The sequence below is a fragment of the Asterias rubens genome, chromosome 5 (genome assembly GCF_902459465.1).
Source record: "Asterias rubens chromosome 5, eAstRub1.3, whole genome shotgun sequence".
In the NCBI taxonomy this organism is placed as follows: Eukaryota; Metazoa; Echinodermata; class Asteroidea; order Forcipulatida; family Asteriidae; genus Asterias; species Asterias rubens.
In genome coordinates, this window is record NC_047066.1 from 11,491,312 (window position 1) to 11,563,400 (window position 72,089).

Sequence of the window (72,089 nt, forward strand, 5' to 3'; positions counted from 1 at the left end):
CAACTGATGCTACAACTGATGCTACAACTGATGCTACAACTGATGCTACAACTGATGCTACAACTGATGCTACAACTGATGCTACAACTGATGCTACAACTGATGCTACAACTGATGCTACAACTGATGCTACAACTGATGCTACAACTGATGCTACAACTGATGCTACAACTGATGCTACAACTGATGCTACAACTGATGCTACAACTGATGCTACAACTGATGCTACAACTGATGCTACAACTGATACTACAACTGATACTACAACTGATACTACAACTGATACTACTACTGATGCTACAACTGATGCTACAACTGATGCTACAACTGATGCTACAACTGATGCTACAACTGATGCTACAACTGATGCTACAACTGATGCTACAACTGATGCTACAACTGATGCTACAACTGATGCTACAACTGATGCTACAACTGATGCTACAACTGCTGCTACAACTGCTGCTACAACTGCTGCTACAACTGATGCTACAACTGATGCCACAACTGATGCCACAACTGATGCCACAACTGATGCCACAACTGATGCCACAACTGATGCCACAACTGATGCCACAACTGATGCCACAACTGATGCCACAACTGATGCCACAACTGATGCCACAACTGATGCTACAACTGATGCTACAACTGCTGCTACAACTGCTGCTACAACTGATGCCACAACTGATGCCACAACTGATGCCACAACTGATGCCACAACTGATGCCACAACTGATGCCACAACTGATGCCACAACTGATGCCACAACTGATGCCACAACTGATGCCACAACTGATGCCACAACTGATGCCACAACTGATGCCACAACTGATGCCACAACAGATGCCACAACAGATGCCACAACTGATGCCACAACTGATGCCACAACTGATGCCACAACTGATGCCACAACTGATGCCACAACTGATGCCACAACTGATGCCACAACTGATGCCACAACTGATGCCACAACTGATGCCACAACTGATGCCACAACTGATGCCACAACTGATGCCACAACTGATGCCACAACTGATGCCACAACTGATACCACAACTGATACTACAACAGCAACAGCAACAGCAACAGCTGTAATAAATAATAATAATTAATAATAATTAATAATAATAATAATAATTAATAATAATAACCGAATTTATAAAGCGCCTTTTCCAAAGGATGCAAAGCGCTAAAATGCGTAAACCGCGGACCGGCGGAAGAGTTGCATGCCTGGAGCGCTATGTTTGAAATATGAGACCCAAGGACGCCTCTCATTGAACAGACTTATAAGAAACCTCAAATATTTCCACACAGTTTTAAATTGAAATGGATGTCCACAGGCCAATAATGAAATTGTAAGATACAACAGAATTTTATTATGGTGTGGCCATCTTGATTTTCTTCCATGGAAATCAATGTAACCAAACCAAGGCTGGAAGATGTATGGTCTGGTTCCTTTTTGTACAATGAGTATTAGCATTCAATACTGTTATTGGATACATTGAACATGACCGATATGATGGCAGTATGATGCAGGTCTCTACTTACTGTTTTCTTTCCTCTCCTCAAGTAGCAGTTGTTTCTCTTGGAATGAGGCCATGAAGACCGACCCCCCTTCCTCCTTGCGCATCTGGAAGGCGCTCTTTTGCCGTTCACTGTACTTTGGAATCCTTTACGAAAAAGAGCAAGACAAAACAAAAGATGGAGAGATGAACTAAGTTTTAGTTAGTTTTAGTTTTATTAGACTTTACACTGGCATAAAAATATAGAAATACAAATCGATACATAAAGAAATAAAGAATCAAATTAGCTATAAAAAATACCAAGCCAGTGAGTGACGAGGAGGAACAGGTGACCAGCACCTCTACAAAGCCGTCCTGTCACAAGAAATGTCCCCTGAAACCCACCCCATAGCAAAAAACCACCCAACCCACAAAAAAAAAAAAAAAAAAAAAAAAAAAAAAAAAAAAAAAGGGAGCGCTTTAAGGCGGGACTGACAATTACAGACGACAAGAAGAGCAATGGCAGTGCGACACCCAAGTGCAGACATCATCCGCTGAAAAGTCAGATGCAAACTTGTCCCTGTAAAATTGGAGAAGAAGAGTCTTAAATGCTGACAAGGACACGCTAGATCTGACCGACAGCGGAAGCTGGTTCCACATGGGGACAATCCGCTGAAAATAAAACGACTTATGGGATTCTGTTTTACAACGAGGAACTGATAATTTGAAGGGATCAGAAGACAGTCTAGTGGCAGGACGGCCCTGTGTAACATTAAAACTTACATATCTATTAACATTTATGTCAATTTGACCGTATTTACATTTAAAAAACAAAATAAGATCACAAATTTCCCTTCTAAAAGAGAGTGGTAAAATTGAAAGCTGTTCTAACCGGGTCTTATAGTCATCTTGAGGACGATGCAAAATGAATTTGGTGGCTCGTCTCTGGACACCTTCAACAAGTTTTATATTACGTTTTGAAGTTCCACTCCAAATTGAACTACAGTATTCTAGGTCACTTCTAATTAATGCAGTATAGAGAGATTTAGAAACTCTGCTAGGAGCGTCGTAACCAATAGTGCGTTTAATCATACCCAACTTTCTATTGCACTTGGCAGTAATGCGATTAATTTGAGAATTCCAAATAAAATCAACAGAAATATCTACACCTAAATCACGAAAAGAGTCTGTTCTTTCAAGATGAGAATTATTCAAGCTATAATCAAAATTAACACACTGTTTACGTCTAGAAATAGACATAGTTTGACACTTCTGGATGTTAAAGCTTAAGTCCCATTCAACACTCCACGAATACAAAGAATCTAGGTCATTCTGAAGAAGCCTACAGTCCGATGTGTTTTTAATGGACTTAAAGCATTTAGAGTCATCAGCAAATAAAGCTACAGTGGAATGTTGAACGGAACTGGGCATGTCATTTATATACAAAAGAAACAAAAGCGGACCTAAAACAGAACCCTGTGGAACCCCCGATACAACGGGGCGCCATTCAGAACTACTCCCTTCAACAACCACCCTTTGTTGGCGATTACGTAAGTATGAATTGAACCACTCTAGTAAGTTAGAATGGAACCCAAAACTCTGTAATTTGTGTAAAAGTAATTTGTGAGAAACGCTATCGAATGCTTTAGAAAAATCGAGGTAAACCAAATCGACCTGCCCGGCTTTGTCCAAAACACAGCTGACCTCTTGATAAACAGACAAAAGTTGGGAAACAGTGGAGCGGCCTTTGACAAACCCGTGCTGTAAGTGATGAAGTTCACCCTGAATGGCAGGAAATATGGTATTAAAAATGGCCCTTTCCATAACCTTGGAACATACGCAAAGTAACGAAACTGGTCTATAATTTTCCACACAACTCTTGTCTTTTTTCTTGAAAATTGGAACGACATTAGCCCTCAACCAGTCACTTGGTAATTCTTTGGTAGACAAAGACAGGTTAAATAAATGACTCAAAGGAGATACAATTTGATTAGCACATTCCTTAAGCAATCGAGGAGATAGTCCATCGGGGCCTATAGCTTTAGTGACATCTAAATTATTAAGTATTACAAGTACATCACTTTCGCTGATGGAAATAGAACCCAACATATCATGTCTATATGCGACAACATGAGGTAAAGCATCATAGTTTTTAGGAGGAGTCAACACTGAATGAAAATAAGCATTGAACAATGTGGCTTTGTCTTTGGCATCCGTGGCAGTCTGCCCATTGTCATTCTTGACCATTTGGGGAAGAGATTTAGATTTAGTTTTTTGCCTAAAAAATGACCAAAATCTCTTTGGATTATCAGCAAGCGTGGACCCAAGATTATTAATGTACTGTTTATACTTCAAAGTTAAAAGATTCTTATAAGTATTACGAAGCTTGCGAAAAGTAGCCCAATGCTGAGCCAAATTGGACGCCACAGCTTTCTTCCAAGCAGATTTCTTTTTGTTTTGCAAGTGCCGCACTTCGGCATCAATCCAACCAGGAGCAGCAGGGTCCTTAATTTTAAATTTAGGAATGCACCTGTCAATAACATTGGAAAATATGTCAAGAAAATTGGACCAAGCCACATTAACATTAACAGCATCATAAACAATACCAAAATCAGCATTAGACAGGATAGATCTAATAATGTCAAAGTTAGCTCGCTTAAAATTATAAACAAAGCGAGGAGCCTTCTTAAGTTTTTTCACCTGGGTACAAATGTTAAACTCAAGCAGTTTGTGATCAGTGTTAAAACTCTCGTGAGAGACATAAAAATCATTGACCTTATCAGGGTGAGTAGTAAACACCAAATCTAAAATATTATCACAATTCTCTCTAGACGGAAAATGATTAAGTTGTGAGAGAAAATAATCATTAAAAATATCACAAAATTCCTGTTCACAGTCCGATATACCAGCCATAACTAGACTGTGGCAACCTTTAACCTTGGGCAAGTTGAAATCTCCAATAACGATAATATGTTCAAACTGCGAAGTAATGTTCGTCAAAGCAGCATTTACGGACCTTACAAAAACTCCAGTGTCGCCACTGAAGGGGCATTGCTTGCTTGGCAACCAGACCATTGCTGTGCACTAGCGGGTCGTGTGCAGGCGGCAGCGAATAAACCCGAAGAAACCACACGTCCAGACACGTCACTATTTTTGGCAATATGTTTGCTGCCACCATCGGTGAAAGGTGCTCGTGTTTGGGGAAGCCCTTATGTTGCGAATTTTTTTTTTTCTCAAATACAAGATGAGTGTAAAAATCTAGGAATAAGGTAAGGTACTAAAATACAGATCTTTTAAATGTAGATGGCTGAAGGGGGGTATTTTGTATGGTCTTTAAGCACAAATTATTATGCTAACTGGACTCTGGTTACCAGCTAAAATACCATGTCACACGAACAAATTGTGACTGGTTTCCTGCTCATTTCTGCTTAGCCCCTTAGCAGAAAAATTGTTCAGCAATATTTTCTGCTTAAGCAGCTCTCTCTATGAAATTGGGCCCTGGTCTGGTAAGGGTCACTTATATGGGGAAAATGTACTTTTGTATTGGAACCTTGAAGAGTGAGGGCACCACAACAAAAGCACAGGGCACCATAGCCCTAATTAGGACTCTTCCTCTGTACACAGATACAGAGTCCTAATTATTAAGGCCCGTTTCTGGGGCGGAAAATTTTCAAAGCTTCATAACTAAAAATCTTACCTGCAACAAGCCATTTATTTCAACAGATTCACATTCCATTGCGGCATATTTCATATCGAATGAAAAAGTGGTGGCACCACACGGAAACTTTTGTGTATAGTGCCAGTGCAACTGCCACAACTTGTGCCAGCACTTATTAAATTTTACCCTCATTATAATTTTCCGCATGTCGCCACCAATTTATCTAGCGTTAACTAACTCCAAAACCACTGAATTGTTTTCTTACCTGAGAAGAAGGGTTACCACATATATGATATGGAAATGTTTCCGTATAAACCTTGTTTTCATCAATTACAACGAGTTAAAGTTCCGTCTCCACCGCTAGCGATAAATCCTTTACTTCAGTGCTTGGTCAGCCTTGTTGAATTGGCGCGAAATTGCTATTTGTAAATGAACGTTGAGGGAGACAAACAAGTAAGTCGGTCGTCGAAGAATTAAGTCTTGTCGGTCAGTACAGTCTACCCGCAGGAGTACACTAATCTCCTTTGTTATTTATCTGCAGGGATATGCATAGTTTTTTTCATGCGTGACCTCTATCATGTGTATACTAATTAGTCAAAAGGGCTTGTGGAATTCGGTCATTTTCAGCCTTTTCTGAAAAGTCTCAACCAAAATATTTAAATGTACCAGTAAATTGAAACGAAGAGCATATCTGTCGTCATGTATAAAAACAAGCGGTTCAACTCAAACGCAACAAGATATTTGTTCATACAACACGACAGATATGCTTTCCATTTCAGTGTACTTCTACATTATTTATGTCAATACTTTTCAGATAAGGCCGAAAAAGACTGAATTTCAGAAGCCCTTTGGACTAATTAGTATTCAAACCGAGGTCACGCATGAAAAATCACGCCAACTCGCGCAGAAAAATCACAAAGGAGACTTATTAATGTACTGCGGGTAGACTGCGGTGCCTCTTTGCTTCTGTTGGTTTGACCCCAGCCCAATTTCTTGAAGCAGCTGATAAGCACAAAAAGTAGCCAAGCACAAACAAATACTAGACAAGGTTACCAGCTAAAATTGTATGCCAAAGACGTGTACAATTTGTGACAAGTACTGACCCTGTTCAGTTTTGCTAAGCAGTAAATTTTGAAGCAATATTATTTTCTGCTGACTCAGCTCTATGAATAAGCACATCATAAATAAAATCTTTGACATTGTATTTATTCATCATTATTGATTAAAACTTCATCAAATCCATGGCCACAATTAATTCAAAAGCAAATAAAAAATGGTGTATTATGGTTTGTCATGGATTTGATACTGTGTAGACTGCAGGTATACCTTCAGGAATGCTGGTCATCATCTCGCCACCCAGCAAGCTCGCCACCGCCCCCTGCAAAGTCTCCCCCTAACCGGCTCATCGCACGGGTCGTTACAAAGTTGCCCCCTGACAATGTCGCTCCTAACAATGTCGCCCCCTGGCAAAGTCTCCCCAGAAAATAAGTAAGGATTCTTGCGGTAGTACAATGTGTATTCAATTAATATTGTATTGGAAAGAATATAAAGTAGAGCCTACTGACAATGTCGCCCCGGCCAATGTCGCCCCCTTACGAAGTCGCCCCCAGAAAATAATTAACTGTTTCTATGGTGGATACTTTGTGGAAATTAAATATTCTTTCGGTAATGGCTTAATTATTGTATTGGAAAGAATATAAGTTAAAGTCTGCTTGAGGAAAAAAGTCATCAATAATAATAAACTCCATGCACAAAGTTCAAATTTTTGGTAAATGATTTTATTAACGTCGCTCAATTTAAATTTTAACACCAAACCAATACTTAATCTTGTTTTTTTAACAAATAATATTAATAGGCTAAATAGCAATTACTGAATTACAGATGTAACATTTTACAACAAATCGTAGACTAACTGTTTCTATAGTGGATACTTGGTGGAAAGCTTAATAATGAGTTTCTAAGTGCAAAACTAAAATAACAATGAGAATGATTTTTTGACATTATCTCAGAAGTTAATAATAATCACCGTTTAAAAAAGACATCTTTCTAAAGCATAATTCAGGTGAACTGAAACAAAATGTTAGAAAATGAACTTTCCTTTGCAGTTTGTGTAAGAAAATTTCTATTTATTATAGGGGAATTTTACTTGTATCTTATCATACCTCTTTTTTAAATATAATGATAGCCCAAACATATTTTTATGGTTCTTAATTTTTAGGAAATATTTCTCATTATAAGTATTGCTTTACTTGATTGGCTTCGCCTCGGATTCCATTTCCCCCCTCGGGTGTACAAAACGCCAGGACCCGTCACAGCTTGCAACAACTGTATAATGTACCCAATTCAATTAGAAGGTCAAGCTCAGTACACAAATCAAAGTCTGTCTTTGTAAAAATTCATCACATCTCAATTTTCAACAATAATATTATTTATTAAAACCTTTAAGAAACACATTGCTTTTATATTTGGCTCTTTGGACTGTGAAGATCGCAAAATCACAAAATCTTTCCAACCATGTAGGCCTATTCTTTCCATAGCAAGAACTTCCTATAGCACAAAACACCAAACCCAAATGCAACATGTCCCTTTAAGCATGTGAGGTAATTCAACATTAAAAAGTCAGGCTCAGTACTTATTATCAAACCTTGTTGAAAATTCATCACATCTCAAATTTCGATCACATTGTCATCAAAACCTTCTCCAAGAGAAACATTGCTGTTAGATTTAACGCTTTGGACTATGACATTATTTGTTACATGTACATGGGCAATTATATCCACACTAATGGGCAAAAACGTGCGACATGGAAAGGGAATGTTGGATAGTCACAAAATTAAGTTTGTTGTCATGTATTTTGGTCTGTGTACATTCAGAAGCAGATGAGGATTGTGGTTAACAAAAAAAAGATGCCTGTCTTACAAAGTTATCCCTTTGGTCCATTAGTGTGGAATTGCCCACATGTATGATATGAATATGGGCCCAGTTAAATAAAGCATAAAAGCAAAACAACTTGCTCAGCACAGAAAAGTATTGCTTAACAGAAACAGGTTTCCACCCAAAATAACATAGCAAATAAATTTGTCAAGAGGTGTTTTCTGCATGCCTAACAGCTTTATGAAATAGGGCCTTGGTTGGAAACATGTTTTGGAAGTAGTGTATAATTATCAACACTAAAAGGTGCGTCAAATCTGTGTGGTTTTCCTTATACTTTGTGTTTTGTGGAGTCAAAAATTCTTTTTACTTTGTGAACTAAAATAGTCCGCCATTTTTAGGAGTCCATAATTTGCTTCAACAGAATGACAGACTATGTTACTTAAAGAGAGTATAAAAAGAAAACCAAACAATTTCCAGGTACATGTTTATCTGTGTGGATCATTTATTTATTTATTTTAAAACATATTTTCAACCATATCCATTTCACAGCAAGCACTTTCTAAAGCCCAAAACAGTAACACCCAACTCGAAAGCGACGTGTCCCCTTTAGGCATGGGGGATAATTCAACAATAAAAAGTCGTACTCGGTACTTTTTATCAAACCTTGTTGAAAATTCATCACATCTCAAATTTCAACAATTTCAATCACATAGTCATCAAAACCTTCTTCAAGAGACACATTGCTTTTAGATTTGTGTGTAATTATCAACACCAATGTGCCTCAAAACTGTGTGGTTTTCCTTTTACTTTGTGTTTTGTGGAGTCAAAAATTCCATAATACTTATACTGTGCACTAAAATAGTCTGCCATTTTGAGGAGTCATGAATTTGCTTCAACAAAAATGGCAGGTTGTGTTATAGTTCAAGAGGGTTACAAGAAAATACAAACGATTTCCAGGTATATTTTTGTGGAAAATTATTTTCTAATTTCAATCATATTGTCAGCAATTTCACGAAGGGCCAAAAAAGCAGCAAAATATGTCTTTTTCGAGAAAACCACGTTTTAAGTTTAGCTAGTTTTGAAACTACTAGTTGGTAGACTATTCCAAATTTAATCTCGGAATTTTTTACATGTCAGGGAAGAAGTGATCCTAAAAACTGTGAGGTTTTCCAAATACTTTGTGAACTATGATGGTCTGCCATTTTGGGGAGTCAAACTACTGCTTCAACAAAATGGCAGATCATGTTAGTTCAAGACGGCCAAGGAAAACTAAACAATTTCCAGGTGTATTTGTGTGGATCATTATTTTCTAAATTTAAAACATCTTTGGATGACAGTAATTTAAGAGCGGCATATAGGGTAGAGACATGGGCCTTCGGTGATACATGTAGATGTTCATCCATGACTGCACAGAGATTTCTGGCTTTCGTTGAGTGGTTTCACATCACCAACCGTGATGGAAATGACTGGAAGTGGCTGTTGTGAAAATCTTGATGTAAAATGAAGAACCAATGCTTTGCAGCATTAAGCATCATCTTGTTTGCAGTGGCTCTTTGGTGAATGTCCTTGATGCATGCATTGAGTTTCATTAGTACAGTGTTGCAGTCTGGCATAAACATGTGTCCGTGGTCGCCTCATGCTCACATTGTAATGGGGCCGCATTCCTGGAGTCACCCTCCTCATCACCTGTTCTCTTTCAATCTCTCCCAATGTGGAGAAGATGTTATCAAAGTACTGCAAGATAATAAAAAAATCAAAGAAAAACAAATAACTAGTAGAAATAATTATTGGTTACCTCACCTCTGTAGGTAATCGAGACTTTCCACCCCCTCAGCTTTATTATGGAAACATAATGAACTTACTTCTGTTTTGTGTTTTAAAAAAAAGGTATGAGTTCACTCTTAATCGCAAAACCTTGGCCAAGGCTAAGGGTGATAATCTAATACTAATAATTTACCATTCGGACAACCTCTCATTGAGCCAAATACAGTGATGGCAACCTGCTCCATCATTTGTAAATTAAGGACAAAAGGTCTGGAATCCGGAATTACACAATATCCCCCAGAAAGGGAGATTAAAGTACCCTCCATATTTTTTCATGAGGGATTCAAAGCATCGCACGGTATAGGTGCCTGCCTAGCCTGTGCATGCAGCACAATAGATTTCCCGGTTCAAATAATATGGCCAACTGACCATAAAAAAAATGGATACTCTGAGTTGTTCCGAGCGTTTGTAAGTTGGCCAACATAAGCTAGTTTGAATAAGATTTTACTTTTTTTTGTATACACCATCAGACATGGTTAAAATAACGAGAATGTATGGACCAAATTGCACAGTTTTCGCATGGGGCACTTTCGTAATATTTGCAGGATCTACATGCAGATTTGACATGGTTGTTCTGATGCAATTAACTTTGATCAAAGGTTTTATATAAACACCATCAAAATACCTTCCCTATAGCATCTGCACTCAGGCCTGGAATAACATGCTTGCTACGGAGACCATCGGTCTCCATTGCCCCATGTATTGGCCTTGGTGCCTTCAAAAGTTTCCCACTGAAGTGCCCTTTGCAAAATGCAAATGACCTTGCCCTTCCAACATGAAATTCCAGGCCTGCTCATGAGTCGGTCTACACTGCTGCCCCTTTCAATGTTCGATTTATCTTTTACATAAGGATTTGTTGTGATAATAATTCTGAGCAGTATTACCTGAGCATCCCTTGTCGCTAGGCAACATCTGAGCAGAACACAAACAACTGAAGAGGTTTTCCATCATCTCATTTTCTTATGTGCTTGTCTTGTCATTTCTCTTTTAGACCTGTAAAGAAAACAATTTTGGGTTGAAAAACAAAATTGACTAGAGTGGGACTCGAACTGTGTCATATATGATCCCTGGCTACACGACAGTTTAAAACGATGTATGTACAAAATAGGGACACCGACATAGGTCTAGATAGCTCAGTTGGTATAGAGTGCTGACACATTAAAGGAACACGTTGCCTTGGATCGGACGAGTGGGTCTATAAAAAGCGTTTGTAACCATTTGTTATAAAATGCATATTGTTGGAAAGATGTTTTAAAAGTAGAATACAATGATCCACACATATTTGCGTCGAAGTTGCATGGTTTTCCTTTTACTTTGTGAACTTACACAGTCGGCCATTTATGGGAGTCCAAAATTTGACTCCCATAAATGGCCGATGGTGTTTGTCGACAAGGTATGAAGAAAACTACGAAATTTCGAGGCAACTTTGTGTGGATTATTATATTCTACTTTTAAAACATCTTTCTGATCAATGCATTTTATAACAAACGGTTACAACACTTTTCAAAAACCAGCTCGACTGATCCAAGGCAACGTGCTCCTTTAATCCATTTATTAAAAACATTTATGTTTAAGTACATGGGTGTCAAATTGCCTGTGTTTCGATGCAAAACATTTCAAATGAATCATGCTTTTATATGATGACCTAAAACTGTATGCAATTAGCATTCCGCAAGATCGAAAAACATTGAGAGGGGACCAGTAGCTCTATCTTGATGCATCTTTTTACAGTACGCTCTGTATAGTCTTCACCATAAGATGGATCAATCACAGGATTAACTTAAAAAAGCAATATAGGATATTTCAAAGTTACACTTCAAGAGGTGTGTTTTGGCGACAGTAACCAATACAAATTTTGATTATTGGCCTGTGATTAACCGTTGGCTAATTCAACCAACAAAATTATTGGTTACAACCGCCAAAACGCACCGCTGGGGTTATGATCGCACGAGGCATTCTGATAAAGAAAAACAGTGAAATCATTCAATTGGTGACAATGAAACACCCTGAATATATTCATGCATACCTACAGACATGGCTTCATGGCTCTACTTACTGCAGAATTCTGTGCTAACGATCACGAATCTCTGCTTACGAGCAAGCGCCGAGTTTCTGCCCTAGCCTTGTAAGTGTAGAATGCCTAGTAACAGGGAGTACGCACGCGCAGAAGCCAAAATTCACCGCTAACCCGTGAAATACGCGTGTCGTAACCTCCGTAACCTTGATTCTGTCCTTACGGTAAGCAGAGCCATAAAATTGGGCCCTGTCGTAAGCTAATTTATTTAAAGATAGAATAACAACAAACTTGACTGCAACTTACCATGTGTGTATTGCAGGATGATGGCATATTTCACTAATTTCAGTAAAGCTTCTATGGCACTTTATGTACTCGTGTCTCTTCAGCAGCCATTTCAGGGGAGGCCTTGCAGGTGGGCTGCCTCCCCACACATCTTCCTGCACATCTCAGAGTGTCATCTTCTCAAGGATTCCTACCAGTAAAACAAAAAAAATATTGGGATTGAGCAAAGAAAAAAATGCCCAGTCTGTTTACCTTGAGGTTTATTATTTGATAAGTAAAATAAATAAAGAATACAACACATGATAAAACAACTTATTGACCCAAACGACATGATGTCATAATAATATTTGTAGTAATAACTAGTTCTTATATAGAGCACATTTCACAATAACCCTCTCAAGGCGCTTTACATTATTGCATTGGTCAATTGGCCATAACATTCTTTTAATCTGTCTCAGCTCCCTTGGGGGTATACAACCTGGGCAACCCTATGCTCTAAGGGCTTTTCATACACAGTATCAACCTCTACCCTAGCTGGTACCCACTTATAGTGTCCCGACCGGAATTTGAATACACACTTCGATGACCTAACCACCAGAACTTAAATTTGATGATCAGGAAAATCTTTGTTGCGCCATTTTGAGAGTGTTGTACAATGAATTCCTCCATGATTGTGCAGTTAGTGAACATATTAGGTGACACTCAATCCATTAAAAACAGATTTTTAAATGCCTACCATAAAATTCATATGCAATTTTACTCCCATAACGGCAAATGCTGCAATCAGCAGCCTTAAATGACAATGATGCAGTGGGTCAAATACTCATTTTCATTACTAAAATTAGTTGACATTTTTGGCAATCTCAAATATTAGTAAAATGTTTTTCAAGTAACAGAGCCTTATCCCAAGCCCAAGCGGGTTGCTGGCAAAAAATTAATGTCCACATAAAAACATTCTGACTTTCTAAAACAGATACTTTCTTCCTATTCAAGGTATTAAACCTGCCTTGCTAACACAAAAAATAAACTTGGAAGGGGGTGGGGGGACATCAAACCTTTTTCAATTCTTCTTCCTCAAGCCGCAACCTCTCATCTGCCTCTCGCTTTTTTCTCTCCGACTCTTTTTTACTCATCTCTAAGACTTTTTTGGTCTCGTCATCGTCTGAGTCTGTGTTACTTTCCAGGAGAATGGTTTGCCTTGGTTGTTTACTGCCACAAAAAGTGAGGAGAAACAAAATCAATTAACAAATTGTCACATGTTTTGTTCTCAATTTATATTTGGTTTACCGTAACACCATGTGTATAATCTACTTACTGGTTACATGATTACATTAAGTTGAGAACTTGTCTTGCTATATATTCTACTATCGCAATTGTTTGCATATTGTCAGGTAAGGGTTGAAAACAAATATATTAACCTCCATTATATACATATTTAACCTATTTATCATTTACAAAGCGGCAATAAATTCACCAACAGTGACACCACAGGCCAAAAACAAAAATCGGATATAGTATAAAGGTATTAAAATGGAAGAAAACTTAATAAGCAGTGGTATCAATGTAATGTGACGTCTAACCTTACACTCTAACTAGGCCTAATTGGGGGATAATGATGTAAAAGCTCCTATTCTAATCTAATTGATGAGCTAATACACCCAAACTATAGTATCAATAATAATACGAGACATTTATATGGCAACATTTGCGCAACTCAAAACATAAAACAATAAACAAATATACACAAAGCGATTGTTACAATAGAAAGCAAACTACGTATACGAGTCTCAAAACAACATTGATAAAGAAGCACAAGACATACCAACCGTCGATTTCACAAAACTCTTCCTAACTTAAGACTAATCCTAGGACTTAGGACGAGTCCCAAACCTGCACTGTAGCATGCAGACCTTTACATTTATTTTAAGTTAGGACGAGTTTCGTACTAACTCGAGATAAGACGAGTCCTAACTCTTTGTGAAATCAACCCCAGGCATGTTAGTATTAACTATCCATGACAAAAATGAGGAAAAGAGAAAACCAGGCAAGAAAAACAGAAGAAAAGATAATATTCCTGTACTTTTGTACACAGAAAGTGAAATATAAAGGAGGAAAATCAAAACCCAAAAAGAGGAAGTCATCTGAAAGGACAAAACTTAAACATATAAGAAGTCTGCAATGGGTTTTGAATTATAAAAATCATCTGGAAGATAACAATGAATGAAAAATGCATACATGTTTCAATGAGGATGACAGATAAAAACAAACAAAACTTAGTCTGCAATGGGTTTTGAATTACAAAAAATCATCTGGAAGATAACAATGAATGATAAAAGGCATACATGTTTCAATATGAGGGTGACAGATAAAAACAAACAAAACTTAGAAGTCTGCAATGGGTTTTGAATTTTAACAAAATAAACTGGAAGAAAACAGTGAATGAAAAAAACATATTTCAATATGAGGGTGACAGATAAAAGCATCCATTTAAATAGTATTGAGGGAAAAATATGTTTATAAATTTACAAACCAAAATAAGAAACATTTCATAAACAAGAAATCAAATGACATGTGACAGGCATTTTACATAAATTAATGCCTTATCAACATTCAACAATATTCAAACAAAAGTATACAATATGAACAACGATCAATTAAAACCACAATTTTAAGTCTTGTAATGTACATGTATAATATCAAATAATAAACCACAAGGGAAACCGATCAGGTAAATTTTTCAATGATTCCGGGAGCAGGATTTGAACCAACGAACTCCAAATTAACGTGCCAGCACTCAAGGCCTTATACTTCACGAAAGGTAACGAGGGCGATTGCCCCTCTAGTCATTGCCTTTGAAATGCTCCAGTAATTTACAATTTCCACATAAGGTGCACCATTACCAAGGGAAAAATGCCTTGGTGCCGGTGCCCTTTCACAAACAAAGCATACAGGCCTGCTAACCCTGTGTTGGCGGGCTCTCCATTTTGTCAATATCTTAGTTCAGGGTGCCATGTATTATTGTTTCTACTATATTACCTTGGATAACTTTCCGTATGGCGCCACCACTTTTTCACTCATTTTTACAAAAAGGGATATATCAATCAGGTAAATTAGATACTATATTATTTTATTTCGAATGAAAAAGTGGTGGCGCCATACGGAAACTTTTCCATTACCTTCCAGTATGCACTAATAATCCAATCAAACCAGAGTGTGATATCAGGCGATAACCCAATCACAGTTTTCATATTGCACTCTGAGTATTGTGAGTGTCAATGTATCACGCTTCGCATACGGTCAGTGCAAAAGTAACATTCTGAACTTTGCATGGCAACACCAAAAACAAAAACCCAACCTAACCTCATTGACTTGATTAGGCTGGTAGATAAATAGTTATTGAGTGACATGAAATCACATCGATGATGAGAAAATATTTAAGTACCTGTTGTCGTCATAGTTCAGCCTCTTCCTTGAGGGCGCAAAACTGAAGCGCGAGGGCTTAAAACGACTCGCTCCTTGCAGACCAATTAGATTCCCTCGTCGACGGGGCTGTGAGGGACAACCTTTGAGTTCTCTCGGCATTGAGTTGTTGTGGCCTTGGAGATGACGTCCCGTTGACTAATGACTTTGGGAGAGATGTTGGACTCTGGGTTTCCTCGGTGCAGTGGTAGTGGACGGACAAGTACCTGGGTATGAGGATGCGGCGACGGAGCTTGGAGTACTGGAAGGCGTCAGAAATCAAATTTGTAGCGCTTAAGATGAATGATAATTACCCTGAAAGAACAAGATAAATTGCCCCACTATCAAGTCCAGAAAACTCATTTGGTTTGACAGGTCGGACAGAGGTGATGAATGATCAAATAATCAAACAAGGACAGGAGAATACATGTTGGGAAAATGTTTTCCGTCGAGTTGTCCGAACCGTTGAGTTGTCTAAACCATCGAGTTGTCCGAACGGACGAGTTGTCCGGCGGACGAGTTGTCTGGTCTCCGTTCTCCTGGTCACAAGGCGGACATGGGTTCGGGTTATTACAATGTATCTTTAACAGGCTGACTAAATAATGGTGGTGATGAAGCTTTCCTGTCTAGTTTCTCCTTAGAGGGCTCTTGTGTTATTGTTTCTGGTATTACTCCATTGCTGTACATAACAAATTAAAGAAGAAAACAAAATAAAAGGTTGTGATAACCTCTGTAGTAAAGCCTTAAAGTAGTATACAGAAAAAAAGTCTTATTCCATACATACCTATAAATTAATTATTATAATGGAAGTGTAGGAATAATAACCTAAGCCTTAAGGAATTTAGACCCTTTGTTCATTGTTTCCACCAGGTGTAGAACCAACCGATAACTAAACTAGCCTAACTCCTTCCTTAATTAATTACCTGAACAAAATTTTGAACATGTAAAACCTAAACATTAAATAAAGTAGGCCCCTTCCATTCTGACTTTTAAAACGACCAGTTCATTGGCAAGTGACGGTAACCCTTCTTTATACTTTGCGAGCAAAATGTGGATACATGAAAATGTGTGATACTCGTGTTGTGGGACTGTGTGTGAAAATGAAAGAAAAAATGCACTATTCTCTATATAATTCTCTAAACCATTTTTGGGAGGTAGATGGAACAGGAAGAAAATGTGTGATGTCTCAAATTTATTATTATGATTGAATGAGAAAACTGGCAGTTCTATGTGACATTGTTTCCAATATGAATAATCCAACCATCGAGGAAAACGCTAACTGACGACATAGACTAGAGTCTGTACTTGCTAACAATAACACGGAAATAATGAATGATTTACCATACCAGACACAAAGTGGTCACACCATGCATGCATGCATGCATATCCGGTCATCATCATGATCATGCACCAATTGTGATCATGTCGTGAAGGTTGCCAATCTATATTCTATGCCTGTTGCGCTGGCGGACGTGTTTCGGCATCTATCCACGCTTAGTTTGATCCTGAAACTTGTCAACTTCAGGGAAGCGAAAGAACTTTAACCCTTCTTTTGATCCGAACCAATTTTTGCAGCAATAGCGGCTAAGAACCATGATTATTCGACTGTAAAGTTCGTATCTGTTTACATTAACACACAAGTAAACAAACTTTTGCCAACCAAGATGGCGGAATTGTTTTGTCACGTGACTCGTGACGTGTCAAAAGAAAGGTCAAGAGATCAGTTATCAGCCTGGCGTATTGCACACAGATATTGAGCAGTAGAGGGGGCTGTTTCACACGTTGTCACTGTCGACAAAAAAATTAAAAATCATGCGATCAAAATTACATGTTAGAAAGGCTCGCCAAACCAAGTGGACTTTGTATTGCTTGACAAGTCACCAGTTTATAAGGTGTGTAAAAAGCCCTGGTACACGTAAGTCAAATGTAGTTCCTTTCCTCTTCTCATGGTTTGACCATCAGTGACTGTCCATAAACATAAAGTCTAACTCTAAAGTCTAAGTAAGAACAAGAAATAGAATAGAAAGACACTCACACTGCACCTTTCGTTTTACATGATGCATGTAAAATACAATTATTATCAACAAAGTAAAAACATACATTGAATGAATGATTATTGATAGTGAATTTTTCAATTTGTCTCTCCTGCTGCTGGTTAGAACATGTAGGTAGAATTGTGTTTAGAGTAGACCATGGTGTAGGTAGAATTTATTTATTTTAGAAGCTTCACATCAATCAGATTCAGAGACTGGATGTGAGCATTCTGCATTGTGATTGTTTGGTTGGTTGGTGAGACTCGTACTAGCCTACAAATTACAATACAATCATTCATGACATAGTAAACTACGTAGTACAATACAAATTACAAACACTACAAATACAATTTACAAATGTATCGTCATGTATGGATTGGAGATCCACAACAACCTATATCATTTTTACTGATACAACTTGGGCCGATCTATACTCATTTATAACAATGACAGCTGCTCATAATAAATTTAAGGGGTCTCTCTACATCTCATTATCTCTGCCTACCCTACCCTAGATTGTCAGAGTTGAAGGGGACTGCATGGCATGGGCGGGGAGGCAGTCAAAAAGAAATTGGGGGGTGGGGGTGGGGCTTCACTGCAGTTTCTCTATCATGATAGGGCCCCTTCTACTGCAGGAAAAAAAAACGCATTACAGCATCCCCAGTGGGAGGTCACTACATTGTAGTTGCACTTGCAATGATCGTAACCCATACTCCACTCAGCTACTAATACTAATAGTATTACGACTATAGCTAGTATGAGTCAATAGCAAAACGAACCTCATCATTGTTCTAGGAGTAGCTACAGCCTTAGATAGAAGACCATCGGGAGGATGGAGGTTTAAGATCATACGGGCACCAAATGAAAGGGGGCAATCGTCTTTGTTGCTTCTGTGAAGTGTATCAGGTTTGTTTACACAAAACTTGACGGGCACATGGAATTTAGGTGCAAGACTGTAGGCGAGAACTCTTTTGAAATTGATGTTGGTGTTGTTTTCTCGATTTAGTTTTAGAAATTGACTGAAGCTCACTTTCCAGGAAGGATGGAGTCCCAAACGGTGACGGATGGCCCTGTCGTGCCAGATGACTGGAAGACACTGGTACCTTGTATGCCAACTGGTCCCTTAGATGTGTATCGTAAGAAGGCCTCCTTCAATTGGAAGCATTTGAAGCTACTCATGGAGGGTGAAGATGCAATCAGATTTAAGGTAAAAATAAAAACACTTTTTAAGATGCCGGTTTTTTATTCTTGAGGAAGGGCCTCGGCTCGGTGAAATTTTAAAAAAGGTTTTAAACAATTTATGAAGAAGTTCCTCGATCCACTACAGTAGTAGTAGTCCCAGCCGAATTTCTTACACCTTCCGCCCAGGTAGCAGTAAACAAGCAGGACATTTGTTTTCAGCTTCCAAATTCCAAAATATTCTCCGCGATTGGTAGTAGAATAAAAAGCATGACCAAGTTTCCAAAGAACCAAATATCTACACATCAAAGTAGCTTCATGGTGTTACTGCAAACAAAGTATTTCTGGCCAACAGGTTACACTGCCAGGTTTCAGGGTTCCTTGGTTTCATTACTAATTAAAGACACTGGACACTATTGGTTATTGTCAAAAAGACCAGTGTTCTCACTTGGTGTGTCTCAACACATGCATAACATAACAATTGAAACCTGTCAAAATTTGAGCTCAATTGGTCGTCGAAGTTGTAAGTAATGAAAGAAAAAACACCCCTGTTGGACGAAGTTGTGTGCTTTTAGGAGCTCGATTTGGAGACCTCAAAATCTAATTCTGAGGTCTCAAAACCAAATTCGTAGAATATGACTTCTTTCTTGAAAACTAAGTTACTTCAGAGGGAGCCGTTTCTCATAATGTTTTATCAACACCTCCCCATTACCCGTTACCAAGTAAGGTTTTATGCTTATAATTATTGTGAGTAATTACCAACAATAGTGTCCACTGCCTTAAAGTAGGCCTCAACCAAGTCAGTGTTTACTAGGCAAAGGTGCTCTTTCAAAATTTGACCACATTCTGTAACCCTTTACCTCATCAGCATGATCTATGGAGCATGATGGAGAAGGAACCGGTCTTCCAGCATCTCCGTCATGACACAACGATGGCCGATGAGCGAGAGGCTACACAGAGACGTCTTCAGCATCTCATGAATCTTAACATCCTGCCGTGGGAGAAGCTGATGGAGAACATGACCCAGATGCAGTGGATGATCAACGGTCTGGGCATGTTCAACTGGTCGCTGTCGGCCAAGTACATCCTCAACTATCAGGTTAGCTAGGACCAGGCCTGTACACATGTATGCTTCATTTTTGAAAGGGCAAGGGCACCAAGGCATTTTCTTCCTGGTATAAAGGGCACCCCTTGAGGAAATTGTAAATTTCTACCAAAGCATTTCAAGGGCACTAAGGCAATGACCAGGGCCCAATTTCATAGAGCTGCTTAGCACCAAAATTTGCTAAGCATGAAATTTCTTCCTTGATAAAAGCAGGATTACCAACCAAATTTCCACTTGTTGCCTGTTGCTTGTTACTGATATTCAGCTGTTGTTTGCTTATCCTAAAAATTGCGTTGAAAGTTGGTTGGTAATCCTGTTGTTATCAAGGTAAACATTTCATGCTAAGCAAATGTTTGTGCTTAGCAGCTTTATGAAATTGGGCCCAGGGGTCATGGAGGCAATCGCCTTTGTTGCCTCCATGAATTATCATGTGTAAGACTGTTTCTCTCTGCTGGTACACAGGTACAGACATGACAGATGCCTAGATATGAGGGTCAGTTTATGGAAACCATTAGCTCTGTCATGTATGTGACTCTTCCTTTGTGCTGTACTGTATGTCAGTAGGAGGAGTTTGTCCTTAGCTAGTTGTTTTATTAATTTGGTAACTTTTCTTAATTGGCCATGTTTCATATAATGGTGATGATTTTTAACACTGAACTACATAGCCAGTCAGAGAGATTTTTCCTTGGTACGTTTGGGCATTCGGCCGGCAGACGACCACTATTGGAGAATGCTCATTTTGGGCATGTTGGGTGCCATGGAAGACTGAAAAATCATAGAACAAATATTGTTGTCCGACAGAGTTTCTATTGTCGTTTTTCAAAGTTTTTGAAACCAAGTTGCATGTTTCAAAACGAGATTATTTAAACAACATCTGATACATTGTTTCAAAAGAACCAGCTATGGACAAAAATGTGCCTTAAAATTTATAAAAAAATATAATTGATTTCCTTACAGATGTTTGGTGGCTCCATAATGAGTCTTGGCACAGAGCGACACCTCAAGTTCAGAGACCAAGCATCCAGCTTTGAAGTAAGTACTAAAATAAGATCTCAGCCAAACTTAATAGTGTATCATTGTTTTTGTTTTACAATAGGAAAAATGAATTCATTGCAATCCTCTAGTTGTCAATAAACACACCCTAAACCTCAATACCTCACTAAGTAATCTTTCCGCATTAACAAATAGAAATAATACTATATAGTACATGTAGATGGAAATTTTCATCAGGGATAAAGAATATTAATTTAGGTTTTACTCATACGCCGATGTTAACACTGTATACTTGGTACTTTCTGGTACCTACGGTAAGCAGAGCCATGAAATTGTGCCCTGCAGCTGATTTCACGAAACTTAACCCAACTGCATAAGTCTACTTGCGCAATGTTTATGGCGCAAGTTGTGCCATAAACATAACGCAAATCTTGCGCCATAAACGTTGCACAAGTGGACTAACGCAGTTACGTAAAGTTTCATGAAATCGGCTGCAGGTCTTGTAAGTAACATCCCAGTCCAGTTACTAAGTTCTGAGCTACCAGTTCTCTGTGGTCTTGTGGAGTTTCCCCAAAAATTTGAGTCCCGACGTTGTTGTAGCACAAAATAACCTATTTTTGTACTTTTGATTCTGCCTGTAGATCAGTGGGTCTTTCTCAATGACAGAGCTTTCTCATGGCAGTAACACCAAAGCAGTTAGAACCACAGCTACGTATGATCCAAAGACACAGGTAAGTAGAGTAAGCAGAACATCAAACACAAAATAATAATAATAATAATACAAATTTATACCGCGCTTAATACTACAGTTCTAAGCGCATGGTGTTGGTGTCCCGGTGAAGACTATAGTAAACCAGGGCAACAGCACCAAAATACACAGAACAATATACATATAAACAAAATAAGCATAACAAAAGCAGAAAAAAAAACATGAGAAACAAGGTAACAGAAAACACCAAGCTACAGAATGGGGTAAAGTTCTACAAAGATTTGAACAAGTGAGTTTTAATGCACGTAAAAGAACCAAGTGCATTAAATGCTAAATTTTATCATAAGAGAGAAGGGGTTCGCCCCGCGTGTTCCTGGTTTGATTAGCTGCGTATTGCGCCACAGCACCTCGTAAACCATTACATGGTGCTATGTAAAAGGAGTAGGTCCCATACTTGCACTGTAGTCCCACATACCTCGTAACGTAGTCCCACATACCTTGCAGGAAAATACTGAATGCCGAAGTGCCTTGATCGTCACTGAGTGACAGATATGAACGCTGTCTGTATAGTAGTAGGCATCCGTCCGTCAATACTGACGATAGACGGCCCCCGGGGGGTTGTCCTCTCTCTTGCAGCTGCGGCTGACAAGTCCGATTCTTGCATGGCAGTCTCTGCCACAGTTGTTGCAGACATACGGGGAGGGGACTGACACAGGGGTGGGGGGCTGCTACTCGCAATTTCCTCCTCTGCCTCTTCTCCTGCAGCAAGGAAGTGCGCCTTTCTTCGGCGTGGAGGACCCCTGTGGCAATGCTGTCTGTATAAGAAGCCATTATTATTACTGCTAACCCTCCTGCTGCTGGGCAACATTTTAAAATCGATGAAAGATAACTCTGAAAGCATTATTCCATTTCAAATAAATAGATAAATTGTATAACAACACCAGGGGCCAATTTCATAGCCCTGCTTAAATTTTAGGAAATTGTTCATGCTAACTATTGCAGATAAGATACACTTGGTGTATGGGTACAGTACGCCACAGGTTAACAGCAAGAAAGTTAGGCGGCCAGATTGCGCAATCACCAGGGAATTGCATTGTTACATCATTCTTAAGTGTTATTAGAGTGCTCCCTCTAGTCTGGCAGTTTATGTATCATTAACCCTTTAGAAACGAACCAAAATGTACTGCAAACTGCCACTATTTGAACTGGAGGTTGAAATGCACTCTTCCAAAAAAAAGGATGTCTGACTTAAACTAAGTTGTTTACGTCCGCACTGGATTCTTTCCTTCAGGAGTTTGTAATCAACACGCCCGACATTGAGGCCACAAAATGCTGGGTGGGTGTATTAGGAAAGACGGCCACCCACACACTCCTATACGCCCAGCTCTACACCCCCGATGGGGTACGGCACGGGTTACACCCATTTATTGTACCCATACGGGACCCTAAGACCCTCTACAGCTACCCGGGATTGGTGGTTGGAGACATGGGCAAGAAGATGGGCCAGAATGGCCTCGATAATGGGTAAGAAACATTAACAGTGAATTGAGCATAAGTTGCTGCAGAGAGATAGAAATCTTAAAATTTAGAGAAATGGTTCAGTGATCCTTATCAAACATTATGCTGTTCATAGATTTTCGTTGGCTCATGAAGCCACTTCTCACTAACATCACATTTGTTCTTGCAATGCCGTGGTCTACCAAACTGGAGTTGTACACTTATGTAAGATATGTATGCATTGTTGTGACCATCCAGCGTTGCATTTTAGGCGAAATGAAAATTGCCTTCTCCACTCAAAGACACAAATTTCAGGCCTGCTGCAGTAATTTTTTTAAAATATTTTTTTGCAATTTCTTTAAAAAGAAAAAGAAGCCATTTGCAATGTCAAATGCATGGTGCTTTACGTATTTAGTACAGGGTACTACTACTAGGGTTAATTTTTTGATAAATGGCTGCCCACCTGAAGGTCTTTTTATGCCTGCTATTGTTCTTTCGCTCTCATCCTCTTTAGTAGGGTTTGCAAATATATAGTGGTACCTTTCTTCACCTTCCACCTCTATGACCCCGGTTTGAATCACGCTGAGGGCAATTTGTGGATTTGGTTTTCACCTGACAGCATGGGTTTTCCCCTGGAATAATTCAATGGGGTTTTCCCTTCACACCTAAAACTGCAAAACTCTGAGAACTCTTGGCTTCACAACCAAAATGAAATGAAATGAGTTTAGAAAAAATGAAATTCAGCCTTGTTTTGTTGTTATTTTCCCTATATTTTGTTCCTGTCTTCAGTTTTGTGTCTTTCAAGAATTATCGTATTCCGAGGGTGAATCTGTTGAACAGAGGGAGCGATGTGACCCCGGAGGGTAACTACGTCACACCGTATAAGGTCAGTCTGCTTTTTATCAAGTACACATGACCTCTGAAATTTAGTGTTGACCAATGATTCAATGATTAGAAACACTCTTTATAGTGATCCACTCGTTTTCCAAATCTACTCCCCAGCAGTAGAATAAATTGCAAGAGAAGCAAGTTGCCTCAATCCCACAAGAAAGACAATAATGAAGACAACTTTGTGAAAGCTTTGAAAATTTTATGAACACAAAATACACACTGCATATTAATGGTAATTATATGAAAAACAAATTGTTTTCTAACATATAACATGACCAATTTGCATACGTAGGATCCAACAAAGAGGTTTAGCACAGCACTGGGTGCGCTATCAGCCGGCCGGGTCGGGATAGCGAGCATGGCCGTCACCAGTCTGAAAAAAGCATTGAGCATCGCTGTCCGTTACTCGGCAGTACGCAAACAGTTTGGACCAACGGCCGAGAAGGAAATCTCAGTTATAGAGTATCAACTGCAGGTGAGTTACTTGGGAGCTGATATTCTTCCTTTTTTCGTTCTTGGAAAAATCAGGGATGTGGTGATTAAATATCATACATCATACGTGTAGCATGATCAAGTAATTCAGCCCTTTTGCTCAAAAATTTTTTCCCGAATTTTTTTCCAATTTACCTGGTAAGTCTGCTGCCACCTAGTGTCCAAAAGTCTGTCATTGAGTCTTTCAGATTCCACTGATCAATCACTTGCCATCTGGAAACTGTAGGTTTGCAGTAATATTGCATAGTTATCTCCTTTAACCTACCCCAAACCGCATCTTATTATACTCGCACGTTGCAAAGCTTGAACACCTACAGACCAAACTGATCAAAACTTCCCCTGGATATTTTTAAAACTAGTTATAAGCGTGGACGTCAATCAAAGTCCACTGGTTATAATGCAATTCTAAGAGTGATCCTAATTTGATGTCGTATTGGAAGGTTTGCAGTTACACCATGCAACGTCAAGTAACACCATGGTGTTATTGCAAACCTTTCTATACTGTATTTCCACCATGCAAAGTTTCAAATCCTACAGACCCATACTGATCAAAACTTCCCCTGGATATTTTTAAAACTAGTTATAAGCGTGGACGTCAATCAAAGTCTACTGGTTATAATGCAATTCTCAGAGTGATACTAATTTAATATCATAATTGGAAAGTTTGCAGTTACATGAACACGTAACACCATTGGTGTTACCGCAAACCTTTCTTTATCGTATTTCCACCATTCAAATCCTACCAATAAAATATGCTTCTATCCTTCTGCTAGGGTCGAAACGTCAGACAATTTACTATTTATTTGTAAATATGTTTCTCTTTACAGCAATGGCGATTACTACCGTATGTGGCAGCCATGTATGCCCAGCATGTTTTCACATTCCACATGATCGAGAGCTATAATGAATTTGTCATTAATACATTCCTCGGGGATAAAAGTGAAAGACAAGTAAGTTTACTGGAGGCATAGCGAAGTCTTGTTACGTATCTACCGAAGTTTGCAACATTTTCAGTCATACAAAGTGTATGACCGGTGAAGGGGGGGGGGGGTCAGAGCCTTCAGGTTCGAGTCATGCTGTTTAGATGATCTTCCCATTAAAGGGAACTCGGCAAACTCCCACAAGGGGATATAAACACCAAGCTGGCAACAGCTAAGCACTCTCATACAAAATTGGTTTAAAGGCAGTGGACACTATTGGTAATTACTCAAAATAATTATCGTCATAAAACCTTTCTTGATTATGAGTAATGGGGAGAGGTTGATGGTATAAAACATTGTGAGAAACAGCTCCCTCCGAAGTGACGTAGTTTTTGAGAAAGAAGTAATTTTCACGAATTTGATTTCGAGACCTCAAGTTTAGAACTTGAGGTCTCGAAATCAACATCAGAAAGCACACAACTTCGTGTGACAAGGGTGTTTTTTTTTCTTTCATTATTATCTCGCAACTTCGACGACCGATTATTGAGCTCAAATTTTCACAGGTTTGTTATTATATGCATATGTTAGAAAAACCATGTGAGAAGACTGGTCTTCGACAATTACCAATAGTGTCCATTGTCTTTAACGATGATTACGAATTGCAAAAAAAAAAAAAAAGAATCGTGAACCAGTAACTAGACGACAATACTTATTCTAGTCATTGTGAAATCAGCGGTAAGCTTTGGGGTTTCGAACCCACGACCTTGTAACTGCAAGTCCTGAAGTCTAACCACTGGACCACGGTGACCCTGTTACTGGCCAGTTTTAATTCCATCTGATGTTTTTGTTGTTTGTTTTTTTCAGATGATGATGAGTCGTGAGATCCACGCTCTGACCAGCGCTAATAAACCACTCACAACATGGACAGCCAGGAATGCTATACAGGAATGTAGAGAAGCATGTGGTGGCCATGGATTCCTCTGGGGTAAGTCCATAATAATGATATACTGTGAGTAATCATAAATTAGTAATGTCAATGATGAGAAAATAAAATTAGCCTTTGCAAACTGCTTATCAACCAAAATGACCAATGGTCTAGATAGTCAAATTAATGGTATGCATTCAATTTCGTTTTCAGTCACACATGATTTCGTTTTTTTCTTTTTTCAAATTTGTCTCTAGTCTTTATGTTGTATTTATAGGCATTCAAGACTATACTTTAACCATTTTAAAGTTGGATTTCTACCACCTATTCACACTTGATGAAATTAAATGGCTGACCCGCTCTTGCTGTTGGCTTTTACTAAAAAAAAAAAAAATGATCTTATTTGATCAGTGCATGCTAAACTCTTGAAATTGAATTACTTTTTTCGACTGTTTAATGCTGATTCAACGCAGCATTCATTTTCAAAGGAAATTGAATAAACAAATGCATTTTTGTAAAAATTGGCAGGGAAAACCTATACTTATATTGACCTTTTCTCTGACTGTTTTTGCAGCGAGTGGCTTTGGTGAGATTCGCAATGACCATGACCCTAATTGTACCTACGAAGGTGACAATAACGTCTTGCTGATACAAACAAGCAACTTCCTGATCAGTCTAGCTCAAGCTAAGAAAACAGGTAGGTTGATGTCTTTGTTCTTGGTTGTCACTAGGAAGGAAGTAGGGTGAGATAGGAATGCAGAGATAGGAATGCAGAGTGGCTGAGTAAAATTAGCAGAGGTATAAGTTGATGTCGATTTAAAGGCGCTGGACAATATTGGTAATTACTCAAAATAATTACTGGCATCAAAACTTTCTTGGTAATGAGCAACGGAGAACTGTTGATAGTAAAAACATTGTGAAAAATGGCTCCCTCTGAGGTAATTTTTCAGAAAGAGGTAATTTCTTCCTCCAATATTAATAAAATACTTCAGGACTGAAGCATTTTTAGCCATCTGAAATCATGAAAAGTTGTGCAACAAAGGTGTTATTTCTTTCATGATTCTCTTTCAATTCTCTTGAAGAATTGTGTCAAAATTTTCACAGGTTTGTTGTTCTACGCATTATATGTTGGTATACACCTATTGAGAAAACTGGTCTTTGACAAATACCAAAAATGACCAGTGCCTTTAAACGTGCAAGAGGGTTACTGTAATCAGAAAGGTCAGATACTTCTCATTTGACTGCAGTGACTGTACACAGGAGTTGGCGTTTCTGATCAGTAGAGAGTGGGGTTCGAGTACCAGTCGTGGCCATTGTGTCCTTCAGCAAGATACTTTACCATTATTGCCACGTCCTTTGGGTTAGACCAGGCATGATATTCGTCCTACTTTTGTCTGATTTCTTAATTTATTTTGTTTGCCCTTTGAAAAATCAGATTTTTTTTGATAAAATAGCCTGAAAAGTCTTCTCAAGTAGTTTTCGAGAATGAAGTAATTTTCCACAAATTTGATTTCGAGACCTCAGAATCAAGCATCTGAAAGCACACAACTTCGTGTGACAAGGGTGTTTTTTCTTTCATTATTATCTCCTAACTTCGACGACCAATTGAGCTCAAATTTTCACAGGTTTGTTATTTTATGCATATGTTGAGCTACACCAAGTAAGAAGACTGGTCTTTGACAATTACCAACAGTGTCAAATGTCTTCAACTAAAGTCTGTTACTGTCTTCAAATCTGTAGATGGAGAGGCGATGTGGTCCACCATGGAAACAGTTGACTTCATGGATGATATGGAGAATATTCTACCAAGGAGGTTTAATTGCACCACAGAGAGAGAGGTCTTGGCTCCTGAGGGTAAGGAATATCACAATATATCCTTCTGTGTATCTCAATGTTAAACCCAGTTCATACTTTATGCTAAAACTTGGTACTTGGAACTTTAGCACCTGGTACTTGGTACCCCTAAATACTCCACAGGGAAGTTGAACGAGGTCATGAAACGAATGTTGAGCAAATTTGCGACCACCATCTTTGATGTAGAACAAGTGCATGCGTGAACACACTGCGCACGATCTCAGCCAATGATTGCCGTTCACGCATGCGCGTTTTCATCAAAGATGGCGCCCACTGCAAGGGGTCTATACCCTGCCTTTAAGTGCTACCACAACCTTCCTTGTTTACTCTGAGGAAACGAAAATTCCAGGACTGCGCAAAAATATTGCTTTATTTTGCATGAACCAGTCTTAAGTCAGGCTGGTATAATAATTGAATTTCTTTTATTCTTGCCTCTTTGAAGTCTCTCTTGCTGTCTACAAGTGGTTAGTGGTTTATCTACTACAGGAGAGTATGGCCAAAGTGAAGACAGAAATCCAACGAGGCAAAGATCTATTCACGGCACGCAATGATAGCCAGGTGTACTACTGTCGATCACTCGCTATTGCTTATATCGAGGTAAGCTCATCAGTTCGACAATACCTCAAAAGACAGTAGACAAAGAGTTACCAGTCTTCTGACGATGACTAGAGCAAGCTAGTCGAAACGTTGAGACCATTTAAGAACTCGCTCCGCGTAAGTGAAGTTACAAGTGAAGTCCCCTTGATCCATTAAAGCTAAAGTATTAGTCCCGGTCAATTTCGAATTCCGAAAATTTACTCGGCTGTAGTAGAATATAAAGCAAGACTAGTTTTCAAAAAAACAAACTCTACCTGGCAAGTAGATACACTCACGATGTTACCGCAAACCAAATATATATTAATACATCACCATGCAATGTCTAAACTACCAAATCCTGTATAATACTTTTTAAATACAAACTAGTGCTTATAGTTGTATTTATTATTTTGTTTCAGCACACAACACTTGAAGCTTTTTACAAGTATTGTCACAGTAACGACCAGGCCCCCTCCATCAAAGAAGTGCTGCTGAAGATGTGTAGTTTGTATGGACTATGGAGTCTGGAAAAACATGCAGCAACATTGTATCAAGGTATGATAATAATAATAATATTATTTGTTGATTTTTATTTAGCACTTTTCACATCCGAAGAGCTCCTCAAAGTACTTCCAACATTACTACCCCCTGGTCACTGTGCCATTTAATTCATTCCTTAAACCATCTCAGCTCCCTGGGGAGTATGCAGCCTGTGCAACAAATGTGCGCTTAATCACAAGAACCATCTCTGTCCTAATAGGTACCCATTTACCCTTGGGTGGAGAGAAGCAACTATAGTTAGGTGTCTTGCTCAGGGACACAAGTGTCACGACCGGGATTCGAACCCACACTCTGTTGAACAGAGTGAGGTATTATAGGCTATTTCTAATGAAGCCATTTGTGAGTTAACTTAGAATAATGTCCGATACAGTGACTTGTTTAATCACAACTTGCCGCTTTAGTTTGAATTTACATGTATCATTTTCCTTGGCCGTGTTTGTAGTCTGTTTCTTCCTAGGTATTTTGATGATGTCCATGTTTCTGCAGCATATACATGGTTCATATAGTTGTTAGCACACAATGATTGTATTATTTTCTTTGTCTCGTGACAAGTTTTTCTAAAAAAATCAACAGTTATGAATGTACTACTGACGAGCTATTTTTTTTACTATCCCCTCCCCCCCAGGAGGTTTCTTCACCGGCAGTCAGCCATCTCACCTGATTCGCAATGCCATCTTAACCCTCTGCTCTCAACTCAAAGATGAAGCCGTGGCTCTTGTAGATGTCTTTGCTCCTACTGATTACGTCCTCAACTCAACAATTGGTGCCTCAGATGGGCAGGTCAGTATAGCTCCCCCACCCCCTTCCACCCCAAACCCAATCTTCTTTTCTTGCTCGGTACTTGGTAAACGAGCATTGGAGAGCTGCTGATAGTAAAAACACTTCCTCTGAAACGCCTTCTGCTGAAGTAACATAGATTTTGAGAAAGAGGCAATTTCTTACCCAAAATATATAATGGCTTCACGGGTCGATTTCAAAAAGAGTTAGGACACGTCTTATCTCAAATTAGGACGAGTAACTCATCATAACTTAGGATTAATCTTAAGGTCTGCATGCTACAGTGCAGGGTTGGGACTCGTCCTAAGTCATAAGATTAGTTTTAAGTTAGAAAGAGTTTTGTGAAATCGACGGCTTTAAACATTTGTTAGGCATCTGAAAGCACACAAATTTGTACAATAAGGGGTGTATTTTCCTTCATTATTTTCTTGCAACTTCGATGACCAATTGTGTCAACATTTTCACAGAGTTGTTGTTTTAGTATGTATATGTTGGGATACACTTAGTGATAATGCTGGTATTTTACAATTAAGAAAAATGTCAAATTTTTAATCCCTTTTGAACATGATGTTTCTGGTTTCATGTTCCTGTTCATTCTAGACTTATTGACCAAAAGGTGGCAAAAATACGAAGCCACTAATAAAGGAAACTTTAAGGAAACTGATGATGATGGTATTGTTGATTAATTTCTATTTTATTGTTGTGTAGGTATACAAACGCCTTTACTCATCCTTCCTGGAGGCCCCAGGGAGCTTAGAACGACCCACTTGGTGGAAGGAGTTTGTCGACAAGACAACTTCATCCAAACTTTGAGTCGTCAGACGGAACAAACATCTCTTCAAGCCGCAAACAAATTAAACTATACAGAGTTTACAATCAGAGCATACCGATCGAAACGTCGAGTTGAAACCAATGGTTCTTTTCAGAACCACCCCAACTGATTAGAGATAGTCATTACATGGTGTTACCGCAAACCTTTTCATATCTTATACAGAGTATCCTTGCTTTATACAAAACCTGCACTGCACTGCACCAAATGTCTGCTTAAGAAACAGGTTAAAATAAAGGATTCAATCTGCCTCTAGCTACCGGGCTATTTCGGTGGTCAAGTTAGTACGATATCTGCTCTCGATGGCAAATGCCTGGGATTTTGTTCACAGAACTCGGGAAAATCCGGAGTCTACAGTGCAACAGACATCCATGGAAGTGTTAAACCATAATATTCAACCCAAGCCTGGAGTCCACAGGTCACACATCTGTGTACGATCAAACCAAATTATATTTCTGTAGCTCCGATGCAATTATTTATGCTCTCTGAAATATTGAAATGTTTTAGGATTTCTTGTTTCTCAGTTTTGTTTACAGAAGGTCATTTAAGGGGAGAACATTTTACACCATTTGTAAATGTTGGTGCAATGTGGCTATACTTTCCACAACTCCTTTATGAAACTTGATTGAGCGTTTGTGAAAACTAAACAATGTGCATTCTATGTTGCTGTGTTGTATGTTTTGTTTTTGCCGGGTTTCAGTATTGTTTCAAGACGCTAAACAACTTCAGGTCATTTGCAATTATAATTGGTAAGTTGTTCTGCCTTAAATAAAGTCAGGTATAAATAAAGTCATGTGTGTGGAACATTGGCGTCTTGCAAATATCAAGGATGCCAGTTCATTATTTTAAGAAACAATTTTATGAAAATTAAGTTCAAATTTCAAAATACTTATCATGTGTCTTACATATTGATACGAATATCAATAATATTAAAATTTTGTTTTTAAATTCAACTTTGTTTTAAGACGCTTAATGAGCAGTCATGTGATGGATGGCAGAATTACGTAATTTAAATACTATATTATTCTTGAACATGGTCTTAACTATAGGAAAAGGTGTTAAATATTGTTATCGTACAAATTAATATTTGAAGAATTAAATCTTGCAGTTATATACATATGGAAACTTGAGGTTCAGCAGTTGTCATTTTGACTGCAACAGTTACGATTTTATTGACTTATTGATTTATTTATTTAATTGGGGGGGGGGGGGGGTTGGTACCCGTATGATCGAACCAAACCGACCTGTATACAATGTCCGACATTGGGGCTAGAAGTATGTTCCGAAGTTTGAAAACACCATTACGAAATGCACCCCAGAAATCCTATAAAGAATTCTTTATATTCATAGCACAAGACACAAACAATAGGTGGTGGGGAGGGAACATGGCCCATTTAGGGCACCGAATGACGAAATTGGGCAAAACAACCAGGCCACTAGCATTGAACACAGGGGACCGTGACGAGGGTAGTGGCACGACTATTAATAATAGAGAACGACTATACAGTAAGGCCGTATCCGAATTGGCGGCTGCGGCTACTGCTACGGCTTTTGCTAAGGACGTCATTACTTTAGCACATGACGCGGAAATATAGCTGTAGCCATCCAATTCGGACATACACGTGAAGTATAAACCTTTCACAGCGTCACTGCCCGATTTTCTGCCAACCGAGGTATTGGGGACAACTCTGAAAAGCCACTGCTTGTAACAATTTTACACATTCAAATACTTAAACAACATAATAGGCTTGAATTGGTTGGAAACAAAGCAAAACAATCATGGGATGTATTTTACTTTAATGGGAAGTTCTAACACGACCCACCAGTTGTAGCGCCGTTTTTCCTGGCCTGAAAATGGATTCATTCACAAAACATATCGAGCGTGTTCATTAAACAAAACAAAACAACCACACTATTAACAATAGTTTACGATGATCATTATTGTTTTATTTGGTATAAGTGTAATTGTATAAACCAATCTAAATTTATACTATCATTAGTACTAAATTTAGACTAACCCCCCACCTCATCCCCCCCCCAAAAAAAAAAAATTAAATAAAAAAAATGTCCAGATAATTTTGATAGCCCTTTTTTATCAGAGACCAGAGGAAAACGCTTTCAGATATGCAGATTGTCCTTATAAAGGCACTGGCCACCTTTGGTAATTGTCACAGAGCAGCTTCCCACTTGGTGTTTCCCAACAAACGCATACAATTACAAACCTGTGAAAATTTGGGCTCAATTGGTCATCAAAGTTCTAAGAAAATAATGGAAGAAAAAAATCCAAGTTGCAGAGGTTTGTGTGCTTTCAGATGCATAATAAAAGGCTTCAGGCCTGATGAAGCCTTTTAAAAATTTGAGTGAGAATCTACCTCTTTCTTAAAAACTACGTTACTTCAGAGGGAGCCAGTTCCCAAAATGTTTTATACTATCAACAGCTCTCAAAAAGTAAGTTTTTATGCCAACAATTAATTTGAGTAATTAACAATAGTGTCCAGTGCCTTTAAATATCGACTGCATTCATTGTTTTATTTGTCTCTTATGACGGAAAGAGATCGAGCAAAATGCTAGAAATATGTTTGTCAAGAAGAATAAAAGAACAAAACTGCAGCATGTACTTTTGCAAAGAATATTAAATTCAGTCCCGAAATATTACAAGAGAAAGTACAAGAAAAATATATTTACATAATATAGGCCTAAAAATAAGGAGTAAATGAAAAGATGTAAAAATAAAAATAAAATAGTAATAATAAATAACAACAAGTGAAACAACAAAAGATCCATACATACAGAGTACGACATTGACAATTAACATGTTATTAAATGAATTAGAAATTAACTTTAAAATGCTGGAGACAGAGGGGGTTAACCGAAGATGGAAGATATACCCTGCAGTGGATGGATAGATGACTTTGGTACCAGCCTAGAGAAAGTCCTTTTCTATGGTATACATGTATACAACGTATAAGGTACAACTAGGAACAATGCATGTGGATGGATGATGATTTTTGGTACCAGCCTAGAGCCAAGTCCTTCCTATGGAACAAGGTACAAAGGTACTAGTAGGTACCATACAGTGAGTAGATGATGACTTTGGTACCAGCCTAGACGTACAAGGTGGGCCTACACGGTACAAGGTACAAGGTACAAGGTACAGGTTACAAGGACGCGTATTAGGTACCCTGCAGTATGGGTGATGACTTTGGTTCCAGCCCAGAGAAAGTCCTTGCTGTGGAACGACGTACAAGGTACAAGTAGGTACCATGCAGTGGATTGACGATGACTTTGGTACCAGCCTAGATAAAGTCCTTGCTAAGGTACAAGGTTCAAGTATAGGTACCCTGCAGTTGATTGACGATGACTTTGGTACCAGCCTATATAATGTCCTTGCTAAGGTACAAGTTACATGGTACAAGTAGGTACCATGCAGTGGATGGATGATGACTTTGGTACCAGCCTAGATAAAGTCCTTGCTAAGGTACAAGGTTCAAGTATAGGTACCCTGCAGTTGATTGACGATGACGTTGGTACCAGCCTAGATAATGTCCCTGCTAAGGTACAAGTTACAAGGTACAAGTAGGTACCATGCAGTGGATGGATGATGACTTTGGTACCAGCCTAGATAAAGTCCTTGCTATGGTGCAAGGTTCAAGTATAGGTACCCTGCAGTTGATTGACGATGACTTTGGTACCAGCCTAGATAATGTCCCTGCTAAGGTACAAGTTACAAGGTACAAGTAGATACCATGCAGTGGATGGATGATGACTTTGGTACCAGCCTAGATTAAGTCCTTGATAAGGTACAAGGTTCAAGTATAGGTACCCTGCAGTTGATTGACGATGACGTTGGTACCAGCCTAGATAATGTCCCTGCTAAGGTACAAGTTACAAGGTACAAGTAGGTACCATGCAGTGGATGGATGATGACTTTGGTACCAGCCTAGATAAAGTCCTTGCTAAGGTACAAGGATCAAGTATAGGTGCCCTGCAGTTGATTGACGATGACTTTGGTACCAGCCTAGATAATGTCCTTGCTAAGGTACAAGTAATGGTACAAGTAGGTACCATGCAGTGGATGGATGATGACTTTGGTACCAGCCTAGATAAAGTCCTTGCTAAGGTACAAAGTTCAAGTATAGGTACCCTGCAGTTGATTGACGATGACGTTGGTACCAGCCTAGATAATGTCCCTGCTAAGGTACAAGTTACAAGGTACAAGTAGGTACCATGCAATGGATGGATGATGACTTTGGTACCAGCCTAGATAAAAAATAAAGTCCTTGCTAAGTTACAAGGTTCAAGTATAGGTACCATGCAGTGGATTGATAATAACTTTGGTACCAGCCTAGATAAAGTCCTTGCGTAGGTACAAGTTACAAGGTACAAGTAGTTACCATGTGGATGGATGATGACTTTGGTACCAGCCTAGATAATGTCCTAATTGTTAAGATTCAAGTTACAAGGTTCAAGTATAGGTACCATGCAGTGGATTGATGATGACTTTGGTACCAGCCTAGATAATGTCCTTGCTAAGGTACAAGTTACATGGTACAAGTAGGTACCATGCAGTGGATGGATGATGACTTTGGTACCAGCCTATAGATAAAGTCCTTGCTAAGGTACAAGTTACAAGGTACAAGTAGTTACCATGTGGATGGATGATGACTTTGGTACCAGCCTAGATAATGTCCTAATTGTTAAGATTCAAGTTACAAGGTTCAAGTATAGGTACCATGCAGTGGATTGATGATGACTTTGGTACCAGCCTAGATAATGTCCTTGCTAAGGTACAAGTTACATGGTACAAGTAGGTACCATGCAGTGGATGGATGATGACTTTGGTACCAGCCTAGATAATGTCCTTGCTAAGGTACAAGTTACATGGTACAAGTAGGTACCATGCAGTGGATGGATGATGACTTTGGTACCAGCCTAGATAATGTCCTTGCTAAGGTACAAGTTACATGGTACAAGTAGGTACCATGCAGTGGATTGATGATGACTTTGGTACCAGCCTAGATAATGTCCTTGCTAAGGTACAAGTTACATGGTACAAGTACGTACCATGCAGTGGATGGATGATGACTTTAGCGAGCCTAGATACATTCATTGCAGTGGTAGCCTACAAGGTACAAGGTAGATTCAAGAAGCTTTACGTCAGTAAAGCAAATCCTGATATCCATTTGATTTTTTTTTTATCATTCAAGCCTGAACTCCTTAAAAAAAAAATTATACTCCACGTTGCTCAGAACTTTCCCAAAAAGAATGACGTCACCCGGAATGTATTAACATTATACCTTTACACTCTCATGCTATAAATAGTCAAACCAGTAATGGACAGCAAATTTCTTTGGAGTGAAGAAAAAAATAAATATTTCTATAAAAGACTTGGGAACAAGGGAAAGCATAGTAACACCAAATAACTGTTTTGCTTGAGGCAAGTATTGTGTTAAACAATATACCATAATGAAGCATCTTGGTTTTAAACACTATAGAATCAGAACTTTACCATTTAAAGGCAGTGGACACTATTGGTAATTGCCAAAGACTAGGCTTCACAGTTGGTGCATCTCAACAAATGCATAAAATAACAAACCTGTGAAAATTTGAGCTCAATCGGTCATCGAACTTGCGAGATAATAGTGAAAGAAAAAAACCCTTTGTCATATGAAGTTGTATGCGTTTAGATGGTTGATTTCGAGACCTCAAGTTCTAAATCTGAGGTCTCGAAATCAAATTCGTGGAAAATTACTTCTTTCTCCAAAACTATGGCACTTCAGAGGGAGCCGTTTCTCACAATGTTTATACCATCAACCTCTCCCAATTACTCGTCACCAAGAAAGGTTCTATGCTAATAATTATTTTTAGTAATTACTAATAGTGTCCACTGCCATTAACTGTCAAAAGTTTTAAAGAGCAGAATTAGAGTTAGTATTAAGTTTTAGCATACATTGAAGAACATTCCAAACTTGAGTTTATTTCTCGTCTCGTTCCATGATGGCACAGCAAATAATTGTCATTTAATTTATTTGGTCAAACACTTCAACCATAAAAGTTACCAGACTGTAATGAGAGAAAAAGTGATGTCCGTTTTTCATACAAAAATTGACGGCTGTTTCTTGTGAGGTAGTTATAGCCAAATGATTAACCAAGTTTAGTTTTAATCAAACTTCTGACAATTTTCCTTTAATTTCTTTATTTCTAAAGTTGGTTGAAAATCCAGGCATTCTTAAAAGCAAAAGAAAAAGTTTGTTTAAATATAAATAAAACATTTTGCATAATACTGCTATAATTTAAGTCAAAAACAACGACTGTGATTTATTTTGTTTGACACCAACTAACCAGAAAGAAATCCTTTTGGTATTTATACTTCTAAAACTTTAGATATCTACTTGAATAGTTGATTTACTATCCATCCAAAAAGTATTTTAATTATGGCGCAAGAAATATGTTTGTCATTGCATTGGTCGCTTCAAAGAAATAAAACATGCAATGTAATACTGAATAATAGTAGTCCAGCAATAACTTCAAAGAATGGCAGAACATCTTCTTCCATGACAAACATATCTGATTGTCTTAAACTCTATCTTGAGACAAAGTTTTAGGCTTGAACTTTATAAAATGATATCCACCAGACACGATCTATTTGTGATTCTCTTATTGTTCAATTCAATCATTCTGCAAATTCATGTCTGCAGCATTCACAATAATAGTACACAGTCTTAAGCTGGATAGTTTATTGTCTTTTTCCCCTAGTTTTTTGTTTTCATGGGACATTTGGTGGGTTTTCCTGGCCGGTCCTTATTACACTCTCCTTTTCCCGAGAGAGGGCAAGAACATCTGAGGCGTGTATACTCATGCCCTCATCCAATCCGGAAAATATACTCAAATCCTGTTGATCGCCGTTCCCTGATGCGGAATCCGGCTCGACTGTTCCTCCTATTTGAGAGGGAAGAATGAGGATGCCTGGTTTGTCGACTTGAGGGATTTCGGTGGGTGAGTTTGGGATCTCCAAGAAGCCATCTGTACTGGGGTTGATTGGGAAGAGAGGGTTGATGGATGCCTCATTGTTTGGGATTCCGCCTGGTAGGTGGAGAAATGATAACATTGGAACTAATTAAAGTTTATTCCCATCAAATGGTTATTTCTGAAGTCTTATCACACACAAGTTTTTCTCTCATAAGGTTAAGACAAATCAGATCTACATCTTTTTCCTACAATAATAGTCTTTTTGCCCAAGTCTGATACCATGCAGGAACGATACTTTAAACATTCAGAGAATTTTACATGAGACAAATAGTATGTCACGAACTAGCTATCTCAATTCAAGTTATACCTGTCATAAGTTTGCTGCCACCTAGCGTTTCGAAGGCTCCCATTACATTTATAATTTTTGCAAGTTAACAACTTTGGCTGCGTATAGCAGCTCAAAGCCAACCCCTAAAAAAGATGGCGTCCGTCAAGAACTATCTATATGCACACAATTGTTGGAACCCTAATTTTGTTTCTGCAGACCCACTTTCACAAATCCTCACCCCATTGATAGTGATTTCCAAGCTTCTTGCGGGGGGGGGGGGGGGGGTGGAGGCTCATATCTCACCTTTCTGTATGATAATGATGTGTTCTAAGATAGAGACTCTGTCCCTTAGATGAGCGATCTCCAATAAAAGAGCCTCAAGCTCAACAGCCTGGAGAAAGAAATGACAACACCATGAGGAAATGCAAGTACAGTACAATAACATGTAAGGTTTGTTTAAAAAAATACTTCTGTAAGAGGGTTGACCCCCCCCAAACATGAATAATATCTCAACCTCTTTCTAGAATGAATGGTTTTAACAATTAATGGTTTATAACCATAATACATGTAGTTACCACTCGCACAGTAATTTGTCCTCAGTGTTATACTTACCGATACATTAAGACCATGCGCATTTCCGTTGGAGCCCATTGGTCCTGGTGGTCCCGGCGATCCTGGTATACCTAATTAGAAAATGGAGAAACTTTTAATTAGTTAATTGGTGTATTTGTCTTAAGTACCGACGAGAGCAATAACAGTTAACTTTGCATTAGACCAACAAGGTAATATTGAACTATAAGGAATACCACATGAAACACTTGTAAAATGAACAATGTTATAAAAAATGTTTTAATGTTTAATTAGAAAATCTCATTCAAACTTTGTGACCTTTTGCAGTTCAGTGAACAGTTGAGATATTTAAATTAAATTTATAGACCATGCTAATTGCTCTGTGTTCAAAATAGTGGCCTCGTTCATTCCAGAGCAGATACTATACACTGGTCATAATGATTGTACAGTTTGTGCCATAATTCACACAAAAATTGAAGACTCTAACAAATAACAGCTGAATGAGTTTTCGTGCCGTTTTTTCATATCTATCAAGTTGATAAAATCAGACAGTGCAATTGCCATAAAATATTAAATTTATGTTTTTTTTCTATTGTGATTTGATATTGTGCCTGCAGAAAGTCCACCAGGCTTTGTGGATCTTTTGTAAACATGATGTTCACAGGTTGCATGCCGAGTCAAATATAATACAATATAACGGCTGACGTTCCGTCTGTTTCGGTTCCTATTCTTTACCTGGTGCAGCCGGACCAGGAGGTCCCGCGGGTCCCATGGGTCCACGAGGACCAACATCCCCCGTCCGTCCATCAGCCCCTCGTGCCCCATCCTGACCGGGTAGACCACTCGGTCCCATGGGTCCAGGCAGCCCAGGATGACCCATCAGACCTCTGGCTCCAGTAGGTCCACGGGGTCCGGCAGGGCCTGCTGGACCAGTCACTGTGTGGACCGATGGGATGCCGGGCTGGGGTGCACTGGCCGGAATGTGATTAACAACGGAGTCCATCTGTGGTGAATATGAGCCTGATATCTAGGGGCAAAGACAACCAATACATTTAAGACATAGTAATATTATGAACAAACCCCAAAAGACAGATTATAGAGTTTTACTTTGAAAAGTTGAAACTCAATATAAAAACTATACAACACAGTTCAAACATTTATCAGATTTTGTTTATCAAAGTAAAGAGGTTTAAACTCAACAATAAAACGAACAATAAATAATCGATGCTTTTGCAATAGGCCTATACTCAAATAATTGATTTTTGACATAAATACATAATTGGTATACTTTTTTTTTTTTTTTACCAACGGTTTTATTATTTTCACAAAGAATAGGCATTTACAAGTGCTCGATGAAACACGGTCATTTGAGTGAGGGGAGATTGGTTTGATAATTATTGTGTAACACTGGATATTGACCACTTTGCAATTTAAACAAGAGCAGCGCATGGGCTGACTGAGAGCAAATGTAAAGAGTTTATATTATCCAAAAATGAAAAACAAATCAACCAACCAAGTAAACAAACAAATTGTGACTAAAAAATTAACAATTAAAAATTACTCACCAAAAGGTCCACTTTATGCCGTAGATCTTCTATTTGGGAACAATTGAAGCACACTGTGAGAGGGTTTTTTGAAAATGGTTTAGGGGTTAAAAGGAGAAAAGGGAAGAATTAATTAGGAAAATGACAGGAAGATAACCCGAAAAGCAAGAGCAAAAGCAAAAATTAATGCCAGAAAAAGTTTATTTCCGTTATCACTATTTTGAGACAGAGCGAAACATTTGAGTTTGGTCATTGTACATGTGCTTGTTGTTTGTACCTTAGTAGAACAATTGAAATAATTTATACTTACAGGGAAGTTATACAGAATTAGTTTTTGAAAGCAAAACAGTTGCTGGTAGTGTAATCCACCATAATACATGAAGTGACAAACCTGTAGACGTTTGAGATCGATCGGCCATCGGGGTCACGAGAAAATAGTGAAAAACCGATGACACATTTTTCTTTGCATGCCACCGATTAAAACTATAGAATTAATAACGCACAGAGTTTTATTTATTTCCCATCAAATGACATTTCAGACAGAAATATTTCAAGGGATGTCCTCTACTATCATTGAACCGTGTAAACAGTTTTATGTAAATCTGTGATCTAAGATAAGTTCTTTTCTTACAAATTCTGTAATGTCCCTTTGAGACAAGAATGTGCAAGCTATTCAATTAATCCACATAAGAAGATCCGAGGTTGAATGCTCTAGAATGCCAACAGCCATTCCAAGGAATCTGAATACATAATAAGGCTATTGTGCGAGCCCGTCTGTGATTGGTCAAAAGTGCGTCAACAGGTGCAAATAAACACGATAACAACGCATGATAAAAGGTGCACATAATATAGTGTGTAGTGAATGGCGACAATGTGTGCAGTTGTATAGTAATAGTAGTCCATGTACATGTACTGAAAACACATCACGCCATTTTGTTTTGCTGGAATAATGTTCAAGGGTCTTCAACTATGATGGAATAATATAGCAGCATATCTGCTTATGAAGTCACCGTTTACTCGAGAACATTGGACGTGTAACTGTGAGAGGTCAACAATTCTTTCAGCTCGTCAAGAATGCAAACAGAAGCTTCAAAACATGGTGTTTGATAATACTTTTTGTGCTTGTTACTCTGTGGAAAATACTTGTCATGTTTGTGGCAACGACGTGTAAAGGCAAGGAAATCAAGTGCCGATGTTAAAAGAAAAGCAGCGAAGTGGTGAGTGCATTGTTAAATTATTCCAAAGGAATTGCCATGGGTTTGTACAACAACAAAAACAAAGGTACTATTACCACATTAGTTTCAGAACACTAATGCAGTGTATTGTACCAATATTGCGTTAAAAATTGCCAGGAAAAAGGTGTATTAAATCTGAAAGCATTTTCGCGAATGGAAAAAGAATGATGAGAAATTGTTGGGAAAAGTTTCCGTATGGCGCCACCACTTTTTCATTCTATATGAAATAATATAGTATCTAATTTACCTCGATGAGATATCCCTTTTTGTAAAAATGAGTGAAAAAGTGGTGGCGCCATACGGAAAGTTATCCCTCACTGTTTGATAGAAACTACATGTGGGTGAAGTCTGTTTATTGTAGAATATTGGTACATTCACCACTGGTGGTTTTTCGTTTGTAGAAAAAAAATGTAAAGTTCAGAACGGCATCGAACTGTAGTGTAAAATTTTAGGGTGGCCACAACGTGGTGCATTTTTTTTTCTAAGGGAGCACTCTAACTCTAATTAAAAACGGTTATGCAATTTACTTTCTTAAAAAAAAAAAAAAAAAAAAAAAAACGTTGAAATGATCACTTTAAAGCTTAAAAACAGTTAATTGATACTCTGGTAATTCGGCAAGCCCTTACCTCTATCGCAGTTGGGTCCGTTGAATCCTGGACAACACCTTCGTTCAGTTGTTTCCACGGTACGAATTCCAATGTAATAGCGAGGTCGAAACATTATCCTAAAAATAAAAAAAAACATTCAAATAATTTATCTTAATAAGGCCTCTAAATTAGCAAGTATTATTTCGAAAATCACCACCGCCTTTATTTCACCGCTGATATTACACATGTTGTCTCCGTGCACGCCATGACTGTGCCACACCTTAATACACTCAGCGCCGAATGTAAGCAAAACATTCAATCGTGTGAAACAGGTGTTCTGACATAATTCAACACTTTTTAAACAATTAATTTGTAATTTATAAAATTAAATATCTCCACAACATGGGAGACTCCCATGATTGATTGCTTTAATTGTTTCCAAACAAAATCAACACTATTTTTTGGAATAGTTGTGTGACATTGTTACAAACTGTGGCCTGTGGCCATTTGTTGTTGTTGTTTTGCATTTTTGGCTTTCCATATTTTTCCAACCTCTTGGGCTGTGAATGTCATGACAATGGTGTTTATTATTGACTCCCAACATGGCGAGAGAAATAATTATTGTGATAACGTCAGGTGAATTTGGTCAGTATTTTTACTCGAACAAGTTTACTATCGGTAAATCAAAATAGCGCCCTCTATCGCACAAAAAAACCATATCAATCTCGCCGCCCGCCCGCCCGAGCTTTGTTATACGTAATTTTTAATATGCCAAAAATCATGCCGTTGTTGCAGCCAGCGTCCATAAAGTCGCTTATTAATTAGGACAGGGCCATACTACAGTGCCCATTTTCAAAAGTTGCTAAGAACAACTCAATTACGCTTGGCGCAATAACAAACACAAACTATTTCACATTCACCCTTTATACATAAATAGTTTTATCCTGCTCGTTTATGCTCAACAGTGAAATGCTAAGCAATGTCTAAAGCAGCTCTATGAAACTGACCACTTATTCAATTGTTTGTGCTCGAAGTTGCTTTTGGTGTACCCATGTCATTTTGTTCTGCTTATCATGTCATGAATTGTCAAGATGACTTTGTGTGGAAACTTCTGTGCAAAAGAGGTGTGTTTCTTTATGTACTTTTTTGGGGAACAACTGCGGAAACCCTCTGCCCATGAGGTCTGCTTCTACCTCCATGGCCCCATCATGTATATAGGGCATCATGGTCACTGGTGTATTCTGCTTTGCCCTGCGCACACGTGACTGAGTAAAGAAATCACTTGGCAGTGCCATTTCATTGTTGGTTGCCCTGTCATAAGAGCCAGCTGTAAATGGAGACCAGAGAGAGATAGCCATCCAGCCAGCTTGGTTATCTCAAAGTCTCGCGACTGGAGAGAGACTACATTTTGACGTCTCTATCAACAGACTGCGGAAGTCTTATTTACATAGAGAAGTTGTGAATTGTCACCTCGTGGACTTTTGTTTATCGTGGCACGTTTCCAGATTCTTGTCAATTTTTTATTTTGCCTGAGTCTCAGACTTGTTAATAAAAAAGGACAAAGAGGAAGGTGACGACAAAGCTCTCAGCCTTAAACAACCCTGTCAGTTTTAAAATATTGTTGGTGGACTGCATGCACCCCTCTTGGTTTCGTTGTAGGCAAAGTGCCTTCCCTGTTAATATTTATTAACCCTTTCATCTCGGCGTGGGAACAATTTCCTTCACCGCGGGGGAAAAACAAATAGTCAAAATTAGATAACGAATTTAGAATCGAACGTGTATACAATACAGGTGAACCAAACTGACCCTAACAATTACCAGGGTGTGATGTTAATTCATGTTATAACTCTGTTTGACCACCTCCATGGTTTGACCAATTAACTACGTCTGCTGCCCCTCTCCCTTCTCAAACCATGGAGGAAGCTCATGTTTTCTTGGAGCCTCGCCTGTGGCATTTTCTGTGTATCTTTATAAGAAACACGATTGTTGTGGCCAAGTGGTTTAGAGCACCGGACTTGAATTGTTGTGTTGTATGTGCGTGGGTTCAATTCCCAAACCAAGTCAACTTCGACCTTGAGGAAGAGACTACATGGTCACAATTTCTTCGTCCTTCGGATGGTACCTAAAGCTGTAGGTTATGTGTAGTTGAATGCACGTACAAACAATCCAGTACACTTATCGAATCGGAAAAGGGGGCTTTCCCCTTTGTTCTGGAATGGTTGGCTGATGTCGTGCCCATTACCCTGTATAAACTCTTACACGTTGTGAATAAAGCGCGTTGATGTAATAGGACGTCCTTGGCAACACCCTTAGGAACAGCCGTAACCGTAGCTGTAGATGCCAACGGATACGGCCTTATCTTACCTACCTATTGCAAAAAAAAAAAAAAAAAAAAAAAAACGAGCGAACTGAGACACTTGTTTGGTGCCAATTATAGCTGATAATGCACCAAGAACTACACAACAAAATTATCTGTCTGCAATCCACTTTAAAATTTTAGCGACAAAATCAGCACCACTTTTTAGTATTATCGAATCACGGTTTCGTCCGTCAATCACTAACCCACACAGTTGGATGTGACATACCTTTGATAAAAGGAAATAACTGCTATGTGAAATGTCACTCGAATAATTTTTCCCTTAACATCTATACGACCATAAAAAAGGCTGAAACCAACGGGGGACATAATGGCATCACTGTGCCAAGTTTGAATAGGAATTACTCTTTCACGGCGATAGACTTTGAATGTGATGGATACCATCCCAAATAATTGTCAATCGCTCTGAGGGTCTTCAAGGAGTCTTCATTTCCAAAGGAATGGGAGTATACAATAAGTACAATTTGTCCCAATCACAACTTTTTTTCCAACCAAATTAACTCAAACCCCTCGCAATTCATGAAAGGAAGATACTGTTAAAAAACATTCCGTGTTTAACATAATATCAAAATACCACTTCCAGGTGACTTTCAGCGGAATAAAGAAAATCAGCCTTCTGCCGACGTCATCACTAAATTTTCTTTGCACTAAAGCGATTCTTGTACAACAAGTGTCAGCATGTTAAGGTTGTGTCGTGGTTCAAATAAAAAATGTAGCTCCGAACCCATTCTGTGTGAAATTAAATTCAACGTCCTTCAAACCTGCAAGGAAGTCAAAGTGTAACGACCGGACATTTTTATCAAAAGAAGTTGTATTATCTCTCGCCCTTGCTTAGAGTGAGATCAAACTACTTATTGTGACATAAATTATAATAAAGAAACGTTGACCTTTAGTTGTATTGTGCTGTCGAAGAAATCACAGGTGCTCCATAAAACACATTCGCAAGATGTTTTATTGGCTTCTATTTTCGAAGTGACAATTTAAAGGGTTTTGATACCTTTTGTATATGAAGTTTTTGGCCATAACATGAATCCATACTCACTGTGGTTAAAGACGTATACAAAATGTAGAAGTTTCAGCTGCATTCGTTGTCAATTTTTTTTAAGAAACAAAATGACAACCACAGAGCAATGTTTTCTGGAGTAAATATGCTAAAAAACTGTTGTCTCACTGAGACGTCAATTACTTTTGTGAAATTGTTTCACTCATTTATCAAGAACTACAGCACCTCAGCAAGAAATATTTTTAATGGAAGCTTTATGCCATCGTTATCTTTAAAGTTATATGTAAATCTGTGGACGTTTGTGTTTTGTGTCGTACTCCTACAAGAAGTACCAAAACTTTTGAACTTAGAGAATAATCAACACAATCATACATCAAGCATCCAGGGAACGTCAAAGAATGGACGAGCACTGACCAGTTAACAAGGTCATTTATTTGGGAGATTACCATCTGTGGGTCACCTCATTTTGCATAATGAAATTGTTGACTGTCTTAAAATAAAATCTGCAACGGCAATTTTTTATCGAAACTAGAAAGTGTTCATCTGCTTAACAGATCAATCATTGGAATTGACCCTTTTTTAGCAACACTACATAGATTAGAATAGTGTCGTCTGCCAAGACCCTCCTCGTGGTTGGTTGAGAGGCAACAAAATGAACTCAAATTGACCTATTTCAGTTGTGGAATGGTAAAACAATTTGGATAAATCAACGAGGCAGTAAGAAGATTAAACAACCCATAATTTAACGGAAAATTTATGTCCTATTGTGTTAGAGCGTTATGTTTGCAGAGTGACGGGATTCATTTGGCAGGCCTGATTATTTCACGGAAGCAACGAGGGCGATGGCCTCCATGCCCTTTGGTCATTGCATTGGTGCCCCTTGAAAAGCTCCAGTAGAAATTTCCTCATTAGGGTGCCCTTAACCATGGAGAGGATACCTTAGTGCCTTGCCCTTCCAACTACGAAGCATGATGTACAGTCCTGGTTTGGTTGCCCGCAGTTTGAATCATTTTTGTTTGGGGGTATGGCTACAACTTGATTTTGGAGGGGTATAAGTAGATCGGGAGATGGCAATATCATGGTATGATATTAAATTTTATACAACACCCACGCAGATCCTTGCCATTTGATTGGAGGATTGTCCGTCACGTGATAGCAAATAAAAGTACCATTGCACGCTGAGTCACTCACCGTGCTTTTTCGTTCCATCTGAAAAGTACTATTGCACACGGCAGCGTGCAATAGTACTTTTCGAAACTTGTTTTCATTACTTTTATTACAATTTCACATGTCACTCAACATGCAAGCATTCACTTCAGTGTAATCCTGCTTTGCCGTGTCCTGGCATTTTAATATTCCATCAACTTAAAAGCAACACGAAACACTACAAGAAAAACGAACAGATGGACTGTTCAGTGTTCTGATGGTCTTCTTAACTCACCTATAAGTAGACTTGTCACAGTCTTTTCTTCCAAATGACCCGTAGAGTGTTCGCAGTTGGTAGTTACACCAGTTAGGCGTTGTGCGCTGTACGTACATCTCGGTTCCATTACGAATGTTACAAGTCACCTGTCTTGTTGCGATGAAGTCACACCAATTGCTCCTCCTGTGGGCAAAAGGGGGGAACACATTAATTAAATGATGACGAATTCATGTTCCATCCCATGTATCAGGTTGATCATTTTATACCTTGATAGCTCAGTTTGATCGACAACGAAACAGAAACGGGAGATTTCCATAGTTTATTGTGTGAAATCAGAGTTAAACTTTTCAGCACATTTTGTACCAATCAAATAAACATGTGAAACTATTATTGCATCACACCCCGGTGCTCGAACTTTTTCAGTACAATTTTCACAATATTTCTAAAAGATGTGAACCATTCAGCCCAAACACCGTACAGGTGACGCTTGGTAGACCTTGATATTTGACAATTTCAAAATGGGTTTCTATTTATTTTAGTTGAATTTTTAATTATTGTTGTGTTGCAACCAAGGAATTAACAACAGTTAATGTACCCAGGAAACCAAAAGGCATTAAGATAATACCTGTGGCACAGAAAGTTCAGTTTATTTTTCGAGAAAAAAAAGGCAACACAATTAATGTATTACCTTTCGGCGCTCATAATCATGTGCTTTACATGTAACCTTGAATAAAATCAGTAACAAGCAGTGCAGTTTGAGACAATGTAGGGACCTAAAACCAAACCTACGTGCGAGGTTCCGTCGGAAGGGGATTCGAACCGGGATCCACAGACGTCGAGGTGACCGAAATCCAAAGCAATATAGCCAATAACACCTCTAATTGGATACCAACCAATGCTGTATCATGACTTTAATGTCTTGTGGTTTGGATTAAGTTCAAGGACAAGGAAGCTCAGGATGAGGAGAGACGAGCATCATCCTTTCAGGAATCTCTCTCTCGTCTTATTAATCCCGTGTGTCTTCATGAATTGCTAAAATACACTGCCCTTGAAAAACATGTTTTCTTCCGTACTGTCTATCTCACATTTAAAAATTTCATTCTTTTTTCCTTATCAATTTAATATGTTGCACCATTACTGTTTATAATGTTAAACTGTTTACACCTCATTTAACTGGCTGAACATTGACATCATTGTGACAAGTTGTGCTGCAATAGGATATTACTAACTTTTCCTAGTTCCAAAAATAACACGTGACCCTCACTGCATTAACTATATTATCAACACAAGAGGGCGTTGTATATTGACGTATCGTAAAGTTGTGAGAGTGCTGCCGCGAATTGCTCTTTAAAGTGTGTGTGCACACAACTAAATACTGACCGAATCAATGTGGCATATCTTTGGAGGCCCTACAAATGAATGTTAAGTGTAAATCACATATTTGTTGGGTTGATAAACCTATAATATAAGGGATTGTTCCATTAGTGTGCACATTGTATGTCCTATGTGGTCACTGACTGCGTCAACGTTGGGTAATATTTTATTAGGGTAGGCTATACTTTAGGCGCCCTGATAATCATTGATCATCGTTATTGTTCTGCATATTTTTGTTGTTTTATTGGAAAAGCTCTAAAACGCCGGGTCACAAAAGCTTTCGTCCAACCTGCCATTCATCTGTGTGCACGAATACTTATAAACAATGCTTAAAAGCAAAGCACGAGCTCGTCTACTAAAATGTATTTAGTTTGTGGTTCGTTTGAGCTGTTTTAACAAGCAGTAACAACAAGGAATGTTCTATACTTTATTTGGGTCACATTTCGGTAGTACCTCGACGCTCTGCTCTAACACAACGCATTAATCTACCGCATCGGAGGAAATCAGCTGTTCCCAGGCTTATCAATCATTCAATCGATGAGTTAGCCATGGTTCCTCCATGGTCTATGTCATGACAACTCAGGGTGGAGACCCTTAGAGATGGGGGAAGGGGAAACTGCTCATACTTTGCATCTTACACCGCTACTTCCTTGGATACCGCACACAGTGTGCCTCCAGCTTAGTATAACAGTTTAATTGAGTCAAGTTTAGCAGTTAACCTGTAAATGTCATGCAAGCATGTGGCAATCTGACACCGACTGGCAGATAGAATGCACAGCATATCATGTGGGGATTAATTAACGTCCGTCACCTCTTCGTCTAAGCTTAAAAAAATTGAGCTTTTCGATCAAACGAAGACCTCGAAGCAGAATTTAAACATAAGACTTGCAACCAGAATCCCATATTTTTCTATCCCAAAACACATCCTTTCTTATGTAATCTTACAATGGACCGTTCCGGCTTTTCACTAAGCTCCGCCACCGCGCACGTGAGCAAGACACGTGTACGAGCACTCCGAATGACATTCTGCACGATTCTGCCGCGCGTGCCAAATTTACGCGCACGCATGACCGAGTTTGTCCCATTTGTCCGACCACAATCATTGCTGTGATTGGTCAAATGGGTGAACGCGCACAGTTTGATTGACAACCTCCTTTTGACCTCTAGGTGAGGGCGCCCTACTGAAATGACGTCATGTCTATGGTCAAATGATCTCCCACTAATCATGATTACATAACACTTTTTTTCCAAACAGAAAATACATACAAATGAGAGTGCAACTCCACTATCTTATGGCAGCAGTCTTCCACAATCCCACCAGGAGTTAAGATTGTCTTGGAGTCCTGGGTCAATACAAAAACAAAGTAACATCATCTATTGTTTTGCGATGGGGAGTAGACTGACCCTACTAAAATATGATCTTATTATCGTCATGGCGTCTTGAAAAATACTTCACAGCTGATGAGTTCACTAACTTGTCAGTCACTCCCTATGCATTCTAAACGTAGCTCTAGAAGTGAAATCCTGGGTGGCTTTTCTTAATGTAAACATACATGTATATAAACGGCAGATTGCAAAGTCATGACCACATCACTTCATAGTCGTACCATTTATAACTATAAGGGTGTACGAACGAAGTGAACCCACCGACCGGGAAATTGACAGGTTCTCCCCCGGGCTTTCAGCCTGTTGGCTCCCGGGCAGAGATCGCTCCGCTGATTGCACTCCGCGGAAATGAATGACTCTTGTTCATATCTGTATTAAAGGTGCGCTTTACAGCATCAAATTGACGCTGACCTTGAGTAGTGGCGCCTAAAATACTTCAGGTTCGGTTTTTCATGTCTTCCTGGTGGTACTGCTTTATTATATTTTGAAGATGGAGTTGTGAGTTTCTGTAAATCCATCTCGATATTTAACCCGTCTTAATGGGATCACATTCCGAAGGACACACATTTTATTGAAGGTTAATTGACAGACACAATATCTATAAATGTCATCTCGTGTCTGTCATCTTGACATTAAGGAGAATCATAAAAAGGTCTGAACGTGAGGTCAATGCAACTTTCCAGGTCTTTCTGGTTGGAAAAAATGGCCAGCGATATTGCGTAAAGTCTATTAAAGGGCTCCCTTCCTACTTTGAACTGAGTGTTGCTCCGAACTCTCTCCTATCAGTGACTGGGCTCCCTTCCTACTTTGAACTGAGTGTTGCTCCGAACTCTCTCCTATCAGTGACTGACCGAGCGTGAGAAGATATAGCTTTTCGTTCACTGGTCTGTCAGCTTTTTCACTACTAATATTTGTTATAAGACCAGGCCAAAAAACGTGTAAACAGGGTGTTTTTTTCTTTCACTGTTCTTTTGCAAGCTCAATGACCAATTGAGTCAAAATCTCCACTAAAAATGCATGTTTTGGGATACACGACGTGAGAATGGGTCCTTAACATTGGTGTCCAGTGCCTTTAAGCCGTATTATATCTAGGTTCGGTTAACATACTAAGATGATGAAGTAACTGTGTTTACCCCACAGGCCATTTGACTCCCCTAGTTAGGATAACATCCTTGTCCTTGGTTGGGTGGATCCATGGTGACGTATATCAAGATACATTGAAATCAGGGGTAAATAGGGGGGGGGGCGCTCAATTGGCCATCAAAGTTACAAGAGAATAATGCAAGAAAAACACCCTTTTTGCACATAGTTATTTTGAGTAATTACCCATAGTACCTTAAATATTTTTCAATAAGTTAACTATTGAATTATGAGCAGGGTAACGCAGTGCCTTCTTGTGTTCAACGTGGATAAACCATCAACCTGGTTGAACTTGGCAAGTGGGGTGTGTATAACAATCGAACAAGTCAACGGAAAGATTTGAGAAATTGGGTTAGATGTCAGCTCGTGGTCAAGGTTAAGAACGCACGTGTCTTTGACTAAGATGGAAGCAGGGTACCTGTGTTGTTATCTTTTCACGTCCCTGGGGATTCGAGATTGTCTGTACTGGTAGGTATACGTGGTATCACTAATGTTAAAAAAGCCAAGTTGATCTCGTTTGCTCGATGGACCAAGATAGGTGTCTGTTATCAAAGACAATAGTTTGTGAATGTCTTAATAATGAACTTCCTAAGCTCTTCAGCAACGTTGGGTAGCCTATCTGCAAACCTTGGGTATCTTTCCCAAGTAAACCTCTAACTTCTTCCATCCGAGCTAATGGTACGAGTGCAGATCTTGTTGCTGTCTTTCACCACACGGTTTTCAACTCAACTTGTTGGAGAAATTATCTCGGTCATCATCTGCGTATACACCATCCCTTGATTCTTTGGGATATCCCAAGGTCATACAATAAGGCTACCCTGGACTCGGTCTTCCTGTCTCCCTTCATGGTTCAAGAAAGTTTACCAAGCACCCCTATGGTCTAATCCATGGTCTAATTTAGAACTTCATCTGTAGATCTTCAGTGTGAGTCACCGTTGAGAGTGACCATCTTAATTCACTGTGCAACCCAGGGTCCTTGAATTATTTTGACCGTCAAGTGCCTAGAAGAGGTCACAAGGCCTCTATACTGGGTCAACAAAATCTTCAAAGTGAGTATTTCTCTATGTCTAATACTCCGCGGAGGCAACTAATGAGACTGCCTCCATGCCCCATTTTCATTGCATTGGTGCTCCAGCAAAAGTTCAAAATATAATGTCTTTATAGGGTGCCCTTCGCCAGGGAGAAAATGCTTTGGTGCACTCGCACAAAGCACTACGGCCTGCTAAGGGATGGGCCCCTTTGATTCGTACTTTGACTATGGTAAACTTTTCAAAGTACATTATTTTGTCCTATGATTGACGGCGTCCATGAAAAATGGTTCTTTGTGACCGACAGAGTAATCTCCTTGCACTGTTCAAGGAAATGAGCTCCTTGACCAGATTTGCTGTAGACATATTACCCTTTTTGAGCTTCAGTATGATGGATCTATCCGCTTATAGCTCACTGGTTTGAATAACACCTGATCCCATTCACACCTGCATGATTCATTCATGGACGACAAATATAAACCACCCTTCCACAGAATAACAGAAGTGTGGTCCTCAACTGACGAGGGTCACCTTATCACCCATCTCCAACCCTTCATAAATACCCAATAATTTATTTTGGGACACCTTTGTGATATTTATGACCCTTGAGGTAGCACTTCGCTGTCCAGATTCCTTTAAATGGGTATTAACGAGCTGGGGTGAGGTCACACTCCAAATAATGTCAAATACAGCTTTGGTCGGGCCGGTTAACCCCTTGATCTCAAACCATATTATGTGCTTTGCTCCCTCAAGTAATTCGCAATTTTCTTTTATATTAAGTTAGAGTTGTGTTGAATTATGTTTTGTTCTACACTGTTTAAACTTTAACAACTTTTTTTTTACTTAGAGTTTATTGTAAAAGATACTTTAAAATTAAGAGTTGGTAATTGACTACACTATTTGGTAGGAGCAACTTCAAATTGGGCCTTGTCATAGAATTAACTTTTACGAGCAACGAACTTAAGGCAACCACCTACAGTGCATGCTACATGGCCACTTGTTACTAAAGGGTAGCACATGAGTAATTTTTCAAACACTGACAACCCACAGGAAAATTATGTGGAAGTTGATAGTTCATGACTTTTTATCTTGGAGATTGCCTGGGGCTAGTTACCTGTACATTACCCCGTGTGACGTAACGAAGACCCTTTTAAACGGAACAAGTGACTTTTGATAACAATATAGAGTGTACTGTTTTACAAGTATGTCTATCTATAGGTTAGCTCACAAGATTCACGAGTTCTAAATTTTGTTGCGGACACTTTATAAAAAGGGTAGTCAGGAAGTTGTTTTCATTAACCGCCAAGTCTGCGGCTCGATACTAATGTCAACGTGATAAGAAGTAACAACCACACCATTCAACCACATACAAAATTTAAAATAAAACAAGACACAGACACAAAAGCCCACGCAAAAACATACATCAACACTCCAACAAATTAATTTATTTGTAAGTTCTTGTTTATGACATCATATCAAGGCTAATGGTAATTCACTAATGCCTTTGTAAGCCTAGTGATGCAGGGCCAAACTTGGCTTTGTGTATCGACCATGACATGTCGCGGGCTCAGGGGGAACTTAAACTTGTCATCTAAATATAATTGTTGGACAGCAACAATTGTTCGGTCACACAGACACATGCTGTTTTTTTTCTTAGAACAAAGGACAAGGACTGGTCATTGGTCCTTGCTCTATGCTTAGACCATGTGATGAATTGTTGGCAATGTCTACACATTTCCCTCAACCCAAAATGTTAATTTCACATACGGTTTGCCAGTTTTAACAACCAAATCGACCGCTGGTACAATACATTGACGTCATACAGCCGCCATCTTAGAGGGAAAACGGTGACGAAACATTCGAGACGCACAGATTTGTACGCGCGGCGCATAGTATTGACCAATGAACAACCTCCCTTTGACCCCTAGGTGAGGGCGCCCTACTGAAATTACGTCATGTGCATAGACCTTATCGCAAATACCAATGCGCAAGCGCAGACTGTTGATGAGGTGCATTGTGGGATAGATATGAATCAAATTTGGATACCAGCTAGACCAAAATGCACCTAATTCCAAGCTTTACGCGCGCGCCCCAGTATTTGCGAAAAGGTCTATGAGGTATATTTGGTACACTTGTTAAACTTGTGAATGACCTCTCATTGAAACCCTGACAGAGTATGTCTCTCTCTTTGCACACAGTGTTTCCGCATCTCTCCCAATCAGTTTGAATAAAATACAACCCAACCACATTCTGACGTGCACACGGACTACCGCGTATTGGTGAGGCATGACACGATGTCCGAAAACAAAATCACTAGACTAGTGATGCTGGCCTTAGTCGAATCAAAACTGTTGGTCCGACCCTCGTCATCTGATGACTGATGTAAAGACTTGATATAATAACAGTTTCAACAACCTCGTCCCTTCCCAATCCCAGCATCACAAACTAAAACTTGGTCATACGTTTTGAGACCTTCATCCCCACACCCCACCACTGTCATGGTCACAAACCAAAAGCAAGCAAACGCCAGTGTCAGCATTGTGTCCGCCTTGCAATACTGTCCGTTCCGGACACTTTTGCACATGCAATCGTGTCCGAAGCTATGAAAAAACCGTCCGGCGGACATGTACATGACTGTACATATGTATGTGCGTGCGTAAGCGAGCCTGCATGCACTGACCCTACGTAATGCAGCATGAATATTCACGTATTTTATGATTGCGGCGAATACCACTTGTCATGCACTTAAAACAAATGGCGAACGTGTTCCGTCGACCAAGGGCGTGTAATTTACTGCAAGGGCGGTTTTGCACGGGGGCGGACACAACTGCATATGCAAATGTGTCCGGGCGGACACAATTGCATTATCCAGCAGCGTCCGGGCGGACACGATTGCATATGCAAAACCGTCCGGCGAACATTATTGCATATGCAATACTGTCCTCCGATAATATTGCATAGAGGACGTTTTTGCATGCGACACCGGCAAACAAACCAGATCACCTACAACTTGGTGCGGGTCCTGTCCCTGAAACTCACAACCATCACACCCCTACACTCACAAGTGATTGCAACAAACTAACCTTCCTGCTGACCCCTCCCTACTAATTTACCAGCCACACCCTGCCCCTACCACGGGCAAACACCACCTACGTCATCCCATGGCAAGCCACTCATCCACCTACCAACCCAAACACTAATATATGGGGTCACTGTGAATTACGTTTCCGTGTCTGGAGGCCGCTGTCTGGACATCGTTGATGTGAACCCGCCTTACTGATTATCACCATGCTGCCTGCTGGCGGCTGCCTGCTGGCGGCAGCACTGTGCACATCACAAGCAAACAACTCTCGGTGATGACGTGAGGGGATTCGCTGGAGAATTCGGGTGAGGCTCGGGGATACCTTCGAGCCCAAGATCAGTGACCACATCAGAACTGATATAATTGTCCTCCGTCAATCCATGGAGGTGCTTTGTGGGCAGCGGGGTGCATGTTTTGGCTGCTGAACGACCAAAACACCACAGAGGTGCTGCCAAGTTCTTTGCTCTATGATTCATGCAACGAGTTATCAAAAACGATTCAAAAAGTTGCAAGGGTGGTAAAACGAAGTCCGTTCACATGTTAGTTAATTTGAGACTTGCTGAGGAACACTGGCTTCTGAAGTTTTATCAGATCCTTGCAGAATGATTATAATAATTTAAGTTCTCTGAGGCAGGCTCTTGCTATGGTGCTCCTTCTTGAAACATTGTCGATTCAATCTACAAGCCTCTTACACACTGGACCATTTTCCAAGGAAGATTCATGTGCTATTTGGGGGTTGTTTTCACACTTAAATTAGCAACCCCAGCAAAATCCCGGGAAATAGCAATTTGGATTGATTGATAGGGTGTGGGGTTAGGCGAGAAACCCCGTGATTACCATCCCCCCGAGTGTCCGTTCTTTCCCGAACAGGAAAGTGTGGGGTTTTTTTAAAGGAAAAGAAAGTGTGAAATATATGGGCCTATTTTGATTTTTATTGCTTTAGCATCCCCTTTTTTGTAGTGCAAGGTCCTCACACTAAAACATTCTCGACTAGAAAAGATATTACGAACAGAAGTATAGGCATGGAATTTACAACAAACGACCTTTCAAAAAATTGTGTTTCTTTTCCTATACGGTACCACTGTTTTGACGCCTTGCTTTGTTGTGGACATGAGTGGTCTCATGGAGCCCATGACCTGGGAAAACCTCAAGGGTGTTACAATTATACAAGAGTCCTGTGGGTATAGTTGGATCCACGTGCATTGCATCTCTAAAATATCCAGGGTCTTAGAATTTCAAGGTACATTATATCAATCTCGATTATAGTAGATGTGTCTCAACGGAAGGGTAAAGTCAGGTCGATAGGGGGCTTGATGAGGGGTGTACGTGTAAAGAGGTCAATGCCGTAGTTACTATAATGATACACAGTTTATTTCTGTTTTATTAGCAAAATCAGTTTTAAGCCTTCGAGAAAGACTCTGCTAGGTCGAAACGTCAGGCCAATATTTGTTGTGGGATTGTGTAGGTCATTTTGGTTGGTAAGCAGTTCGAAAAATCTAATGGGAGACTTTGGAACGCTAGGTGGCAGCAGACTTACCAGGTGAATTTCCATTGTTTACGTAGTTCTGAGCCTGCGCACATTACCGAGAACAATGGATTTTACCTGGTAAGTCTGCTGCCACCAAGCGTCCCAAAAGTCTCCTATTCTATGTTATCAGTTTAAATTACATGTACGACTACAATTGCATTTGGAGCTGTTTAAGTATTATGAATTAGCAGAGATGCTCTTGCTTTTATACCAGAAAGTTCCCATCAGTAAATGTATAAACTACTGCTCCTATCACATAAGCATTTTTTTTTTTTGCGTAAAGCAAAGTGAGTGGGCTTAACGTCAGGAAATTACTCATGCACAAAACGTTTTGATTGGCATAGAGTGTTTCTTAGAGGAATTGAACCCATGGTAAACACTGGTTTTTGCTTCCTTAATGTTCTGAATCTCTTGAGAGGTCAAGTAAACTGTGCCGAATTCTGAGCGAGGGAGAAGTACCCCGGCGGTGTGGATGAGTCGAGTCGAGGTTACCAGGGTCCTAATTGGTAGAAAGTGGTACCCTCGCAAGATTTGCGGTGTTCTCAGCACATTATGACGATTAGTACCAGCTAAATAGAGTCACCCATACAAAATCTGATGATGGTGAACATTTTGTGAAACTTTGCCCGAAGGCATAACGGATTTTGGATATGTTTACCAGACCTTCTTCGAAACAATTGTGTTGATGACAGTCTTGTGTTGAACAAAATTACTTTAAAAAGAATTACTCAGTTTACATACTTGAAAGTCAAAGGACTTGTTAGCTGCCATATAAATGTAGTGGAATGCCAAATAGTGGGTATCATGTTTGTAGGTAGTTGAAATGTAACTTCTCGTACGTATCATATTTCTATAAGCTGTATTGAAACAGCAAAGCATTAATCATGGAATTAAAGGGTAGCGACGAGTTCTTTAACGACCGTTTAAAACAGGCAGGGCCCGAGCCGAATGCACGTTTCCATTTGTAAACGCAAATAATTGGACCAGGACCACCTTTACATAGCCCAAACCTTGATCTTTAACAAACTCCAAAATGTCATATTTGACTGGGGGCTATTTTGATTCTTTACAGGGCGGGAAACGGAACCAATAGTAATGTCAAACGGACGTAATTCTGCAACTTTGTCTTGTAAGTGTTTCCGGATCTTCTCTATCAACCGTAAAGCAATTCGCTCCGTTGAGGTCAGAGACAAACTCGTTATAGGTCATTGGTGCAATCAGTGAGTTCACACTAATCGCAGAGTCGTGGTGAAGGATTACTGTTTTTTTGTTTACTGTATTATTACTGAATGTATCCTGGGATGGCTGCTGTGTAACTGTTTTCACTTGACTCATGTTTTTGAAGGTCCCAGGAAACGTGTTTGTATTGCCCATCAGTAGGTTTATTGTGGTATGGTTCAACCTTTAAAGTTAATTCGGCCCTTGTGGGTAGCCATGATTTTGGAAGAAAGTGGAAATGAGAATCGATATTTATTATTTCAAAAGTATCTTGAAGAAATTTGCCCGAACTTAATAATATCACATCCTCTATAGCCATAGGGCAATATCGGTGGTCTAGTTGGTAAACTGCTGAGGTTTTTTCTCCTATAAGAACTCGGGAAAGTACTGAGTAACACACATCTATTACACAATATCAGTTTATTTTGGGGTGAAAGAAAAGAACTGCCGCAGCTGGAATTCGAAACAAGTTATTTATATTACCTTTCATCAGGGAGAACTAAAACTTAACCATAACTTTAATACCTTTAACGAAACCTTTACCATCTAAGTTAATTCATTCCGCTTCCACGTTGCAACGGAATCAACCGAACGTGCTCAAATTAAGCATTATTGACTCACCATCTTGGGGGAGGGGGGGGGGGTCTCTGTCCCAGAAATTCACCCACATATGTTTGTTTAAAATTCATTGTTTCATTTCAAAGTACTACTTTCTAGTGACGACAATTTGGTAAAAATAATACAAACGTTTCATTTATCGCCACGGATCACAGTTTTGAAATATCAGATCTATCTACCCCAAAAAACTAAGTTCTTTAAAAGTTATTAAAGAAGAAATCCATGGCATTGCAGCTATGTATATTATAACAAAATAATGAAATATTGCTATAAATGCTTTTCCTGAAGTTATGTTTACAACAAAAGTAAATGCAAATGCCAGTTAGTGCTCTTATTTTTTTCCTACAATGAACGTCAGAAACCATGTGCCCTCCCCCCCCCCCCTTCATGCGACGAACTTTCACTGTGGACTTTTGTCACGTGGACACTATGGGTAATTACTCAACATAATTATTATCATAAAACCTTACTTGATTACGAGTAATTCTGTGTTTCGCTATTGCTTGTATTTACCTCTTGCACCAACGCGACGCGACGTCGGTTAAAAAAAGTCAGGTGTACTGTGTGTGACGTCATCTGTATATATATGTTTTGACCCGCTTAGTTTAACAATAACATACAATATATATAGGACCCTGAATATAATTAGCACTTTTATAGGAACACAAATTCAGATCATTTTTGTGTGCAGTCTTGACATTTTTATTGTGAGGGAAATTAACAGGGTGTGTCTCCCTCTTTCTTAAATTAAAACTGGAAATGAACTGTACAGAAAAGAAAAAGTTAGACCTTTAACCTAATTACATCCTGGTCAGTTGATACTATCGCCACAGCTTAACACATAAGTAGGGGTAAACACTTGGCGTGATGAAGATGATCAGGCATACTGATAGAAACGTCACCGAGTTGTTACAAACACTCCTCTTTGGTAGCCAACTCAACTCAACTCGTTCAAGAGGAAATCAGCTGATCAACTAAAAAAAAAAAAAGGCTAGCTAAAAATAGAAGTGCCTTGCCGGTGCAATTGAAGTAGCTTTTATTGCGTATGATCAGTCGAACTCAAACATTTAATAACTGATCTCATAGGATGATTATTGAATAAGAGTTAAATCCAATGCTGTGTGCAATCTCTCATACCCCATGAGCCACCTGTTGTCCTTACAATAATGGCCCCAAAAGGCAGCATGTTCCTCTGAAGTAGAACAAGAGGTGAGAATTATCCTTGGATGCAGATAAAGATGTCAGGAAGATGTCTTCCTGAGCGAGACAACAACAGGTGGCACATGAAAACAGTTCCTTTAAACATGAAAACAGTTCCTTTAAACACATGCACTTGTATAGTTTTGTTAAACTCTACTAATCTTTACACCGTGTATCTCAAGGCCGCTATGGCAGTAAAAGCCACAAAATTACTACGAGCATAAATCTCTGACATGACACAAATTAGACCAGCACAAGACCATATTGCGAGATATTTGTCGGTTTCATTTCATCAACTGTACATGTGTTTTGTACATTCAGGCAATACAACGGAGCCCAAAATCTTCGAAAAATGAGCAGCCACCATCAAAGGACTGAGAAGGGACAGTCAGACTTGCTGTGTGACATAAAACAAAACACGTCCTCTATCCATAACGCAACCATAGTTTCAGACAAAATTTGGGAGACCCCCCCCCCCCCTCGCTCGGTACCCCCATAAACATTTTTACAAATGAATGGATTTAACAGCACCCAATTTCTTTGCCTCAGCTTCCCAACAGCCATGTCTAGTTACAATATTATAGCTGTATTGATCTGAAGATCTGAACCTGAAGTTCTGAAGACAAATTTCATATTTTTGTTATCACGACAAAACTTTTTTTAAATATTATCTTTCCCATCACTGACGGTTCGAGGTAGAGGGTCACCATCATCGGATACCTCTCAGTTCAAACATTGAGGTCGAAAGGAACACCTCTGAGCTAATTTTACGGCGTGCTGCTTTTTTATTTTTAACATGGTCATACTCGGTCACGTTTAATTTGTTGGTTGATTTCTTGAAGCACGCGATCAGTCGCAAGAATTTTCATGTCGTGACACTGTCAAAGAATATCTTACATGGTACACTGTACATGCTACAAGTATCTTTACAGTCAAATGAGCATCTGCATCGTTTCATTTGTAAGAAAAAACAAAACTTGAATCCTTCGAATGTAGAAGTAAAAACGAACTCGTGCAAATTTAATTTCTAAAAATCCTTAAAATCCTGATCTGATAAGAAATGATATACGTGACCCGATCACGCCCTAATAACGGTTATTAGTTTGTATGGTCTCTATGGAGATGAGAAAGATAATCCTAACCATGGGGTAAATACTGATTGGAGAAGGGGAGGAGACAGGAGGACGACAGGTGCGTGAGCTCTCACTAAATGAAATGTCTTTAACCGCTAATGAATGTGAGAAAAAAATGTGAGACCAAAATGTGTCTTGGCGTTAATGATAAGGGTGTAATGACTGCTTGAATTGGAAAGTAAATTCATCACTATGTTATATGGGAATTGACAATAAAATACGATCTTAAATGTGGCACCGTTTTCTGTTCTTACGCTGATGTCTTCTTTATGTATTGTTTATTGTTTGCCAGTTTTGTATGAACGACCATTATAGTGTCAATGGAGGTATGTATATTATGTACACTATAATATTAGTAAGCTGCAATAACGTCAGAAATCCGTATAACGGATAAGACTCGGTCATAACGGATCAGCAACCGTTGAAACGGATTAGTAATCCATAATTACGAACAATTTGTGTATGGTCATCTTTTATGTGTGGTGCGTTATGGTCTTCATGGAAAATGAACATTATAAATAATAACTGTTATGTTAACAACAAAATACAAATCAATAATATCTTTGTGTTAATCCGTAATAGTATGATGCGATAGTTAATTATTACAGATTTCCAAATGGAAAAAAATGAACACGAAGGAAATGACTCCCAAAACAATGGAAATGGTAATCGCACATTGTGCAGAGGTGCGTTCCGTGTTGTGCAAGGGGTCAGTGGCCTTTGGGGTCAGGACTTAGCTCTGTGGCCAAAATATGGTCAAGATGAGAATGGTCCTACAAGTTTGACTTGTCCTCAATTGTTACAACCACTTGTCCAACCGTACAACAAGGGACCAGGGGACCAAGAAGGACGATGAGATGATTAATATAAGGTAAATAATTATTCTTGGTGAGATTTAACCCTCTAAATGGAGTTTTCAGAAAACCGGATTAGGCGATTTCGGATGTGGTCACCGGAAATCACGTAATATTTCTTAAAAACATGGTTTATCATTGGTTTAAAGGCAGGCGAGCATACAATCCGTCATCATTTCAATTTTAGGATTGCAAACATGTCATCTTTCACACAAATACAAAGTTAGAAACAGGTAGCATTTCTGACAAATGTAAACAGGCTGTAAATTTACATCAAGCTATAAGTTTGAAATAACGCCCGCCCTCCGATTATACTCATCTGTAATTTACCTTAACTTCAATGTCGCTTAAAGGCATTGGACACTGTTGGTAATTACTCAAAATAACTGTCAGCATAAAAACTTACTTGGTAACGAGCAATGGAGAACTGTTGATAGTATAAAACATTGTGAGAAACGGTTCCCTCCGAAGTAATTTAGTTTTTGAGAAAGAAGTAATTTCTCACTAAAATATTGCAATATACAATTTCTTCCATTATACTCTCGCAACTTCACAGGTTTGTTATTTTATGCATGTGTTGATCTTACACCAAGTAAGATCACTGGTCTTTGACAATTACCAAAGGTGTCCAGTGTCTTTATGTCACCCAAGGTACAAGTTTCAAGTACAAGTACAAGTAAGCCCTAGGCAGGAGGACCTTGAGCGTAGGTTTCCGAGGAACAGGTCGATTAGCTGAGTCAGTATAACCATTATAGGATTAACCAATGGAGGTGGATAGGCACATTATTGACTTTGTGTTGTCATAACAAATAACAATGTCAAGGTTTAATCTCATTCCCATTGTTTTAAAGGGACTACAGAATACAAGAGTATACTTTCAATTTATCCATTGTAGATTTGTTAAAGGACCATTTTGTTATTATTATTTATTTGTTTAGTTTAGGCCTGCTGAGGAGATCACGTGGCTGGTAGTGGTATAGGAAAGTACAGTAAACGTTCATATCTTGTACGTTAGGGGGCAAGTTGTAAAGGAACAGATTTGACGGGGCACCAAGGCCAAGACCAGAGGCAACAGACCAGAGGCAACAGACCTCCGTGTATTATTTCCAGGCCTGTCAAACACACCGTTGTCAACATAATTAGTTTCTGGTTCATCGCGTATGATTTGACTACAGTATTCTTGTGACTTTCTGCTAAATGGGGAACACCTTGTCCAGAAAATTTGTCTCACGTCTCACATCCTTCGTACTTTACGTCTCAACAGCTGGATGCTTTGCAATATGGCCGTTTCTCTGGGCTGAAACAAGTCACAGGCAATGGGAGACTTTGGGACGCTAGGTGGCAGCAAACTTACCAGATAAATTTCCATTGTTTACGTAGTTCTGAGCGTGCGCACATGACCGATAACAATGGATTCTACCTGGTAAGTCTACTGCCACCAAGCGTCCCAAAAGTCTCCCAAGAACTCCTCCACCATTTGGCTGGTAACCTGTGTCAGCTATAGTATTATCAAAGCTTGCTTGTGGTAAGCGCCAGTGGAGAACTAAATCACTGTCTGGCGTGTTTTCCATCATTTCTCTAAATTGTACCACCCCTAAACCTGCATGCATGGTGTATGTCACTTGTTGTCTGTCTGTGCATTAGAGAAAAGAAACTTTGTCCACGGTCATGTCTTCTGTCTCACTTTCAAATCACTTTAAGTATCTTAACCTATAATCCAAAGACTTGTCCGTATACTGGATAGTCTGGTCTAGAACCGCTTGTCAAGCAGCGGAAGTTTCAGGAAGATAACTACCCAAGTACCAAGTACAATACCCTGATATCGTTGCTAAATCAACCCTTTATGGAATCGTGTCAGGTCTTCGTTGGGAGAAATCTCAATTATAATTTTTGTTCACATGACTCCAGGGCTTGATTTCACAAAGTGCAAAGACTTTAACATGCAATTCAATATTAACTGCAAACCATAGTGTGATGTCACAATACAGATGGTGATATACGGAAGACACAGACTAAGTCTCTTGCATTATTTTCTTCGGTAAAACAACACATAACCAAAACATTCAACCTTAGCCCCTCGAAAACTGAAACCTTCCCAGGTTGTAGGTGGTCCGATTCCGATTCTATGACAACCCAATGTACTGGATGCCTGCTGCGCAATCAGCCCTTGAGTTGTGTGAGCTTGTACAAATCAACATTCACACAGGAACATGGGTTGGCCAGTCATGAAAGACACATCTCGATAATGAGGTTATTTGGGTAAGAATGATGGTGTACATCCATCAATTATGGAAACTTTCCACCACACCTTTAGGTGTCGACCACCAGTTGAGTCCATTGATGTGTCTTGTGTGTGTAACACACTGGCATTGATGAGTGATAAACTTTATCAAAGAATTCAATGTCGTGACTTGAAAAAATACCTCCTTGAAGACTTGGAAGTTAGCAACTCCACATTTACAAGTAGCAACAACTGAGACCTGATTGATTGATGTGTGACTGTGAGCAAGATTGTCATCAGTTTGCCATTCAGTTTGGTGAGCGAACCCCCTGAAGATGCGGTCGAATGCTTGCTGACCTCCATCCTTGGGAAATGCCACCCTTTAACATTTTTTTTCATCGGTTTTGTCTACGTCTTATGGTTCACGAACTCATCCCAAACGGATTCTCTTCTTTCTACTCTCTATCAATCTTCATCTTGTCTTCTCCTTTACAAGATCCTGGCTCACCAAATCAGTTAACCACAGTCGTAATCGCTCTGTTTTCATTACAAAAAAAACAAAACATCCCACCCTGGTTTCAACAATGTAGTTTATTGACTGGGAATGATAGAGATGATAGTTGACCGTTGATTTGATCCTTCCTCCATGATTTGATGCACGATTGTGTTTCAGTGGCACAATTCTTTAATAGCATAGTTCATATAGGTATTTGTGGAGTTTAAAGAATATCAGAAGTGTGTCTTTGGATCGCATGCATTATTGCAGAATGATCTGAGAGCAAACATGGACAAGTTTTAAGAGGAGATTGATAGGGATAGCTCTCGACGTTACATCCCGTACTGGGGCCAATTTCATAGAGCTGCTTAAGCAAAAAAAAATTGCTTAAGCGGAAACATCCTTGCTTAATAAAATCAGGGTACCGGCCAAGACTCCACTCAATTGTTATGCTAAGCAAACAACAGCTAAATACCAGTCACAAGCAATGTACATGGCATGACATCTGGCCAGTAACATGTGTAAAATAAGCAAGCTATTTTCGTGCTGAAGCAAATTGTTTGCTTAAGCAGCTCTATGAAATTGGCACCTGGTGACACGAAGATGCAGACTTAGTACTGTAATAGCTTTTTCCCCCTGTTTTCTATACATTTCGTACTTGTAAGACATACTTGGAAGCTAAAAGAGATTCACCGTGCTGGGGTCTAAAGACTCTACCCCACTTATGAAGTGCTTTAATGCTAAAGGGCTAATAGTGCCCTCTAGCGACAGCTATGTTTCAAGCCACCAGGCGCCGAGTAGCATCAAGATACACGAGTTGTTTTTGTCGTCTGGTGCACTTGATACAAGGGATTATCTCTAGGGTTGACCTGTAGATACCATGGATATGGGTAGGGCTCTACAGGTTCACAGAGTTCCATCTCATGAAAATAACTTCATACAACCTTGGCCTCACACAGATTTCCGTATTATATCTTCGACCCCTCATAAAACGATATCTGCTTTGGTCGCCTGCTTTGATGGATTGCATCAGTTTGCTAATTTGCTAATTATAAATATAGATGACCTTTATGTGAACTAACCGTGTGTATCTGAGAAGGATTAATGCGGGGTTTAAAATAACATTATTCAATCATAGAGCATCCAACGTAAGGGTTGATGCAATAACAAAGACAAGTGTAGTATTTTACTCTTGTTCCAACTTTGCAAGCAGTTTGAAGAAAGCGACTAGTTGGGTGTACTGGGTGTTACCATTTTGTAAACTTTGACATCGTGACCCAGAACCCTATAATGGCTTTTCGTCAGAGAAACCTTCAAATCATGTAATTCATTTCCATATTCAGAACGTTATTGCTGAAACCATGAAGGTAGGCTGAAACGAATTCCACAATTATCAATGGAAACAGTGAGCAGCCGTGTACGTTATCCTGACATAGTTTTGTTTCTGCAACGGGCAAAACGTCCACGTACTTAGTGAAGCAGGAGTGGATTTCACTCTCGAGTTAAAACGAGTAAGGGCTAGCCTTAAGATTTTAATGTCTCCTACAGAAAGTCTTTACAGTTACACCTATGTGAAATTTACCCCTGGTCTTAATCGTTTCCATGGAGCGTGGGTTCCATTCACTTCAATTCATTCTCAATGAAACCAAATGTGTTTTGTCACATAACAATAATAGGGTCTAGTCCTAACATAACAACAAATGTAATGTGCATGGAGGTTCGCTATCTCCATGCTTCTTTCTATTTGAGATCAGTAAAGTGTTCCAGTTGATACACTGGCACTTGAGAAAGTATGCCTACTCGTCTCAAACACTTTCATTTTCGAAGAACTGGGTTTAATCCTCAAAAAACAAAGTGTGCAAAATGTATCCACACTTGAAGACATCAGTTTAGAAGTCAAGCTGATGAAGTCCAAATCCTCACAGTGTGAAGGTTGTTAACCAGCCAGGACTGACCCCATGTTTACCTGCCTGAAGGGGGACACTGACATCACCTAATACACAGATTCATTGCTTCAATTGAGCCGTACACGTTGACTGCTTTGCACAAAGATGACGATAAACAAACGCGCCACAGGATTGTGTTTGTTTACGTGAACTTTGACTTTGCTAATGGACTGGGGGTAACGAAAGCAGTAACCCCTGATGACACGAAGTAGACTGGTTGTGAAGTGAATAGAGATCACATCAGAGTCGTCCTTGTTAGTGGGGAGGTTCGGGTTCTTGGAGTTCTAAAGTGCAGTTCTAATTGATGTCAATTTGTATGAGGTTTTGTTTGTTTGATTTAGGATGAAGCCCAAATTGATCGCTTACGTATCTCAATGATGCTGTATTGCGGCCCCTTTTCTTGCATGCGTTTACGTCTAGACCAGAGTGAAGCATCTTGAGCCTGTTCTATTTTAGTGTCTTGCTACTACGGATAGATGGTTGTTCTTCCTCCGTGTCCCACACCCCAACCCCCCCCCCCAAAAAAAAAAAAAAAAAAAAAAAAAAAAAAATAATAATAATAATAAATAAATAAAAATGACTCCAGGCAACTTGTCTGTGCAGCACGAAGTTATACATCAATTAGCATTGAGTGAACTAATGTGAAGACGGTTTTGAACATTTCAGACCACAAACTATTGATCGCAGGCCACAAAATGCGATCTCATCCAGACCTCGACTTTTTTCTCGAATGCGAGGTTACTAACCATTTGCATTTGATTCAATTAACATAGTGCCAAATCAAACAGGATCAAAACATTTACTAATCAGATACAGAGAGTCAAAGCTACTTGAGTACCAGCATACCTGACGAACCTCATTTCCTACATCACATTAATGTTACTATCAGCACCCCGAACATTAATGAGTCGTCTCCCTGAGTAGATGTAGCCGTCACATCTAAGCTTTTCATAACACAACAGTCATCCCAATGTTCACACATTAATCGAATCACTTCCCGGGGGATTATGTCATAATACCCCGGGGGTGACGTCTCACCCTGTCCAATCCAATAACTCACTGTTGGTGTACCCCGGTGTGTAACTCGCAGACAAAACCGTGATTCGTCTTGACAGTCTCAATCAGTATCACGTTCGATAACATTATCACAACTTCTTACATTTTTAACATTCCATACATAAAACAGCCGCATGATGTCACCTTGAAATAATAACATTAATAACCACTTGATGATGGCAGACTTGTCATTTTCCGATTTCAATTTTACAATTTCAAAAAAACATTCACCAGACGCTTCGTGTCATGCGTTTCAAATTCAATTTGAAGCATCCACCTAATGATCGTGTCTTTTAATAAAAGCGGAATCATAAACATTCCAATGGTCAAAATAGTATTAAGAGGTTGTCACCACTTGATCCCCGGTGTTATGATGTTGGAGTTTTCCACTTGTATGTCTGGCTACGACGAGAAATGCATGCTTTGAAGTTATGTGTTACAGGCCTGGAATTTCATATTTGAAAGAGCTAGGCCCTTTTTCATTGTGCAAAAGGCAATTTCATTGTAAATCCAATGTAAAAGTCAATGGGGAATGTTTTGAAGGGCACCAAGGCCAAGACCATGGGCAACGAAAGTGATGGCCTCCGTGGCCTGCGTGTAATTCCGTGGGTTCATCATCTTGTAAATACGAAGGGCTAGATTTCAACTTTGAGGGACTTCACAGATCACTCACCTTCATCTTATAAGACGAGTTGTCAAGTAGTTCCATAGTGAACTGTATTGTCACACTATGCTTTAGCAATTAAAGAAACACGTTGCCTTAGATCGGACGAGTATAATGGTCTTTGAAAAGTGTTTGAAACCGTTTGTTATGAAATGCATAGTGTTAGAAAGATGTTTTAAAAGTAGAATACAATGATCCACACAAGTATCACTCGAAATTGCGTGTTTTTTCTTTTACCTCGTCGACAATCACGGTCGGCCATTTATGGGAGTCAAATTTTTGACTCCCATAAATGGCCGACCGTGTAAGTTCGCAAATTAAAAGATTACAAACGCTTTTTAAAGACCAACTCGACCGATCCAAGGCAACGTGTTCCTTTAACATTGACACACGTCGTAGCTCTTTGTGAAATCGAATCTGCAGTTGCCCCAAATACCGTGATTGTTTTCTTTCTGAACATAGCTTCGTGCTCTGAACTTTAGCATAATCTTTGCAATTTCTTTACACTGTGCACCGGAACAACAGCTGTCAGATTAAACAATACATGTACTTCGAAGTGAAACTTCCTTTCTGTACCATTTCCTTCTTGTACCCCTAGCTCTATGTTGTACAACCATGTCCATTTATTCCGGAGACTATAATAACCCCTTCAATCTAATTTGGCAGTGGACCATGATCCAACGATTTCCGCAATTCCACAATGATTTCACTTCTTCGGGCCAGGGATTTATGAATTATTCAAAGCTGGTTTCGGAAGGCTTGTATTGTACTTGAAGAGGAATGTAAAATACGCCAATAAAACACAGGGCACAGTACAGAACTGCCAAACACAGGGAACACTGCCCGCCACGTCTCCCGCTGGCGTTAGAATGTTGTTGTGTGATCACTAAATTGGCAACCAGCGGTGTAAAACACACAATCAATTCCCTTCAGGAGGCAAAACGCCAACGAGACTCGTGTGGCAGGTATCATGTGACGGGAGAGGTATGTCAACAAAACACCCAGTAGCTAGCAGTCAGGGAAGGTGTTGGGTTTGGCAGCTTCAAGCTGGACGGGCTCGTAATAGGGATCTCACCGGGGAGCTAATTGGCTCTACATGCTGCTAAACGCCCCGTTAACTTGCTAATAAACAATATACAACGCCTTGGGCTAAAACAAAAAGGGGATCTGTATTAATGTGGACAATGGTATAATTTGGTTGTTCTTTCAGAACCACGGTAGGACAGAAGAAATTTTACAGTATTGTTTTACAAAACGAAACAAATGCAATTGTTTTGCCTTTTGACATAATTATATTAAGATCCAACCATTCAACGGGATATGATTGTAACGTCACCTATTACGTACTTTGGTTGACACACAATGGTGAATAAGAAATCAGTGTTCTGTTTGAAGGTCAACAGAACTTATTACAGAGCAAACTTTAGGATTTTTTTTTAGCCTATAGGTACTCTTATTGTCGATGAAATTTGTGAGAAGTAGAAGTAGGTGATTTGTGATACTCTGATAACCTATAACATTTGTTGTTTGTGATATGATTACGCATACTACCCAACAAGTCTTCACGACGTGTCATCACCTTGACCTTTGAACCTTACCATAACACCCCGTCTTTAAACACTGCCCCTCGCGTAAAATAAACTGTGAACAAAAAATCTTAGGGCTTTCGTTTGTGAGACTGTATTGGACCGTATCGCTCTGCTGATCGACACAATGGTGACGAGAGAGCTTTAACAGTGAAGTTTCACATTTTACTTTCTTTGTAGAATTCCGTTAAATGGTTTGAAAATACACAGCGTCAGCTGAGACACAAACAAAAACAAACAGTCTCAAAGCATTTTTAACCCAAGTTGCGTTCAACATGCAAAACAATACAGCCACCTCGTTGAAGCCCTCCTAATCCAATAACCCCAGAACATTCAAGGAATTCTGTTAGTCCTCCAAAACCCGAAAACCCCATGATTAATGTTTTTTTCTCTACGGTCAAAATGTCATCCGAACTCTGCTCCACTTTTTATATCACCCTTGCTTGCACCATACTTGCACCCGGTCTTACCATGGTCTTATGGAAGCTTAAAGTGACCATCCGCGGTTCCGAGTAAGCAAGATAATTAGCTTCCGTACGGTCTTGTGAACCGCATGGGATAAACCCGGATCTCAGTTCTGTAGTGAGCAGTGCAAAATAAGAAAATACAAGTAAACTTTCGGGTTACAATCGAGTGTAAATATCTTTTGGAAGGTGTAACGTAGGCTCCGAGAAGAGCTGCTGTTGGTATGGTCTCGATGTTTCGGGCAGTCTGTGCGTGGAGGTAGCTACCTCAATTGTCTGCTGTGCATGTCTTCTTTTTTTGCTCAGAAGATTGGTCCTCCTAACTGAGATTTACACATGGCAGGAGCCCGCATAGTTACTTCCTGTTGTATAATACATGTAATTACTTCCTTTAATCATTCCTTGCTCTGTGCTTCAATCTACACCAAGCACAGCTTCAAATATAATGATTTGGAAGTGGAGTGAACAGGAGTTTTGTCTCTCTTTTTGAATCACAAGATTTTGCTATATTATTTGATGGTTAAAAACACCAAACACGCACAGACGACTATCCCAACGGACAACCATGCTCATCAGATATTGAATCTTGAAAGTCCATTGAAAATGAAAGTCATTTCAGAACAGTGCTGGCTGGAGTGGCAAGGGCAGCAGTAATTTATCAGAAAGCACCAGTCGCACTCTATGTGAACCCCGTGCTTGATCCCCACATGTTCAGCCCGACTAGATGCCTTGATTACATCAGTATTATCCTATAATGCCTTCAGATACAGCCCAGGCTGAACTTGTAGGGTACTTGGTGCAGGCAACAGGCAGAGAACCGAGTCACTCTCTTCCCCTCTCTATATTTTGTTCAGGTCAGGGGTCAGTAGGGGTTAATGCCCCTCATCTTCCGAGCCCTCATGTTTTGGGAAAAACAACGATCAGTCACTTGCAGTTCTTAAATCCCCGTATGACTTGAACCAAGTTCAGACAGCGACAGGGGACCTTCTCTATCTTTAATACAGAAGTGCACTTTGACTGCACTATAGGAAAAAAGAAAACGCAAACGTTTGTTGTTTGTAGTTGAAGGGGGTTGAAGGTGGGGGTAGAAAGGGGCTTGAAGTGCATAGTTATATTCAGGGAAGTACCTGTTTCTTAAATAATAAAACAATCATTTGTCTCGTTTGCGAAACAAAGAAAGTAATTTTTGTATCGTTACAACGTGAGAACTTATTTGTAGGTAGTGCACAATCATGAAGAATAATTAACTGAATGTCGATTGATTTAATGAAAAGTTAAGGTGCCCACTCACCCCCACCCCCCCCCCCGTGATAATTATTTATTTATTTTTATTTTAAATCTTTAGACTTTTGTGTATGTCTAAAGATTTAAAATAAAAATAAATAAATAATGAAGTCCACTCTAAAACCTTCCCATTTATGCGTCAGTAATTACCCGCTATCAAAATGACACAGAAATGAGTCAAGCTGACACAGAATCATCTGAGCTCAAATCCCATCAGTTTCATATAGGTCAGCCTGACCCTGGTCCTCTGTTATCACGAATCCGGGTCAGTTCTGTATCTGTACAGGGCCAATCTTCACAAAGCCTGTAAGTATAAACACTTTCTATGAGCACAAATCTTGTTCAACAGAAACTGGTTACCTGCCAAAACTCCATATAGGCCCACATGTAGTTGACATGGTTGCAACTGGTGCGGCCCACCATGGTCCCTATCATGTTTTGCTTAGCAACGGAAATTGCTTAATGAAATTGGGTACAGGTGTTTTCATAGCGTACCTTTATATAGGGCAAAGCTAGACCTTTATTTTTGTCTCAAAGGAAAACATTAATCACATGCAGACAGAGCTGTGTGTGCTCTACGTGGTTATGGAGGTAGGACGGTTTGGGCTCATGGTGAGATGCAAAGACTTTTTTCTTGTAGGGAAATTAACCGATATAATCGTGGAGATTGTCCTATACGATTGTCTCTCACAGCACTTCCGTTTTCTACCACATCCCGTGCATTCACATGATTGTATTATATAATACTAACAAACCGTTCACTTATTTTACTTTCGAGTCCAACCACCGAGTCTAATAATATGGTTCAATCATGG

At 39.3% G+C, this 72,089-nt stretch overlaps 3 protein-coding genes across 5 annotated transcripts; 1 reads left to right on the top strand and 2 right to left on the bottom strand.

The window, feature by feature from the left end:
* Window positions 1-9,290: 9,290 nt before the first annotated feature.
* Window positions 9,291-17,263, bottom strand: LOC117290586. Of its 2 annotated transcripts, XR_004519053.1 has the most exons (6): window positions 16,966-17,263; window positions 15,603-15,934; window positions 13,216-13,369; window positions 12,182-12,350; window positions 10,746-10,854; window positions 9,291-9,771 (listed from the first exon to the last, which is right to left on the bottom strand). XR_004519053.1 is itself a non-coding variant. In XM_033772045.1 (4 exons), the coding sequence occupies exons 1-3, from the start codon at window positions 15,740-15,742 to the stop codon at window positions 12,333-12,335; spliced, it is 312 nt and encodes a 103-aa protein (XP_033627936.1). In that variant the 5' UTR covers window positions 15,743-15,934; the 3' UTR covers window positions 10,823-10,854; window positions 12,182-12,332. The 2 variants fall into 2 exon arrangements, 1 of the variants encoding a protein (XP_033627936.1); XM_033772045.1 differs by lacking the exons at window positions 9,291-9,771; window positions 16,966-17,263 and having other exon boundaries at window positions 10,823-10,854.
* Window positions 17,264-17,399: 136 nt separating this feature from the next.
* LOC117290730 (peroxisomal acyl-coenzyme A oxidase 3-like) lies at window positions 17,400-32,096 on the top strand. 2 transcript variants are annotated; one of them, XM_033772267.1, is made up of 16 exons: window positions 17,400-17,534; window positions 18,659-18,859; window positions 19,700-19,930; window positions 20,894-20,968; window positions 21,571-21,660; window positions 22,930-23,162; window positions 23,925-24,021; window positions 24,319-24,501; window positions 25,346-25,468; window positions 26,303-26,423; window positions 26,938-27,060; window positions 28,104-28,217; window positions 28,660-28,814; window positions 29,213-29,348; window positions 29,980-30,134; window positions 30,840-32,096. In XM_033772267.1, the coding sequence occupies exons 2-16, from the start codon at window positions 18,695-18,697 to the stop codon at window positions 30,942-30,944; spliced, it is 2,106 nt and encodes a 701-aa protein (XP_033628158.1). In that variant the 5' UTR covers window positions 17,400-17,534; window positions 18,659-18,694; the 3' UTR covers window positions 30,945-32,096. The 2 variants fall into 2 exon arrangements, with proteins under 2 accessions (XP_033628158.1, XP_033628159.1); XM_033772268.1 differs by having other exon boundaries at window positions 17,400-17,511.
* Window positions 32,097-36,783: 4,687 nt separating this feature from the next.
* On the bottom strand, window positions 36,784-47,698 carry LOC117290159 (collagen alpha-1(XXVI) chain-like). The gene is made up of 8 exons (XM_033771414.1): window positions 47,685-47,698; window positions 47,015-47,179; window positions 42,233-42,330; window positions 40,393-40,445; window positions 39,563-39,854; window positions 38,870-38,940; window positions 38,561-38,648; window positions 36,784-38,043 (listed from the first exon to the last, which is right to left on the bottom strand). Exons 1-8 carry the CDS (start codon window positions 47,696-47,698, stop codon window positions 37,727-37,729), a joined length of 1,098 nt encoding a protein of 365 aa, XP_033627305.1. The 3' UTR covers window positions 36,784-37,726.
* Between the last annotated feature and the right edge of the window lie 24,391 nt (window positions 47,699-72,089).

What these genes read in the sequence shown, in the direction of transcription:
- LOC117290730 (XM_033772267.1), top strand. Translation starts at nt 18,695, where the DNA reads ATGGAGTCCCAAACGGTGACGGATGGCCCTGTCGTGCCAGATGACTGG. An exon ending in ACTACGTCACACCGTATAAG is followed by an intron (nt 24,022 to 24,318) that starts GTCAGTCTGCTT and finishes TTGCATACGTAG; the next exon opens with GATCCAACAAAGAGGTTTAG. An exon ending in AGAGGTCTTGGCTCCTGAGG is followed by an intron (nt 28,218 to 28,659) that starts GTAAGGAATATC and finishes GCCTCTTTGAAG; the next exon opens with TCTCTCTTGCTGTCTACAAG.
- LOC117290159 (XM_033771414.1), bottom strand. An exon ending in CGGACCCAACTGCGATAGAG is followed by an intron (nt 40,446 to 42,232) that starts GTAAGGGCTTGC and finishes ACCCTCTCACAG; the next exon opens with TGTGCTTCAATTGTTCCCAA. An exon ending in GGCATAAAGTGGACCTTTTG is followed by an intron (nt 39,855 to 40,392) that starts GTGAGTAATTTT and finishes CTTTGCCCCTAG; the next exon opens with ATATCAGGCTCATATTCACC.
- LOC117290586 (XM_033772045.1), bottom strand. Translation starts at nt 15,742, where the DNA reads ATGCCGAGAGAACTCAAAGGTTGTCCCTCACAGCCCCGTCGACGAGGG. An exon ending in CTGAACTATGACGACAACAG is followed by an intron (nt 13,370 to 15,602) that starts GTACTTAAATAT and finishes TTTTTGTGGCAG; the next exon opens with TAAACAACCAAGGCAAACCA.